Raw genomic sequence first — 71461 nt, 5'->3', positions numbered from 1 at the left:
CATGTTTGACTATTCGTTTTATTCAATTTTTTAAAAAATATATAAAGTTATATATGTGCATAAAAGTATATTCAACAATAAATGAAATGATATAAAAATAATTAATAATTATGTAAATTTTTTGAATAAAACGAATAGTTAAACGTAAATAAAAAAAATCAACGGTGTCAAATATTTAGAAACAGAGAGATCACATGCTCTTTAGTAAACCAAAGAACAATTTTCTCAGTATATCACAAAACAGTGAGGTGTATGTCTTAAAAGGATGCAAAATAATCTAGTCGTGCAAATGAACAAAAATGACATAAATTGAGCTAGTCGATCAGATACAAATCGCACTAACAAGAATGAACAAAACCTATTTTGTTTCTTTTTTTATATATCCCTGTGTTAACAACAAAGTTCTCTGGGCTTACCCTCGTTCCATACCGCAAACTAGTGCAAAGATATGTGGTGTTAAAAGTAATAACATTGGCTGATCTCTAGTTTATTATGAAACTTTGGTCAAAAATATATGGTCCAATGTGAAACTAACTCAAAAATAAAAATAGAACACAATGTAAGCACATGATTCAAAATATAAAATGGGGACATGGACACATTCACAAGGCATGTTTCCTCCCCTATTATATATATAATAGGCACCTCCAAGGCTGTTTAAACCTCCAGAGTCCGGCAAAAAGAAAAATTAAGAATAGTATTAACAATTCAGATAGTATTAACAATTCAGATAACACACCATCGACTTACACAATAGCACATTTGGAAGGTTGACTATATAGTGTGACACTGCAACCACATCCCTTTTTCTTCTCTATAAAAGACAATGAACCAAAAATAGATAAATGATCAGCACAGGCTATATAATCGCCAACGGAACAAAAAGGATAGACAGACATGGTGCGAGAACACATTTCAAGTGTCTCCGATGCAAAGATGCTCGAGTCGAGCTGGTGTAGTCTCCTTCACGCAGGTTTTTGCGAAAAGCATTTGTGCTCTAACCAGATGGGGCATGGCCACTTGCTGATGATGATTTTGCAACATAGATCTGCTTCATCCTACCAGTGCCCAAGTTCTTGTCTGAACCAGAATTTTGAGGCCTTCCCTGGTATCCGGAACGGCGGTGCCATTCATTGTTGGCTCCAGTCTTTTGGGCCACCCGAGGCCGACGATCTTGACTATTAGCTTGATGTTGGTACTGTTGACCCGATGATGATGAAGACTGGTGGGGCTTGGAAGGCATGCTGGCAACCTGACTTCCATTTGAGTTGCTGGTCACCCCTGCAGCAACCCCAGGGTTAACATTTGGTGTGTTCGACCTACCCATAACTTTGGCACTGGTTGGGACTTCATTGCTGATCATGCCTGCCCGAGCAAACGAAGGCTGAACAGTTTGACCATTTGAACTGCTGGAGGCTGGTTGTTCAACAAGACCTATCTCATTTGTGAACTGAGGGGAGCTCTTGCTGTTATCTGCTTGAACAACTGACGCGGAAGGCTCCTGAAACCGGTTACTTGTACTCGCCTTGTTGTCCACTTGGATGTTATGAACAAACTGCGGTGCAGCTGTGCCGTCCATCGGATGCTGCTGTAGCGGCACTGATAATGGGACAGTGTGTAGTGGTGCTACAGGCATATGTGGCCAACAAGGTTGCATCTGTATGTCTGTTGATGACTGGAATGGCAATGTGCTGAGAGTTAGCTCTACCGCAAATGGAAAAGGTCAAGTGGTATTAAAAAAAGGATGCATGAATTTCACCACGTGTACCAAACGATTACAATAGTAAAAGTTCCATTTTTCAAATTATTGACAATGGCTATGTAAATTATCTAACCATCAAACACATAAGACATAAGACACTTTTTTCTTGCAATAAAGAGCAAAGTAGAAGGGAATATAAAGGTGACAGGTGACGATAAATCTCGATGTAATAATTATGCAGCATACGCTTTAAACTCCCAATAATGTGACATGCTTTCAACTCTCAATAATGTATATTCTTATGTAATGGTCACACACAAGCTTAAAGCTCAGTTCTATATGCATGTCATACCTGGAATGGAGCAATATCGAACATGGTCAGTGGAGACGGAATCGGCATGATAGAGGTTGGGCGTAGATGTTGGACTGGAGTAGGAACACTGGGCGAGCTTACTTGACCAGGTACCATATTTTGGTTGCTTGGATCACTCTGGCTAACACCAACAACCGAAGGTCCTTGGTTTTGCTTCCAGTCAGGCTGCTTGTCACCAGGAATATAAGTGGTTCCCATGAAACCAAGTCCCATTTGGCTAAACTGCCCTACTGGAGCAAAGTGGTTATAAACCACCATATGTGGAGGACCTTGTACGCCTGGTATCCCTCCAGGACTAATGAAAGGACCAGTAAACCCAGTTGGAGGACGATAGAATGACTCAACTCCAGAATGGCATTGTGGCCAAGCTCCCAATGGTGCTGAAGGTAAAGCATTACTTCTTTGAGGCTGCTGACCCTGAGAACCAGCACATTCATCACTTGGTCCAAATGCAAATATCTGACCTCCTAACATCGTGTTCATCTCAAAGCAGGAAAAGTGGGATGGCTGTGCACCAGGAAATTGAGAAAGCATTGGCCCTGATGCCTGTGGACTGGGCAAAGGGTGCCACAGGGACATTGATGGAGTATCAACTGACAAGTCTGCTGGAAGAGCAACGCTGAGTGGTTCATCTGTGGATGATTGACCTGCACCTGCCTCAGTTTTATCAAAATAAATCTACAGATACATCTGCATGCAGAGGCTAAATTTTCAATTCAAATAACTAACAGCCGAAAAATCATACCTCCTGATGTTAATCCAGCTAGATCCTTATTCCCAAAGCTTTTGTTGTCTGAAGCAGAAGCTGTCATTGCATCAGCTCCAGATCCAACTATCTCATCAGTGCTAATAGCTGCAACAGCCACAGCAGAGGCAGCCGCTTCAGCCTCAGCTTCAGCTTCAACATCATTGGAATTTGGAGATGATTCCTTTGCAGCACCCATCTCCTTATCAAACAAAATAGCGGTACTATTGCTATCACCAGCCAAGGTGCGATCAATTTTCATATCAGGCCTAGATGAACCTGGAGGGCCAAGCCCACTTGTAATAGTTCGGTTGACTGGAGGCAGTACAGTTGGTGAGGTAACTGCTCCTGAATATTGTTTTTTATTTCATCGTCATCAGTCAAGACTCAAGAAGCAGGAAACATTGTATACAGGTAATACAAAGTGCATACCAAACTGAATCTTCTCCCCGGCCAGAAGGGAATTGATAGGGCTAGCAGATGAAGGGAATGCTTTTTCAGAAGCTACTGTGGGAGATGAAGCATTGATTGGTTCCAAAGAAAAGCCAGAACTAGCTTGTTCAAACTTCCCTGGTTTCATAGCTTCTTCAAGTTGAGTTTGAGTTAATGGCATAACCTGCACACACAAGTGGTAAAAAAATTATATTGCATACACCATAATTATATGTTGCCCACATTTTACTAAGAGCCTGAGCATATAATGCAAGTATGCAAAAGACAAACAAGCAAAAATATTTTTCAGAAGATTCTTTTGCCATCACTTTGCTAGTGTAGTTCTCGTTTTTGCTAGTTCCACTGAATTCGGTTGAGTTAATGTGCATTAACCAGATTTGGGATATCAGATTTTTCTAAGGCAATTATATCCCTGGTTTGCCGTGGCATCACCACCTTGGTTTTCTGTGCTCTCGTCACCTTCTGTTCATCTGTGATGCCTGTTCTTGGTGCAAGATGTCCTAGTCCGGCTTTGGCCATCTTAAGATCAAGAAGAAAAGCCTCATTTTACCTCTGTACACATCCATGGAGAACAACAAAAGAAACAAAACCAATAGCAAGAGATCATGTGGCAGTAAGGGATATGTCAGCACAGGAGGCATCATTGGAGACAGTAGTTGGGGAGGAGGGCAGAGAGTATTCCAGATTTCCGGTACTGACACAACTGCCATAACTAAGCACACATATGGACGGGTAAAACTAATCATCTCTCTACAGTTATATGGAAAAAGAATGAGCATGCCGTCTCTTAATGGCAACAAGAAAATTTTCACAAACCGAGATGCAAAGGCTTTACTCAAATATTCATAGAGAAATCAGTATTATTTTAAAAAAAAACTTTGCACCTTCAAGTCTTTAACACAAGGCGGAAAATTGGTGTTTTTACAATTAGGGACTACTAAGCGCATCATCTTATCAACAGGACATTCGTCAATGGTATTTCTTAGACTTAGACGTTTGTCAATGGCATTTTTTAGATTTTCCAAAGGCATGAAGATAGTCAAAATATGTTTTTATTTTTGAGCAAGCATTTTCCTCTAGCTCTACGGCTGCATCTGAATCATTTGTACACAAAATACCAAAGATGGTCTAGCTTGCATAAATGCAAACAAAGTTAAGCATCACGAGGTTTTAGACGTGAATAAACTGTATTGTTCTCACATAACATACAGCTACCATAGTGTTGTCTGCATCATTCAGCATATGAATTGAAGCCAGCACAAACAACATAAATATAGGTTCCAAAATCAATATATACACTGAAATTCAGAACTAATTATTTCCAGAAAATTACTGTTCTCATTTCAACTAAAAGATATTAATTGAAACAAATGAAGTGACTATCAACAACTGGAAGCAATGTGTGTTCCTACAAAAGGAATGTGACACACCATATCAACATGAGTATGAGTATGAAAAACAAATCTACCTGCTGGTTTAGTTGTGAATTATCCCAGGCGCCCATGTTAAATGGACTGCTAATGGGCATCGTTTTATTGTTGTCTGCAGATAGGCCTGCCACGAGTTTTACAGCAGCACTAGAATTGACCACATCTGAGGATGGATGACTTTGGATAGGCCTGTAAAGGTTTTGTGAATAAAAAAGCTCTAGAATCCTGATAAATAAATAACATAAACATGATTAAGCAACATACTTCTTCGCATAGTAGTTTGTATGAGATTCTGTGTTGACCAAAGGTGGCCCTATGGGTGTCATGGAAGCTTTATCACCCTTCAGTGTAACCGATGTTTCAGCAGGGTCAATGACTCTGCCTTCAACGGCCATAAGAGAATCCAAAGAAACATTCTTTACAGGTTCTGCCAAAGAAACCGTTCCCTTGTTCAAATTTGGGCTACTGGTGCTGTGCAGAGAAACTTGATGCTGTTTGCGGGGAGCCTGGTTCAACCAATACCAAAGCATTAGTTTTAGGAAGACAACAATTATTATAAGGTACAAGTTCAAGCATATCAAAGATGAAAATTGGGCACCTTTGCTATCCTCATCTTGGATCTATTTTCTTTCTCCCTCTGCTCTCTCCTGACACTCATGATCTGCCTCTTAGACCTTACTTCGATGAAACCATCTGCATCAACAGGGACTTCAATGCCCTGCTGCCTAACAACTCGTGCAACTCCTGCCTGTGATGAAGCATTAACATCTTCTTCAGGGATAGCACCTGCTCTAGATTTCTTGTTCCCACCATGAGATCTCTCATAGGATGGAGCCTTGTGTGTACTTCTCTCTGTCTTACTGTAATAATTAGCACATGTCGATGAAGTAACTGCAGTAAGATCACTTGTTTCATTAACCCTAAATGACTTTTCACCTTCCCTTCTGTTTGCATTTCTCAAAGAAATTTCTCTTGATGTTCCATTGGGATATGGCTTCTCGTTCTGCTCACTATGACTAAATGGTTCATCTTGAATCTGGTGCTTATCAACATTTTCCCGAACTCTACACTCGGTTCTTCTTATGTTCCTACGAGTCCTCCTCTGGAATCCTCTTGAATCCTTATTAGAATGGTCAACAACTGAACTCGCTGACCTTGTACTGGGTTCCTTGACAGCATAACCATATTTTCTCCCGCGTCCACCAGGTACAGCACCTGGAGTCTTTGTACCACTTACAACTTTTGCGTCTGAATTAACTTGAGAAGATTCTCTGTTGTTAGAAGTCGGTTTGTAATTCCTCTTCAGAGAGATATCATGATTCCTATGACTTTCGGGTTTTGAAGATCTGTCCAGCAGGCTGTGAAATCCCTCTGCATCAACCATCTGGTTGATCGCAGGTGTATTAAGATTCTGTGAATCTGAATGCTGAAACAAAAAAGGATGTTTGGCTGAAGGGATATTCTGGTGAATGTGTTGATTTATTTCATTTGGGAGACCACTTGAAGCATACTGATTCAACATATAAGGAGCTGGCATAGATGAATGAATTGAGGGCATCGGTTGAGAAACCGGTTGAACATTCTGGGCAATGGGGCGCACATACCTCAACTGGCCAAACTGGAACAATGGAGCTGGTGAAGGGTGCATTTGAGATAATGATGGGTTTATCTGGTTGTGGAGGTTTATAGGCATTTGTATGGAACCAATCTGAATGGCTGGAACAGGAGTTGGTATCAAAGAGGGCCCAGAAAATAAACCAAACTGGAGATTAACAGGGACCTCACTCCGGCCATTTACTACTGAAGCTGGTGGCGCGACAGGATCTGTGGAAGGCGTCTGAGGTAACTTGGAGCCTGGCACAGATGCTACTAAGCTATTGGATGGCTCACCGTTAGTTTCAACTGTCAATGCATTTATTTGATCAAGAGTCAAGTTCTGCAGTGCCTTCTCTGCTTCAGTAACAAAGTCAGAAGGGCAAACAGAACCACTGCCCACCTGCTGCTCCATGACACCAGAATGTGTGTTCTTCATGGATATTAACTCAAGCTCAGGGTTTGGGGGTATTTCAACCTGTACACCCTCATCAAATCCAAGTATAACAGGTTCCAGTTCTACATGTGAACTAGGCACAAATTCATCGTCCAAGTCAAGATTTTCATCATCACCTTCATTGATTTCATCTTCCTGGTAGCTATTGCTTTCTTCATCATACTCGTCTTGCTTTTGACGATCTTCATTATTTCCACTTGGCCATTCATCATCCTCCAAGTGAGAAACTGTGCTTGAGGTATTGATTCTGCTTGTGTTGGCTGCATCTAAGGTTGAAGCTGCATGGTCAATGTCAGACATCACAGTTCGATCACCATCAGCGGAAGTTGGCAATGCAGGTGAATCACCAGAAACATCCATCTCATCATGTGAAACATGTGGAGGTGAACTAGGAGGGCTTGAAACTGACAGAGAAGATTGCGAGCCCAATATAGTATTCTCCCTATCCCCACTTTGTTGTTCATCAAGAGCAACGCCTTCCACTGATGTTCCATGCTGGTGAGATGCTTCTTGGTATACACGTGCATATTCACTCACCGTACTATGTTCTTCCCTACTGGAACTCCCTCTCAACCCACTTTCCATGAAAGAGGAATTGGCATGTTGAGTGGAAGAACCAATCATACTTCTAACCACAGCTGGAGGTGGGGGTACACGTGGTTGCCGCATCGAGTAACGGGGTCTTGTAAAAGGGAACTCACTATCCTCAGAGCTCTGAAACATCTTCTCTCCTTTGAGACCATTGGGACTCTCATGTGAACTACTTGGCAGCCAAGCTGAATCTCCAAATCTGTCACTACTAAAAAAGTCAGTGTCAAAGTCAGTCTGCTTGTCAAACCTATCGTTCTCCCTTGGTGCATCCCACCTTGGAACCCTTCCATGACGGTAGTCTTCTGATGCCCATGGTGAATCATTAGTTCGGCCTCTTGAAGATGGCCTGACTGTCACAGTTGCAAATCCATCATAAGAATCTTTCTTAGAGTAACTTCCCCTCCTTGCAGTGAAATTTTCACGCCGTGGACTGTAGTGAGCACTTTCCTGATCTTGAAATGAAGTTCTTCCACTAAAATGTGCATGCTCTCTGTCAACAAACGAAGAGTGTCCATCTCTCAAAGTGTGCACTCTTGGAACTGCATCATTGTACCGGTTGTTACTAGAGGACTCTGACGATGCAGAGGTATTGATGCGCTCACCCATTCTATCAAAATCATGACTGTCGTCAGTATTAGCAGATTGTAGCACATCTTTGTCCTTCAAAGCTCCAGGCAAAAGTCCATCATTGATACATGAAGCAATATTCCCATCCCTAGTGTTTGATTCTGCTTGTCGTCTAGCAATCCTTGCCTCCAACTCTAGGAGTTTTTTGCGTGCACCCTCTCTGCGCCGCTCCTCCTCCATAGTGGCCTTCTTTTTCTCCTCCTCCCTAGCGATTCTCTGCTCCTCAGCTTTTTTAGCAGCTTCCAATCTTTCTTGCTCCGCAAGCCAAGCAGCATGCCTTGCCTCTTCTTCCATCAAACGTTGCCTCTCCTCCTCCTCTCTTATTAGTCTCTCCCTCTCCTCCTCTTGTTTCCTAACAATTTCTCTAGCCCTTGCCTGTTCTTCTATTACCCGTTGCCTTTCTTGCTCCTGTAACCTCAAAATTCTATCAAGCTCTGCCTCAAATGATTCCCTTACTGGGTCATGGAAATCAACTGGTTTGGTTGCTTCCTTTTTCTTCTTTATTGCACTTAAATTAACAGCTGTAATACTATCAAAACCTCCATCCTCAATTAAAGGCTTCATAGGGGTTCCGGTGAGACGCTTCTCCCTGCCAAACTTTGTAGGTGGCTCATTATTTAAAACCCCTTTATTACCAGAGAAAGATTGCACCTTGGAAACAAAACTATTCTGGAAAGAATTCCCCTTGTACCAATTATTTGAAAGGTCACCATATCGTTCACCAGGAGTCTCCCCCGCACGTCCATTTCCATATGGTTCTGCACCATTCAGTCCATATGCACGCATACCTGAATCCCTACTTGTATTCCATGAATCCTTGGAAGCAGCACCATTCATGCTTTCATGATAAGATGATTGCGTAATGGTTCCTCTCCCTGCGCTGAGCGGCCGACCATCTGTCTGTTCTCTATCTTGTTGGATTGATATAGGAGATCGCCACAATGTATCCTGGCCACCCTCTTTGTTGCTAGCAACCAAATCTTTTCCAAAGGGCTCTTTTTTGTAGGGCTCCCTCATGCCTGCGTAAAGGTCACGGCCTGGAACGGCATGCTCACTCCTACCGAATCCCCTCTCCCTACTGTCACGCTCCGGGAGGGTCAACCCTGTATCACGCTCATCATCAGCCCAATCGGAATCATACCTAAGCCGGACAATAGGAAGTGGCCCCAAATCGTTCCTTTGCGCCTTCTCTGCAGATACATGAGCACCAGCACCCGTGCTGCCGGAAGAGGCCAAGGGCTCAGCAGGACGAGAGGGTGTTACCTGCGGCCGCATCCCCAGGGGCATGGGCCGCGTCTCCGGCGTTGATACACGTGCACCATCACTGTCCTTCTGACGCTGCGCAGGTGGCGGAGGCGGCGGAGCGACCGCTGCTCTCAGGGAAGGGAAGTCCTCCCCACGCAAGACGACGGCTTTCTCCGGGAATCCATACGAAGGGGGCCTGGGGCCGCCGCCAGGGAGCGGCACGGAAGCAGGGGGCTTCTCGGCGGCCGGGGCGGGCTTGGTCCACCCGGCAGTGGGCGCACCAGATCGGACCGGGGCGGAGGCAGCTCCGCCGCCCGCGGCCGCGGCGGCGCCATCGAAGCGCTCGTGCTCCTTGCGGAGCGAGGGGAGGTTCAGCGGCGGCGGGACGGAGAGCTTGGGCGGCTGGGGCTTGGCCACGGAGGAGCCACGGGCGCGGGAGAGCACCACCATGCCGCCCCCGCCGCCGCCACCGGACGACCCGGGGGGCCGTGATGGGCGGGCTCCTCCATGGTGCGAGGGCGCGGGCTGGCCGTACGATCGGTTGAGGTTAACGGAGACGAACTTGCCGGGGTGCGACATCGGCGGCTGCGGCGGCCGCGGGGGGCGCGCATGAAACCCTAGCCGCAGCCAAGGTCAGGGGAGCGTCCGGGCCACGCCCCGCGTGGGGGCCCTGGGGTCGTAGGAGGCCGCAAGGGGTAGCGGCGAAGGATGATGAGGAGAAGGAGACGCGCCGCCGAGGAGGAGGCGGCGACGGCGCGGCGGTGGCGTGGGGGATTTGGGGGAGGGTTGGTGTCGGGCCGCAGGAGGAAAGGGAACGAGGGAAGGGAGCCCTAGAGAGAGAGCAGAGAGGAGGGCTGAGACGAGCACTGCGGCACGAATCTCAAAGTTTCTGTTTTTTTTTTCCTTTTTTTACCTTGTAGTTGTTGTTGCTACTGCTCCTGCGGCAGCCCTCGTGCCGGCTGGCCTCAGTTTAGTTCGCAAAAAGGTTTTAAAGAAACATCATATCAAGTTTGATACTCAATTAAAATTTAAAGTATTAAATGTATTTTAATTATAAATAAATTTTAGATTCCGTCTGAAAATCATAAGACGAATCTTTTGAGTCTAATTAATCTATCATTAGTACATGTTGGTTACTGTAACACTTATGGCTAATTACATCCTAATTAGGCTTAAAAGATTCGTCTCACGATCCAACATAACTGTGTAATTAGTTTTAATGTTCATGTATATTTAATGCTTTATTTAGATATTCAAATATTCGATGGGATGTTTTTGCGAAAAGTTTTTGAGAACTAAAAGGGGCCTCAGAGATTTTGGTCTTTCGTACCTGTTGAAGACGTTACTGAAATAAGTTCATTTTTTAGTTTTTTATCCGATGTTTTGACTCTTTATTTTATTTAAAAAAATTTTCAGTTAATATTTCTATTGTTATTAAATGATAAAACATGAATAGTACTTTATCGTGACTAATTTTTTAAGTTTTTATAATTTTTCAAATAAGACAAATGGTCAAACATTATATACAGAAATCGAAAAATGAAGTTATTATGGGGACGGAGGCAGTAGAACTTATAGATTTTGGTTCGACTTCTAGGTAACTTGTGCTTTCCCGGATCTCATTGGCGCTACATCGAGCGGGGTCTGCTTTTCTTCCCTCGCTAGAACAGGCATAGGAATACTCTAACGTCTTCTAAGCGCAGAGTTACCTACAAACGATGGAAGGCCCGCAACAAGATGTCAAATAAGCATAGAGCTCTTAGCATGACATTTAATGCTAGACGTACGTGGTGCCAGACTCTGCCTTGCCACACAACATAGCAAGCAGTAAATGTCAAAGAACCTTTATCTGTCATTCCGTTAGCAAACATGAAAAAAAATAGAAGTGTCCTGTATTGGGGGTCTACTCGGTCTTTTCATCATCTACACCCAAGTTTAGTATGATTGGTAGACGGTGTAGCCCCAAGCTAACAACAACCTATCACCTAACTTCACCAAGAGGTGGGGGCCACTAGTCAAAGGCATAGAGGTGCGGTGACAACAACCCTAATTGTTTTCGCTCTGGCAGATTGACACACCCTCATGAGATTTCCTATGGTTTTTAATGTCGTTGTTCCATCATAGATCCCATCAACGATAGAGAATTCTACACATTAAATGGCTCTCTTAGATAACATGGGAGGAGTTATGGGACTCCTTTAGCGATGTATTCTCCCAAGCAGTTTTTGTGCCACCGTGCTATCTCATTGAGTCCTATAGAAGAATGACCAAAGGACAAACCTCACCTATAATCTACTAGACACGAGACACATACACACCGGAGTACGGTATTATGCCAACGCGTGGCCCAAACATATATATTTGCTTTGCCTCATTGATACACCATCTTGCACATAGCATATCATTGTCCGACAATACCATTGAAAATTTCCAAGTTTATGTTTTCTGCCATCGATAGTTTTGTTATGTGTTTTAATACTTTGCTCGTATTTTATTAAATAAAAACTCCATTTAGTCCTCCAAAATAATTTATTGGATCACTTAACCACTTAAACAATTTTTTGGCTCATTTTACCCCCACAAACTATTGAAAATAGTTCATTTCATTGTTTCATAACATTTCTCTTTGTTGTTATTATTAATTCAAGTTGTATTTCATCTTTGTAGAGCCACATATGTCACCACTATCAAAGTTTAAAAATATTTTCATTTTTGACTATTTGTTTGACATTTAAAATTTTGATGTTTAAATCGATCTAAGGTGCTTTGAACCTATTAAAACAGTTTGAAAAATTCTAAATGGCAAGACATAAGTTGTAATGCATCCATCGTCCTATCAAAATTTCAGTGCAAACTATGACAAATATGGAGACAAACAAAAAAAATAAAAGTAGCGGTAGGGAGTAAAGTATCGTTTCTAATAGTTCCAGGTGTAAAATGCGCTAAAAATAGTTTATGGGGCTAAGGCTGCGTTCGGCGAGGGTAGAGATAAGTTACCTTAGCTGACAGGAAAATTTTATAATAGATTAGTACATGATTAATTAATTATTAAAAAATATATAATAGATTAATATGATTTTTTAAAACAACTTTCGTATAGAATTTTTTTGCAAAAAATACACCGTTTAGCGGTTCGGGAAACGTGCGCGTGGAAAACGAGAGAGGTAAGTTAACTTGTTGCCCTGGCGAACGTGGCCTAAGTGCTACAATAAAATAGTTTGGGGGGAGTGAAACAGTTTTTCTTAAAAAATTACATCGTTGACTTTGTAGTATACATTTGATCAATTCGTCTTGTTCAAAAGACTTGCAAAATGATCATTTATTTTTATTGCGATTGGATTTATTACTAAATATATCTTACCTATAACTTATTTTTTCAAAAATTTGCACAAAATGTTTTGTATAAGGCAAATGATCAAAATTTATTATTTTTACAAATCAAAATAGGAAACATGTTTGTAGGTTATGGAATAGATTAAAAAAGTCAGGTTATAAGAGTAAGAATTCCGCGGGTCCTTTCCGCTCTAATCAGATAAAGGGGGTAAGGACTATGTTTGGAATGTTACTCTATATATTTGCGTTCAATTTTCAATCTCTCTTATTGAGCAAGACAAATCTGCCTTTCCGAGAACAGCCATGGATCCCCATCGTCACACATTTAGCACGGTTGTTGAGCTCTTCCTCACTGAACATGAACCTGGCTGCCAAGCATGAACCCATCTATTGGCTCACCACTTCAGCTCACCGCCGACCAGCCTTCTACATTGTCCGCCTAATCTTGATGACGTGAATCAACTAGCAATGTGCTCATCAATTGGTTGACCAAAGGGGCAACAGAAAGAGCTCCGAGGGCCAACTATATCTCTTCTCAATGCTTCGATGAGTGTGGAGGCCGAGATGAAATTTGAATCAATGGTGAACCAACCTCAGGTTGGTAGCGACGGTGGTGGTGACGGCGAACCAAGGTTTAGATTTCTCCAAGGATGGCCCAACCATGTTGTCTCATGGGATCTTGTGACGATGATAGGCCGTAGGTTATAGGAGCAGCTCTAAGAGGCATACATGCTGGAGTTACAGGCAGTATGGTGTTAGGTCGCGAGCAACGATGTGATTTTGCAGCAACCAAGGAAGAGGAATTAGGATTATCAACCACAGATTGATCGGGTGGCTAAAGAAAACAATGAACAACAAAACAATGCCAAGTTGTGTGGAAAGGAGGGCAACATCTAGCTGGACCTCACCGAAAACTAAGTCTTCATAGATAAGGCGGGTATAGAGATTTTTTTTAAAAGGAATTTGAAGAAATAGATACCTAAACCAATCCAAAATACGTAACAACCCAAAATGGGAAAACAACGAGCTAGTGCATGATAACAAACTACTCTGTACATTCTCAATTAAGGTTGCATTTGTTTGCACCATTACAGTGCATATTATTCTTTAGTTTTTACGCGCACGTTTTCCAAACTGCTAAATGCTGTGGCTTTTATAAGTTTCTATATAAAAGTTCACTATCTCACCTTTTTAGAGTAGATTTGTAACATTGTAACTATTAGTAACTATCAAAAAATCAAATAATCTTTCATCTGACATCACAAAAAGAACAAAGCCTAAGCGCATAGCCTTATATATATCGTTGACAAATTTCACACCAATTTTATGCAAAGATTGTGCATGCCTAATTTCTCGGGTTCAAGGTGTGCTAGTCAATTTGACCCTGCAATTGACATGGAGAAAAACAAAGTTTAGTTCAGCTAGCCAATCAACCTCTAGGCCGATATTTGATATGGAGATCAACTAATTTGATCTAAAAGCATAGTAATAAATTGATCGGCTTTATCATAGAAACAATAATAAAAAATACAATCAAATTAGCCAAATACAACTAGTTAATAATTAACGTTGACCTATTTTTTTAATTTACTTTATTAGGAGTAATCTAGATAGGTTGATACAATACAATATTATGACTAATAAAGATAAGTCATAAACTTAATAAATCTTGATTAACTAATAAAGTTGCACGGACAGTCATCGGTTGTAACCTATTATAACTATATATAGTGCAGTAATCAACTACTTAACTAAATCTAATCTTGATAGATCGGAATGAGCTAAGACAATAAAAGATCATATTTAACTAAAACACATAGATAAGTTTAGTAGTTATATTACCATCGGTCTTTCGTGAGCCAATAATAAATGTTTACAGTAGTAACCAGATAACTCATCAGCTGAAACTCCGGTGAAATATAGAGTAAAATGAAACCATGTAATAAGCACTATTTGATCAAAACAACCGTATAGATCAGTATAATATTGAGAATAGCAAATAGTAATTATTAAACTGAATTAAAATACTCAAAGTGATTCATTAGTATAATTCAAGGAATAAATATAAATTAAATCAAACTAATGTGATTGATAGCAATGATGCATGCTTTGATTGAAATATTGGACTGAAACAAGAATGTCTTAATCTAACCTATAAAATCATGCATCAATCAACTAGAATGATTAAAGATATAAAGATAACTTGAATTGAAACCAATCTGATAAACAACATTTGTACAAGATTGCCAAAAATATTAGACTAAACCATGAAAGTCTTGATCTCCCCGATACAACTAATATATGTTTAGAACTTACCCGACTAATGTTAGATCGAACTTAACCGATGCAACCCAGTTGAGAGTTCACTCGGACAAAACTACAATTAAGGTAGTGATGTGCTGAAAGCGTATTGAAATTGATCTGTCACCCTTGGGCAAAGCTACAAATCAAACATTGTTTCACTACATGTAGAAAAATGTTTTGGCACTTGGTCAAAGTTATTTCGAACTATCAAAATAGTTAACATGGTTGGGTAATAATGGAAAATTTTCACTCTCACATGTAAAATAACGAGTCTCGTATTGAAACATCAACAATCAATAGATCTATAAGAATCGTAGACAAAAAATATGAAACACACCGAAGTTTTTGGTACATTATTTTGATTGAACACAAGAAGCAAACATAAAAAAAATCAAAAAGCATAACAATCTATATCTAGCATATTTTGCCTCTTTGGTGGCAAGATCTAGCTCTACAACAATGAGCAACAACAATGGCGTGGACCAGGTGTGAATTGGAGATCTCTCTTGCCTTTACAGACAACCGATGGATGCAATCATGGAGGAACTCTAGCACCTATTTCCTCATGATGAAGCGAAGCGAGAATGTAGCAGGGGAATACGTCGGCGAGTCAACATAGAGGGTTGAGGCGGGTAGGGTACATGAAACTGCGGTTACTGTCACGGTAACCGAGTGCTCTGTTGGGGCACGGTAGAGGTATCTTACGGTATGGCCAAATTAAAAAAAATGAGAAAATTTTAAAAGAATGTATATTTGGTAGATAATGGATTGTAGATATTTTTGGTGAAAGAAATAGATGAAATAAACATGTTCATCCACAAGAACAATGAGAAAATTTAATTTTTGCCTTAAAAATCGTTGGTGTTTTTGTTGATGTAGGGCTGAGATTTGTGGATATTTTAAATGTCTTACGAGGTTGTACTAGTGACTTTCATGTGTAACAATAGTTGTTTATCATAAATGAATTATTTACAGGCATATGTTTGTACTTTGTGGGGAAAATTTTGTAGAAAAAAAAATGAAAATTATACTTGTAGTTACTAGGTGAATTGTCATATATATTAATTGTATTCTATATTAGTTGTCGATTATCATTGTCATATACATAATTGTTGTAATATCCTTAATTTAATAGATGACATGCCAAAAATTTGTTTTTTAATAATTTGTCCTAACTATGTTACAATTATACCATACTACTTATTTCCTATTATTTATATAATTTTACACTATTTTTCTAAGTTTTCTATTTCTTAACCTCGAATTGCAATATAAACGGTTTTCTTGACAAACCGTGCAGTTTTTGTGCAAAACAGCATGGTGTTACGTAAACTTAACCACATGGTTTTTGTCTCCAAGCCACGATTGTCACCAAATTTTGAATTCAATTTTTTAATTTGAATTTCTTGTGGTATATGTGGTAATCGAGCGGTTATCACGTCTCCACTGTTGGTCAGTTTCTACCCCTTCGACGCTAAGGTGAACCCTGGCGGCAACCAACAGCTCTAGTGCAAGTGGGAGGATCGCCAAGGCCAGAGAAAATGCGACAATTACAACAAAGAATACTTTGCATTATCGTGGCTGTCGTGAGGTGTGACATAAGGTTCCCGATAGTAAAGCTTAGGGTGGTCTGATTGACAACGGTGGTTGTGGAGGTCAGGGCACCACCCTTGTGCAATCTAGAATGAAGGTAGATGAGAAGGAGAGAGAAAGACAGAAATACGACATGTTGATGAGCATATGATTTTATGCCGTCGCTCAAGTGGATACGTACCCACCTGGGTTTTATTACCTCGCACACATATCTATGATAACTAAAATTTCATGCTTTAATATCCATACTAGCTAGCGGGTGTGAGATTCTCCCCATACCCATACCCACATCGATGACCCATACATGTAACACTAACTTACAACACTTGTAATTTTACATAAGAATTAAGCTATTAAAATCATGTCAGTTAACAATGATTTTAACATTAATCATCCAAATGAACGTGAACAAATCCTAGTATGATTCAAAATCAAGAAACTAGATACTAATCCCATACAACCGAACTAATAGAATAGACGCTCTGCATGCAAATTTTTTTACCCATGATTAGTGGTATGTGCGACTAAAAAAGAAACCCATATCTACGCACCCAACGGCATGAGCATAGCGGCGTTGTGCGAGGGGGTTCCTACGAATCCAACCCAAAAAATATTTTACCTAAGTTCATCTATTTACAATATATATACATCTAGGTTAATTAAGCTTATACACCCGTAGCGATTTAAAATAAGTTCAAAACATTAAAACGCGAGAGACACATCAATTATTTTGTTCTATCTCTAACTCTCTTCGACAAATAAGGATTTCCACTAGTTGATTTCCGGTTCAAAAACTAGACTGGCTGCGTTCGGCAGTCGGTGAGGGTGGGTTAGTTATCCGTCGTGAAAAACGTGGTAATAGATTAGTACATGATTAATTAATTATTAATTATTTAAAAAATATAAAATAGATTAATATGATTTTTTAAAAATAACTTTCCTATAGAAATCTTTTTATTAAATTTTTTATTAAAAGTATACTGTTTAGCAATTAAAAAGCGTGTGCGTGAAAAACGTAAGAGTTTAGATAACTTAACGCTGCCTATATATAATAAAGTAAAAACTATCCCATCGCCATGTGAACAAGCACTAAACATTCTCCAACTGAGGTCGTGTCTCCGAAACTTTTTTTTCAAAAACATCACATCAAATTTTTGGACACGTAAATAAAGCAATAATTATAGAAAACTAATTGCACAGTTATGATAGAAATCGTGAGACAAATTTTTTGAGCCTAACTAGTCAATGATTAGTCATAAGTGCTGAAACAATACATATGTGCTAATGATAGATTAATTAGACTCAAAAAATTCGTCTTATGTTTTTAGCGAGCTATAAAATTTGTCATTTTATTCGTATGAATCAAAAATTTTTGATATCTGATCGCACGTTCTGTACGACACCCTTTAAAATTTTCTTTGCAGTAACTACACGGACTCAAAAGTGTGCTCCGTGCTCTAACAAAAGATTAAAAAAATTCCGGAAGCCGTCTTTTCTTTATCTTTTTCTCTAGATGGTTAGAGCAGGTCGAACAGCAGGCTATAAGCTAGCTATAAGTATATTTTAAAGAGATAAGAGGAAAGAGAGAAAAGAGGTGAACTACTAATTTATAATCAGCTATACACGGGCTTTAAGGCAAAATATATGTATGACATGTGAGACCATATATTGATGTTTTATAACTAACTATTATATGAATTGGCTATTAGATTGATATAGATGAATTGGAGCTAGTAGTTGGCTATACTATTAAACTTGCTCTAAGAGTAGGTACAATAGTAGTCTATAAGCCAACAATAAGCATATTTTAAAGAGATAAGAGGTGAGAGAGAAAAGAAGTGGACTACTAATTTGTTGCCCACACGGACTCCAAGACAAAATATGTGTATGATATGTGAGACCATGTATTGATGTTTTGTAGGTAACTATTATATAAATTGATTAGATTGACTATAAATAGATTAGTGCCAATACTTGCTCTAGCTGCCGCGCGTGTGAGGCCCACGACACGTACGTATGCAGGCGCTAGTGCGTCAGCTAGGATAAAGTCAGCGATGCCTGTCACGCTCACCCACCCATCCTTTCCTTCCTTCCTTCCGGCATTGCACAGTACTGTACACGCCGCCGTCCTCGATCTTTTTGCGGAAACTCGCTCCTCCTCCCTCCCGAGGACAAAACGTCCGTCTCTTCATGTCGTTTTTAAAAAAAAAAAAAACTTTTTTTTGGCACTTTGACGCCTCCACTTGCTTGCAATTGCTTATCTTGTATCGCCGGCCTGGTTTACCAAACCGTTTTAAGAGCAGTTCAAATAAAATAGCCAACTACTGCGTTTATTTTATCTATAGTCAATTTATATAATAACTAGCTATATAACATATACTATTATGTTCTACATGTCATACATGTTATGTCTTGAAATCCGTGCCGTAACTGACTATAAATTTAGAGCAAGTTCAATAGTAAAGCCAACTACTAACTTCAATTCATTTATAGTCAATCTAATAGCCAACTCATACGATAGGTACCTCCAAAACATTATTACATGGTCTCACATGTCATATATATATTTTGTCTTGGAGCTACAAATTAGTAGTCCACCTCTTTTCTCTCTCCCCTATCTCTTTAAAATATGCTTATAGCTGGCTTATAGCCTGCTATTGTACCTGCTCTAATAGCTTACTACTCTTCTCTCTCCTCTCTTACCTTCTTAGAGCTAGGCTAATAATATAACCAACAAGCCGGCTATAAGACTTCTTGTAGTCTTTTTATAGCCCACTCATATAATGGTTAGCTCTTCATTTTTAATACAGGACCCACATGTCTCTTTCATATGGTGTCTTAGTTCTTGTGCCTGAGCTGGTTATAAGCTTATAGCCAGCTTCTCATCTCTCTCCTCCCTTCTCTCTTCCACGTCAGTATTTAGCTGGCTTATAGCCAGCTATTATACTTGCTCTTAGAATATGGTGGTGTTTAGATGACAAAAATTTTTAAGGAAGAGGTCACGTCGAACGTTTGACCGGATGTTGTACGAGTTTATGGACATAAATGAAAAAGCGAATTTCACGGCTCGGCTGGAAACCACAAGACGAATTTTTTGAGCCTAATTAAGTCGTCATTAGCACATGTTAGTTACTGTAGCACTTATGGCTAATCATAGACTAATTAGGCTCAAAAAATTTTTCAAAAGATTTCTTTCACAACTGTGCAATTAGTTTTTTGATTCATCTATGTTCAATGCTCCATTTAAATGTCTAAAAATTTAATGTGATATTTTTGGAAAAATTTTTTGGGAACTAAACAAGGCCTATGTTGCCTATGTTTATAGGTAGCTATTGTACCTTCTCTTACTTGGTTTTTGTGGACACCATTTAAAAGAAGTTGACTTTTGGTTAAGCAGTCAAAAATATTTAAATTTGGTTTGATTTTTTTAGCTTTGGCCGAAAAACCAAACGGTTTTTGCTATTGATCCTGTCCGAGAAGTCCAGGTTTTGCTTCTTTTGCTGGGAGCGGTAACGAGCACTTGAGTAGTTCTTTTTTTGTTGGCTGTCATGCTCAATCCCCCAGGATCGGCTTTCAAGATAGTGTTATATGAGAGCCAAACTATATATCGTTGAAAAATAAACTTTGGTGAAAAAGTCTAAAGACATTTTTAAATTCAAGTTTAAAAATCTAAACTCGGGATTAAATATAGGTGAGGATAATAACAAAATTCAAGGAGTCTCTAATGGACAGAAATTCACAAGCGAACATGCAACCTTAGGTGGTGTTTAGATTGAGAAATTTTTTAGGAAAAGTGTCACGTCAAATGTTTGATCGGATATCGAAGGGGTTTTCGGACACGAATGAAAAAACGAATTTCATGGCTAGCCTAGAAACCACGAGACGAATCTTTTGAGCATAATTAATCCGGCATTAGCACATGTTGGTTACTGTAGTACTTATGGCTAATCATGGACTAATTAGGCTCAAAAGATTTGTCTCAAGATTTCTTACATAACTGTGCAATTAGTTTTTTGTTCATCTATGTTTAATACTTTATTTAGGTGTCTAAAAATTCGATGTGATGTTTTTGGAAAAAAATTTTAGGAACTAAACAAGGCCTCATTCTACTGCCGCGTTCGGCTGACCAGGGTAAGCTTACTCTATCGTTTTCGGCGTGCATGTTTCCCGAACTACTAAACGGTGTATTTTTTTTAAAAGTTTTTATAGAAAAGTTGTTTTAAAAAATCATATTAATTTATTTTATATTTTTTAATAATTAATAATTAATTAATAATATACTAATCTACTACTACGTTTTCCATGCCAGATTATAAATTAACTTAAGCCCACCAGGAGAACGAGGCCCAGGTCAGGAAGCATAGGCGTGTGTTAAGTTCCGGACGGGCTATTCATAGATTATTAGTGTGACCAGAATAAACTAATCGTGTATGATATGCTTCATCTTTGTTTATTAAATTAGATAGTCTTCATCTCAAAAGGAAAAAAAAGTACCTTCAGCTTAAGTCGAGACTATTTTAAATTTTAAGTTTAAGCTTAAAATTGCCTACTGTAAACCAAGTAATAGGATGATCTACGTGTTCCATAAGATATCTCAGAATGGATAAGAGTAAATTATATAATTCATCTTGATATATAAGAAAAAAAAGTCCATTTTACTCCGCAAACTAATTGCTGATCCACTTAACCCCTTAAATTATTTGGCTCATTTTACCTCATAAACTATTGAAATAATTCACCTCACTATTTCATAACATTCCTCTTTGCTGTTATTGTTAATACAACTTTGTATTTAGGCTGGAATTTTAGAAACATATTACAACATCATCAAAGTTTAAAAACATTTTCAATTTTTTCGTGACTATTTGTTTGAACTTTAAACTATTGATGTTTAAATCAAACTAAGGTGCTTCCAACATATGTAAACGAATTTAAAGTTTCTAAAAGATTGATGAGGCGTAAGTTGTGATGAATGTATCATCCTAACAATTTTTCACTACAACCTATAACTAATATAGAGAGAAACAAAAAATAGAAGTAGTGTTAGAGAGTAAAGCGATTTGTTTTTAAATGTTTGGGGGCGTACAATGAGTAAAAAAATATTTAGGGGGCTAAGCGCTCCAATGAAATAGTTTAGGAGTAAAATGAACATTTTTTATATAAGAAAGTGTAACAATAATTTGATACTAGTCTTTCCTATTGATCCATTCCACGCTACTCGCCGTTTTCATTTAAATGATTGATTAGTTCAAAACTAAATTAACCATCATCATTTATTAAAATAGAGGGAGTATTTAGTTTATCATACATGAGCAGCAACTGCTGAAATAAATTGGGAGGATATAGCATCCACAAACAAGCTTAGGACACATGTTCAACGGTAGAGTCTACTGTGGGCTCTATCTTTAAGTCACGTCAGTAATAAGAGTTTTTTTTTATAATAATACGTACAAAGGTATAGTCATGTATGGTTTCTTCATTAATGTAATAAAATATTTTTTTATTAAGCTAGTTTTCTTTTTATATATTCTCATGCAAGAAAGTTTCCTTTAATAAATACTAAGTGTTGACTCTAAATTGTTGCGATGCCTGGCAACAGCTTTTCTCTCTTTCCTCCACGTCACCAAATTTATTTACGTGACGATGGACAGAGTCAGCTAATAGGTACCTTTGTACTTGTTGTCCTTATGAATTAAGGTAGATTTCATATCTACGATAGATTTAGAAATAGAAACAAAATGATTCGTCGGTATATAATAAATGTAATTATGAATGCGTATCATGGACTTGTGAAGCTTGAAATACTCAACCAAAAAGGAAAAATCCCAGATCCAAAGTTGTGTGTGCATCGGTCGAACTCACCGCCGAGGATGCCCCAATAAAAGTACGAGTGAAATTGTGTGCCCTTTCCTTCGTGGTGAAGGCCGTGTTTTTTTCCCCATTTTATTCTTTGTTTTTACCCGTGTAGTCGCGGTTTTGCTAAACTACCGAGGAATATATTTTCTTATAAACATTTTTTATATAAAAGTTATTATCTTATATTTTTATAGTAACCTTGTAATTGTTAATTCATCTTTTATACCATTAACTTGCTACTACCTCCGGTTACTAATATCTTTTGCCTAAGATTATTTATCCTAATGACAAATATTAATGATAAGGTAATCTTTAATCTTTCGTCACGATGGTTAAAAAGAACAAAGCTTAAACCCAGCCACCAATTCAGAATTCTGTGAAAGCAAGGGGCGTCCACGCGAAAAAGAGGCAGACAAAACATAACCTAATCCAATGCTGCTTATCGCTAATCCCGAGCGGTGACGCGGGCACACAAGCAAAACCAAAAGCGAAGACGGACGCACCCACTCCACCTCCTCCCGAAAGACGACGCCGGACGCCCCCCCGCCAGAGAAGCAGCAGCAGCAGAGGAAGAAGAAGCAGAAAAGCGGCAAAAAGGCGGAAGCAGCAAGGGCGGGCGGGCAGAGAGGGAGAGAGAATCGCGGTGGAGGGGAGGCTCCCGGTTTTGCTTCGCCTGCAAGGAAAAAACCCAACCTTTTTCTTCTTCAGCCCTGCCCTGGTGGTAAGAACCCGAGATCAATTCTTGGTCTGTTTCTCCCAGCAGAGATTTAGACGAGCGGTTCTTGATTTGCCCGGGACGGAGCCGGGCTTGCGTTCTTGGGGGATTAATTGGAAGGCTGGCTCCTTCTTGTGTGTTGTTGTTGTTTTTTTTTTTCTCTAGTGGGGTTTTGGGTTGAATTGCTGTCGCTTTCTTGGATCATCGACTCGGTCGTCGTCCACGGTGAAGACTGACTTTGGTATTAATTGTTTTTTATCGGTTTAGGTAGTTTTTCTTGTTTTTGATCCTTTTGAGTTGTTCACAAACCGGATTGTTCGATTTGATAATCATGTGACATGTAGCGATTAGCCACCGGTGAAGTCTGAATACAGATACCAATTGAGAAATCCTCTGCTTTTTATCAATTGTGAATACATACTAAATGTTCGTGTAGTTATCGCTTGGGCAGGCTTGCTGTATTCAGCCGATTCGCCTTCGTATCATGTGTCGATTAGGATTTAGTGGTGAGGTTCTGGTGTACCAGCACAGCTTTTGGCAAAAATTCCAGCACTCCATTGATAGCACTAGCTTTAAACACTTCATGGCATACAATGCTTGATGGTGCCTTCAGTTCTTGGTGGCCAAATTAACAAGTTGCCAGGACAAGAGCTTGACCTAGCTGGCTCAACCTCACTTAATCATGATGAGTTTCTTTTCTTTAAAAAAATGGAAGAAGAATAAAAGGTGGAAATTTTGTTGCTTTTGTTTTTGTTTTGGTAAATATGATTTGGCTATATTATGGATACTAGGGTTGGTGGTAGGGCTGCTGCTGAATAGGTGTAGCCATGAGAAAATGGGTTCATGTCCATCGGTGGCAATGATTAGTGCATTTATGAACAGGTCATTTCCCTTATGCGTCCGTCTCTATTTCATAATTGTGTCATGGAACAGATGCCTCAGTGATTTGTAAATATTGACTAATGCAATCTTTTGGTTTTCTTCATATTATATGGAAATAACAAAGGCTAATCCCTTATCATCGATAGGTGTGAAATATGATTATACTGGCAAAAGGATCTGCTTAATCTTATCTACGATAAGTTTTTAAGTTTTCTGAGAAGATCCATTCCCTGTCTTTTTGCAAACAAAAAAGTTTATTGGAGGAAATATTGTGATCAAATTAAGCTCATGGATAGGTGCAAAAGATATGATTATACCAGCGGATATTCTGCTTGATTTTTTTATATCAATGATTAGTTATTAAATTCTCTGAGCTGATCCCTTCCTTGTCTTTTTGAAAAAAATGTTTATAGGAGGAATATTGTGATCAAATTAAGCTTTGGGAGTGGAGTAGACTAATCCTGCTAAACAAATAGTGCAGGAGTAAATAAACAGTTTATTCTGCTACCATGGAAGTTCTTAATAGCAATGGTCATGGGATTGCAAGAATACAGAATGGTGAAGAGCCATCATCAGTTCCCGTTGAGAATCCAGATTCACCGTTGGAAACACGAAAAGGGTTACCCCACAATTTGACAGAAAACACAGAGGGCTCAAAGGCTCCTCAAGTTCATGCTGTACCCTCAGCTCAGGAATCTGATGATCCTTTGAAAGATAAGACAGACCTTCCTACTTCAACAAGTAAGGCTGAAGTCAACAATATATCTGAAAATGGTTCAACCAATGAGAATGCTATTCCAGATGAATTAAAACCAAAACAAGACAAGAGGGATCATGAAGAGAACATTGCTGCTACCACAAACATAAAGACCGAAACAGAGACAAGACCTGAAAGTCCGTATAGAGCTCTTGTTGACACTGCTGCACCGTTTGAATCAGTTAGAGAGGCTGTCACCAAGTTTGGAGGAATTGTTGATTGGAAAGCGTACAGATCTCAGACACTAGAGGTAATACTGATTTGTTTAAAACTGCACCATTGATTATGGTTAAAGATGCAACTTTGCGTAGTTCATATGCATTTACATGCTTTTTATGAGCAACAATAGAGGGCACAATATACTTCTGCTCACTGCTGTTCAATCAATAAGATGGTCAAATTTTTCTCATATAGACTACCGTTGTTAAGGAATTTGCTTTTTATGCAGAGACACAGGGTCATGCAACTTGAACTTGACAAGGCTCAACAAGAGATTCCACAATTCAAACAAGATTCAGAGGCAGCTGAGATGGCCAAGTTACAAGTGGTTGAGGAGCTAGAGAGAACTAGGAGACTTGTAGAGGAACTGAAACACAAGCTGGAGAGAGCAGAGATTGACATGGATCAGGCAAAGCAGGATTCTGAACTTGCACAGCTGAGAGCACAAGAAATGGAGCAGGGGATTGACGACGAGGCTAGTGTAATAGCCCAAACACAAATGACAGTTGCTAAAGAAAGACATCAAAAGGCTGTTGAGGAACTGAAGTTGGTGAAGGACGAGATGGAATCAACACATGAAAGGCATACCGTTTTAGCTAGTGAAAGGGACATAGCAGCCAAAAGAGCCGAGGAAGCTGTTTCTGCTGCAAAGGAGACTGAGAAGCGAGTTGAAGAACTCACTTTAGAACTTATCGCAATCAAAGAGTCTCTTGAGTCGGCCCATGCCGCGCACCACGAAGCAGAAGAACACAGGCTTGGGGCAGCTTTGGCAAAAGAGCAGGATTGCCTGTCTTGGGAGAAGGAACTGCAACAAGCACAAGAGGAGTTGCAGCAACTCAACATGCAACTTGTATCAAAAACTGATGTGCAGTCCAAACTTGATGAAAATATGCGCATGCTACAAAGCCTCGGTACTGAGCTGGCTGCCTATATGGGAAACAAACTGAATGAAGAAGCTGGAGTGGTTGAGGATGATGGTTCTGATGAGGCTAAAGAAATTAGTCGGTCAATCAAGCGAGCTCTTGCTTCAATAAGAAGGGAGCTTGAGGGGGTTAGAGGAAATATTGAAAAAGCAAAAGACGAAACCAACTTAATAAGAGCTATTGCAGAATCACTTAGGTCAGAGCTGGATAAGGAGAAAGCTTCACTTGTTACATTGCACCAGCAAGAGGGTATGGCATCCATCACAGTTTCTTCTCTTGAAGCTGATCTCAACAGGACAAAAGAAGACATAGAAATGGTGCACAAGAAGGAAGTAGAAACTCGCGAAAAAATGGTGGAGCTTCCAAAGATTCTGCAGCAAGCAGCTCAGGAGGCAGATGATGCCAAGGTTGCAGCTCATTCTGCACAAGAAGAACTGAGGAAGGCAAAAGAAGATGCCGAGCAAACCAAGGCTGCTGCTGCAACTGTGGAGACCAGGTTGCACGCCGTTCTGAAAGAGATAGAGGCCTCTAAAGCATCTGAGAAGCTAGCACTTGTGGCAGCTCAAGCATTGCAAGAGAGCGAGGAGACAAGTAGTGTTGAAGATTCTCCTAGAACCATTACACTTCCCATAAGTGAATACCATTCTCTAAGCAAGAGGGTCTATGAAGCTGAAGAGCTTGCAAACGAGAGGGTTGTCGTGGCATTGACGCAAATAGAGTTGGCAAAAGAGTCTGAAACAAGGACCCTGGAAAGAGTTCATGAAGCAGCCAAAGAGATGCACCAGAAGAAGGATGCTCTTGAAATCGCATTGGAGAGGGCCGAAAGGGCAAAGGAGGGAAAGCTTGGTGCTGAGCAGGAACTGAGGAAATGGAGAGCAGAGCTTGAGCAGCGCCGGAAAGCTGCAAAACATGTAGCTAATCCTTGGAGTGCTTCACCTGTGAGACTACCTGAACAGAAGGTTTCTTACCAGGAAGATGATGAACCAAAATCACCAATGTCAAACAATAGCATGGATGACTTTGTTACAGTAACAGATCAGAAGTCAAGGAAAAAGAAAACACTCTTCCCACAAATGTCCAACCTTTTGTCTAGAAAGGCACAGACGTAGACATGTAAGATTAGTCCTGTACAGGCATATCTTACTATACACTGTATAGTTCAAAACTGTAAATGGTTTGTTCAGTATATAAGTTTATTTTCCATAACCCTGTCATTTGGTGTGGATACCTGAGGGTATACTGTATGCTTTTGTATTATAATTTTGGAGATTCTTTTATACTATAGTTCTTCCGTTCCAAAACCTGGAGGCAATATGTTTGTCTATTTCTGATGTTAATCATGAAGATAAGGATTTTCGGCAACAAAAATTGTCAGCTATGAGAAAAACAGTGAAGTTTGATGAGTTTGAATATGTGATTCAAGTCATTCAATCAGACCAGCAGAATGCCTCTTTATGCATTTGTCCCCTTCGCCATACACTATGTTTGCTCAAGTTTGATTGTGGTTCTTTGTGGATTAGATAAGGTGAATAGACAAGTGTGGGGGTTTCTCTTTTTGATAAAAAGAAGTATAGGTTTCTGCCTGACTGCCTCTGCACCAAGATTTACGGCCGATCTTTTCGCTTTTGCATATCTATAAGCTAAATTTTGAACTTCTAACATTAACCTTAAATTTAAAGTAGGCTTTAGGTTTTTTTTCATTATATTTTATTTTTAGTCTTGGCTTTTAGATTTCTAAGAACACGTATATACAAGTTTTATTCATTAATTATTTTTATTTGTAAATATGTTGTTTTATTCGTAGCTCGGGCGCACAGCATAATACTAATGATACCAAAGTGCAAAAGAACACGCAATAATGTGATGCATGCTAAGCAGATCAAGGTAGAAGCACAGCATCGGCTCAGGGGAGCATTTCTGCAAGTTCATCCATCACTATGGGAGAGAATAAAAGAGAGGAACATTCTTGGTTACATCCTTTGCCTGGAGCAGCAGGGAATGGATTATCCCTATAAAAGGAAAACAAATACCAACAGAGTTAAATTGGCCACAGTTTCAGTACATCAGATTATATTACTCAGAAAAGAGTGAAGTACTCCACTCGTTCCATATTATAATATTTTTTTGGCTTTAGATTTATTTATAGATCAACAAATATGTTTTATATATGTATCTAAATTCATTAGCATCATATGATTCTAGGGAGGCTTAAAACATCTTATAATATGAAACAGAAGCGATACTTGCTTAGAAGCCAAGGTGTCTTATCTGAAACCAGGTAAAAAAGAACTTTTTACTCAATCCTCATGAGCATTGTAAAAAATAAAAACCTATCTGCTGCATCATAAATTCTTTTGTTCAGTACCCCTTTTTTGACAGTCAAGAAAGAATTTGCATATTTGAGCGTATGTGTTTTGGAACTATAGGCACAGAGGCTGGAAAGCAATAATTGCAATGCGTTAACAATTTTGTCAGGCACAATATCACGGCCAAAGGAGACAAATCTATGAAGTAAATACATTGCCATTATGTTACACACAACTTTGTATAACACTCGTATCGAAGAGATGGATCGTGATATATACTTGTCATTTCATTTTCCCCATTCCTAAGGATAATATCAACCGTTGCTGTATGGTGCCTAGTATTCGTTGCATACCCTGCTTCTTTAACATTGCTCATATTTGATCCTATCTAGTGTAGCTGTATCCAAGGTTCCCTTACCGCGCAAGCCACCAAAACCGCGGTACCGCGCTTCCGCGGATCCCGGACGGTAATCGCAAAAACCACAAAAACGTGATGAATTTGAATCCAAAACATTTGAATTTAAACTCGTGCGGTTTGCCGCGGTTACCGCGCGGTAAGCCGCGAAAACCGCGGTAACTACTTGCTGTAACAACACATGAGAACAGCGGTTACCGCGGCTTACCGCGCAGTTTTTATAGCCAAAACCGCGGTTACCGCGAGGAGACCGCGGATGTGATGTCAAATGCAAAAAAACTTTAAAAAATCTAAAAAAATACATGAAAAATAGGAAAATATTTTGTGACTATATTTATGACAATAGGACATGTTATAGGAAAAACAAGAAAATTTCACATGACATTTTCTAAATTTTTGATATTGCAACATACAAACATACACCGGCATATCACACTTCACCAAATAATTCACTCCAATAACAAGTAACGACAACTTCATTTTGATTACTGCGTCACAACTACACCTATTGCTCATTATTACAAATAAAACTATTACGTATGTACTAAGATACACGTATAATTTTTCTCTATATATATTTTTCATATATCCATCGTTGTATATTTGTATTTCAACATTATGTACCCAAGTGTCTAGTGTAAATTAATAATGACTCAACATAATATATTCATATATTCTTGACCATCTTCCTATAAAATATTACTTGCAATAGGCTATTTTTTAATTTTGTTTTCCGAAATACTCGTTTATGATTTTTAATTACGCCGGGAATATATTTTTTCATTAATTTCTTTGACAAAACTACACTATATATCAACATATACAACATATATTTTTTCATTAAATTTCCTCAAATTTTTTAAATTCTCCTCAAATTTAAACTCGGTTACCGCGGCTTACCGAAGCCGTGCCTCGGCGGAGGGCGCGTTTTACCGCGGCGGTAACCGTGGTAGCGCGAACCCTGGCTGTATCTTAAAAAAATGCACATAAACAAAAATAAAAATTATATATAGTTTTTTTCTTGATACAGAGAACTAAAGTGATTCACAAAATAAAGTCGTGTAACTTAACTACAGTAAAATAGCGTGCCAAAGACTCGGAGCAAATGAACCGCCACTCTTATCTTCAGAATTAATGTGTGATCCCAGCTCTACTGACACTAGATGAGAAGCTACCATAAATAAAATCTCATCAGAAAGGGAGTATTTTTTTATAGCTATTTTAGTGAAATCCTACCAGTTTTTGCCGCATCATACAACCATTCCAATTTAATATGGACAAGTCAAGCAATAAACTGAAGTGTCCAGTAAGTTCTGAGTACATATATCTATAAAAAAAGAAATCAGAAATAGAACTCAGCATATGATATCATACAAGATTGTGCTGGTGGCTAACACTCCCATTCTCATTGAAACAAAAAAAAAAAAAAGCACTTTGTACTGAAGACTAATACTGTTCACTTTAGACTACTGAATTATAAAACTAGGACTACACATGGCATAGCAGATAAAAATGAGATGAGGCGTGTGACTTGATCAGCTCGGAAGGTAAGATATAGAGAATACTCTTAAGTTGATAACATATGCAGCTCTTTATGCAAGCATAAGAATCAAATGACTCAACTGCCAGCCTGCCAGGTGACTTTAATTTCACTCCAGGTCAGGAAAATACCATACCATTATCCCTCAGAGGCTCAGATGATTCAGACAAACAAACGGATCAACTATGTGCAATGCAAACACATATGGAGGAGTTTCTCAAGATAGACAGGAATATAGATAACCAGAAGTAAAGGCTTTTTTCTCTCTTGATACATGAACTAAAACAGTATAAAAGGCGCCATTGCAACCTCCAATCTACACTCCATGGTGTTACCAGTTATAACTCTAAAAATACCATCTATGAAACACAGAGCGATTATCAATCTTCCTCCTATGCTGAATTCAAGAAGTGGCTCATGAAGTTTGATATCAACAATGATGGTCGGATAAGTGGAGCCGAGCTCCGTGAGGCCATCAAAGGCTTTGGGTGCAGTGCTTGGTGGAAGAGTATTGTGGCTCTTCATCAAGCTGACAAGGATAGAAATGGCTACATAGATGAATTAGAGATCGAGAATCTTGTTACCTTTGCCCAGAAAGTGCTGGGCATCAAAGTCACCACCTGGTAATTTCATAGCCTCATTATTGTACTACTGAAATACAGAGTCACTGCCTTTATATTGTACCTTCAACTTGGCAGGCATTGACATCTGGATAATGTGCAAAAGTAGGAAAATGTGTGCTTACAGTTACCAGTGTTTCTGTGCTAGTATTTCACTTTGACAATTACAATGAAGAGAAGGTGAAACTAAATCCCTTCATCCCTATTGTTCAATGTAATTTGTATCGTCTATCCACATGACAGTTGCTTCTTTATTTTCTGTTTGAGAATGCCCATACCCCAGAGAAGTTCGATTATATTTTGTTCACCACATTTAGGCTATATGCAGGGATATTGGAAAATCTTCCTCTTCTTTTTCCAGGAATTTTTAAGAATATGCAGGAGAACTGAATGCTGTTCATTAATGAGGCAGGCAAATGTACAACATGACCGGTACAAACTTTAGAATTATATTATAATTCAACGATAATAATTGAACTACAAAAGGGAAGGCAAAACTTCCATAAAAAGGAATAAATATGTGTTAGAAACCTTGAATACAGTGATAAAACTATAGCATTGTGGTATTAATACAGTAGGTGTGTTAGTTGCAGGCCTCATGGCTATACACAGGGCAAAGAACTGGATGTACAATTCCATTTAGAAGAGGGAAAGAAAAAAAAATTGTCGGATTGAAAGAACCAACAAGGGAGGAAACACAACATGGCTCATGAGAGAGGCAAAACACGAATAGTCGTATGGTCACTTACCACACGGTATGACCTGTAAAAAATTATGATTGAACTATAAGGAATTTGTGAGTGGTATTGCCAAATGAAGCAAGACCAAGCTTATGTGGGCTGGCATCCAATCCATGTATGAGGCAGAACACCTTAAGGCCACTGATTCATTTGAATGTAGGGATTTGTTGCTGTTTCTTCAAATAAACTGACCGTGTCTCCTAAAAAAATATTTCTGGTGCTTCAAATAATTGGCACCACATATCTTATCATCCTTACCAACGACCATTTTGATCTTTCAATATGAGAAGTTAGTGGTGAAAATTCTTGAATCTGTCTACCAATCATTGGTGATGGCAATAGATCATCATGGAGAGTCTGGTTCATTTGGTAGAGGTGTTGTTAGTGTCTTAGTGATATTAGCATGTATTCACTGAAGTATCAAAGACCATTGGAGGTTACTTGAGCACAGGTTGGACCGCCGATTGAGAATCTGTAAATCAAAAATGAAAAAGGATTCAATAATTATTGTCCTAGTGTAAAGAGTTAAAATATCTAGATGAAGACATTCATACTTGTCAAATGTTGCTTCCCTTCCATAGCCTCCTTTTTCAATTGGCAAGATGAACAAAGAAAAGGGCCACCCCAAGGATCAACTCTGGAATGCCTTGGAACGTTACCATGAACAGAGATGCCCTCACCAGGTTTCATCTCCAATTGGCAGACTGCACAATCGTGCAGCTTGAACATATTTCCTGCCGGATAATTTATCTTTAACCTGTGAACAAGTTAAAAGAATTTAGTCTGCATTTGATGAAATTATATGCATATTTACATTCATTGGAAAGTCTTTGGGTCAAAATTTCGGACAAAAATATAGCCAAATTTGGGCAAGACTGGTGAACTGTTTTAAGGAAGAGAGGAGACCTCTTCACTATTGAAAGTAAATTGACAAATCAGCATAATGGCAGGTGAAAGTGTTGTCTAAGAAACATGCATGAATCATAACATAGTAGTATATGTATCCAATGAAATGCAAACCTTTGAGCAAGCATTGCAGAGCCCTCCTCATATATTTCCTCCACGACATCAGGTTCTAGACAACCCCTGTCCATCTGATCTTCAGCCAATTCATCAGATGGCCTCCTATGGAACAAAGCTTTGATGACTCCTTTCCCATGCTTCTTTAATGGAGGGCTCAACTTTTCTGGAGGTAATATGTCAATAACGATGCAAGTAGTATCATCTCGTAGTCCTTTTGAACTCACAGATTCCTATATAAGAAAATCATGACCCATAAGCATAGCTTAAACATGCATTATCAGGAATCCAGCATATCACATCTGAAGTGTAAATAGATTTCAATACTTTAACAATTCGACTAGCAGCAGCTTCAGCTGGTAGTCCCCTGGTATAGTTCAGAGCTTCCTGAAAGCGCAGTGCATCCCAGACACCATCGCTAGCAATGACAAGCCTTCCTCCAGCATTAGACAACTGCAGTAAGTTCTGATGGATAAGTCCCATATCTATTATGACGAAGAGGTACACTGATTTACAAAATTAGACTGAGATAATGAAGCTCTTAATTACTGGTATCAGCTATTACCTAACTATAACATGGTATAATCTCTCCCACAACTGCACTGGCATAGGAGGAGTATAGAATGGCATACCTTTACTTGCTTCACATGTGGGACAGGAACTATAAACTCTCCAACGTCGATGTCGCCAATTGACCTTGATAGACACAATCCACCTGGCCAGCATCTGAGTGGACCAATCTGAAAAGTTTGCAGAGGAAAACAATGTGAATTCAAAACTATCCTTGAAGTTATCATGTTTTTACTTGCATAAATATAGCAAAACATACTGAAGGGAAAAAAAGAGGAAAAACACTGAATGGCCTAGCAGATGATTGTTCATTAAGGCCGCACTCTTTCCCTACATTAACTAAATTAGATTCTCTCGTTTTCCACGTACACGCTTCCTAAACTGCTAAAGTATATCTTTTTGCAAAAAGTTTTTACAGGAAAGTTGTTCTTAAAATCATATTAATCCATTTTCATTTTTTATAGCTAATAATTAATTAATCATACAGTAATCTACTGCTACATTTTCCGCGCGGTTACCGAACGCAGCCTAAGTATCTCATAAACACCACAAAAAACACTAACATACCCCAGCCCCTCCGGCAATATTTATTCTCCCAACGTCACCTCCACTTGCTGTTATACGCTCTACCCTGCAATCACATAATTAGGTTAATAACAAATCTGAGGATATTATAGGCATAAAACTAGGCATGGTCGTATGACTTACTCCTCCTCGTTGGAATCCAGACGATGATCAGCTGACAAAAAATATACTGTACCTTCAGCAGATTCTAGGATACACCGGGAATCACCAACTGATGCTACTGTAACAACCCATCCATCTATTATAACAAAAGTCACAGTAGTCCCTGAGCGTGCAGCTGAAAACAAGGTAAACAATCAATTTACACTGCAGTGCACGTGTATAACAATACTGATGATATGTACATAAATCAGAAAGATATTTGTCCAAAAAGGGGAGCATATGAACAAACAAAGAAAACTACAAGCCTCTAATTACATGCACAAGTACCTCTTGTTTGGAACTCTTTATCTGTCTTAACAAAACCTGCAACTAGTGCCCTTGGCAATGCGGTTGTCCACTCCTCGCTTGTTAGATTTGGAGGAATAGCAGCCAGCACATTGTTTAAGAGATTTTCCCTGGTGTATATGGCAGCCGCAGATCCATTGTGACCATCGAAAATCTGAAGAGAAGAAGACAATAGATGATTTAAGTAAGATCAGAAGCTACATTAGTTGACATAATGCAAGTCTTAAAATGGAAACAAAACAGTGACCCTCATAGTTCAGTACTGCATCACATAGTATTAGTGAGACTCATAGTTCTGCGCTATCACATGTAAATTTACCATTTGCATTGCAATAATGTTAAGTTGATAGACAAAATTCAGTAGGAATAGACAAGCCTGAAAGATCTATGCACAGTAAAACTCCCTTTGAATATTCCTGAACCACTGGTCTTCTGACCACCGAAATAATGGACACAAAAACAATTAAGCAAGTAAAATATTAGCTGACATATGTCCCCCATGTGACTTGATGCAAACACACCGCAAAATCAGGCTGACATATCAATCATGCTACTCTATGCAAGAGACAAACAACAAACTGACGCACCATGTTAGGCACAGAGATTAACGATGGAAAAAAAAAACAAAGATTTTGTTTCTCGCCAAAAAAAAAAAAACTTCACAGAAGAAAATGGCGACAACTATCCTAGTTAGGCATTATGAATGCTGACTCCCAACAGAATTTTTCAGTTTATCCATCTAAAATCAATGACATTATCGCAACAAATACACATTTTAGCAACGAACTGGAAGGGAGCAATATGCCAACCAGGTCAATGCTATTGGAGACAGGAGCGAAACACGAGCACACAGCCATTGAGGCATTACCGCAAACACCGAGATGGTGTCGTCGTCGCCGCTGGCGCCGGCGGCGGCGCCTGTACCCTCAGCGTCACCCTCGGCTGGAGCTGGACGGCGGTGGCACCTGGGCACGACGAACGTGAAGTCCTCCCCTTTCTTGCTCTTGTTCGCCTCGCCGAACAGGATGTCCGGCTTCTCCACCTTCTGGTTGCACAGCTCCCGCTTCAGGAGCACGGCCAGGGGCACCCCGGACCCATCCACCTCTCCCTGCACCTCCATGGATCAAGCTCTCTCTCTCTCTCTCTCTCTCCCAATCGCAGAGAAACCACGCGGACACGGATCCGACACAGGGGGCAAGAAATGCAACAAAAATTTAAAAACAGGACGCTACGAAATCCGAAAGAAGTCCCCTTCCCCCAGAATCCCCACCCAAATCCGCGCCACAAGAACGGCGAACCTCCGCTTAACGCAGCATGGATCCCAGAAATCCAAGAAACGGCACGGGCATCCACCGGACGCCGGGATCCGGGGACCGGGGATCGATCTTTGCTCCAATCCAAGAAATCGCAGAGCCCGGCGCAAGAAAAAGGCCGCGACTTTATCTCCCTCGGGCGGGGCGGGGCGGGGCGGCACGGAGTGGTGGGCGGCAGCGAATGCGATCGACGGGGAGGGAGGAGGAGATTTGAGGATTGGAAATCGGGAAGGGATTAGCTGGAGAGGGAGGGAGGGAGGAATTAGTTAAAGCCGTTATTGGAAGCTTAACGTGCGCGCCAGGAAGGAAGAAGAAGCAGCAGGCAGGATTGAGCTGTCAGATAGTATAACACTGGCTTATTACCCGCCAGGGTTATTCTATTTCATTTTATCTATTTGTTTATCTATTTTCTAATAACAGGTCGGCTACCGGGCAGGATCCCGTCCGAACATGACAAACTATGAAGCTATTAGATATCGACGGGTATCATCTGATATCGTCGGCACCACATGATAAGGCGACACGGAAGTTGCCGTGGAGGAGAATAGCGCGGCGTGGAGGAAAGCGCCGTTGAAGAAGATGATGGTTCATTAATCGATTCTATAAATACTGTTCCATAGAGTTTCTGTTGTAATAAACACCATTGTTTACTTCTAAACATATATTTTGATCACATCTTATTTCTAAGAAAATTATAGTTATTATTTTTATTGGGGTGTAATTTAGTTTACCATTAAGACTCTAAGAACGAATTAAACTTTTATATATCTGTAGGAAAGATTTTTAAAAAATAAATGGTTGAATATACGTATAAAAATTAGTCGTTTATAGAAAAAAACCGGAGGAGTATGTTATTGCCTAGTTTTTTTCTGAATTTATTAAGATACAGATTTGAGGTTTGTGACGCTGTATACCTTGTCAAAAAGAGAAGGCACCAATGTACAGCTGTGTGTGTTTCACAGAATATTGTGCGTATGTTGGATCATGGGTGGGTTTTGATTTTTTGGGGAGGTTTTGTATTTTTTGCATTTAAAATGATGGTGTTTGTGCCATCCAGTTATCTTTGTTTTGGATTGATACCGGAGGTTTTTTTTTTGCATTTAATAAAATGATGGTGTTGTTGTCATCCAGTCATCTTTGTTTTGGATTGAAAACGTCTAATTTAGACATTTTTATACCGCTGTTTGAAAAGACTGAGTTGATGCTAACCTCATCCCGCCCATTGTAAAAAATCACAAATCAAAGACCGCTATTGTTCTTCTATCATTGAGTTCATCTCATTTTACCGTTTAGATTTTACTGTGATTGTTACTCTGTTCCTAAAATCTCTCACACCATACATAGTACAGTACTTAAACTTAAGACAACACTTAAATTAAAGAGAAAACTACTATTCTGGGACAAGCTTTTAATTAAGCTTAGCTTGATGGAGACTGATCATGCATGGTGGGGCTATAGGATCGTAAAGGGATTTTTCCATCTCAAAAGCTAGCCATTAAGTTGAGGGACTCCCCTATTTATATCCTAGTTCCATTGTTCCTCCACAACCAATGTGGGACTATTTAACAATCTCCCCCATCACACATTGGTGTCTCTCAGCCCTTCACCGCCCCTTCACCGTATCCGGGCTATCACCAGCCCACGGTCCATCAGGTATACAGACCCCGCATCTCCGCAGGCACCCTACGGTCCATCAGGCTTTCACACACTGTGTCCATCGAGCTAAAGATGTTAAACTAGCCAGACTTTGATACCAATTGTAGGATCGTAAAGGACATTTCCCACTTCAAAAGCTAGCCATTAAGGTGAGGGGCTCCCCCACTTATATCCTAGGTCCATTGTCTCTCAACAACCAATGTGAGACTATTCAACATGAGCCACCTAGGAATGTCCCACGACGATCTTCAATCAATTCATGTCCTAGCTAGCTAATGTTGGGTTTCCTTTTTCTTTTCAAAATCCAAAGTGTTGGTATTGAAATTTAAATTGCCATATGGGTACAGCTTTGAGATTATCTTCCTAGGGCTACACAATTACTTCTACATCTCTGGATGTAAACTATTAGATGGTGGTGCCTTCACGTTAATTTCGTTGCTCATTTTGACGCAAGTAACTATATATCCATTTTCGTTGAACAGAATGATTGCAAGAAGATTAATTGTCGAATTATCACACCATCTAATTAAGCTGCGTGTGGCACGCAAAGGCGAAATCGCACATCATTTTGTGTTGTAAAATACGCATATAAGAAGTGCTGCATAACAGGAAGCACTCATCTTTTCCATGTTATATATATAGGCAACTTTGAGAGAATACAAACAATGGAAACGACCAATAAATTAAGTAATGACTTGTGTACCTTGGTTGGAATCAATTTCACATTGTAGTTTTGATTTGTCCACTATCTAGGATCTCTTGCAGATTTTGGCGGCTATTTTGCAGATTTTGGCAAAATGTTGTGGTGTCTTGTACTCCTGTGTGCCGCAGCTTGCAAGCAAGCACCTATTGTCAAATATTTTTGAGTAAATTGCACTTTGGGTTAGATCTAATTACCAAAATTATACGACGGACTAGGCATTGCCGTACGTATGTTTTTCACTACGAACAAGATTTATCTACCGAACTTTACAATCCGGTAATGGTGGTGGTGGTCAGGTGCAATGCAAAGGTGTATGTATCTGCGGAAACTCTGTGCGGCGCCGGTACCTGAACTTTGAATTTGAAAGTTCTAATGTCCTAAAATATAAGAGGCTCTATTAATCCCAATACCTTATATATTTTGACAACGAGTAGTATTAGTAACATTTAAGAATCTGCTCATTAATAGAAAGCTTTTGAGAATTTTTGGAAATGGAAGCTGTCAACATCTTTGCTTAAAAGTTCTCTCGGTATGTTCATTGATTTTCAATCAGTTGTTTTTAATCATTTCAACGCTATCTGGATGCGCACCAAGTTGTGGGGTAAAGCTTACACATAGTAATACAATTCTGCTCTTATTTTCTGCATGTATATTTTTCGAACTGCTAAATGGTATGCTTCTTTTTAAACAAATCTATATGAAAGATACTTTAGAAGGCATTTAAAAGTCATATTGATCCATTTTCTAAATTTTTAGTTATCACATAATTAATCATGCAAATTAAACAAGAAACCATCCTACGAGCTATTACCACGCGGAAACCGTAATGTTCCAAAATTTGAATTTCAAGCTCCACAAGCTTCGAAGCTTTCTTGTTAAAACCACACAGTTTCAGTTTCAGTAGAAAACTATGAGCTAAATGGAAAAAAAAAGAAAAAGGAAAAAATATACTATGATATATTTGGTACATGACATATTAGTTGCTAAAAGTGGGATATTCTAACAATCATAGATGATAATTCCCAATGAGTAACCAGTATATAATACAATTAATATTTAAAACTCATGCAAATACACCATAATACATTATTAAATAATAGAAACATTATAGTTTCTGCTATACAAATATTATAATGTCCATGATACCATCATAAACCATACATCTAAATATTATCCATGAGACATGACACAAATAAAGATATAATATCAGTTCCGCTATACGTACGGCCAATTAAATAAAGATATAATATCAGTCCCGCTATACGTACGACCCAATTGTATTATCTACGTACGACTGAAACACTATAACCATTGATTAGCCAAAAAGGGTTAAAGTTGAGTTGCACTGCAGCTATTGATATAATATATATGAAGGTTACATAGCTACGGAGTCTACATACTCTACTGCTAATAATATTGTACTCTGTAGACATGAACATCAAGGCCTGAGCCTGAAACAATTATGCCTCGTAATCCTCTCAATTTTTCCTATCCATGGAGCAGTTGATTGCTACCGGGCATACAACTGAGCATGCCACTTTAGCTCTTATCACTCGTACACTCATATACTCATGGAACATTTATTTATTTTTGCCATATTTTATCGGTTTTACATTAGATTTTGATCCTAGAAACATTATTTTCATAAAATTTATCACCAAACTACTCTACAACTCCATATTTATTACCAAGAATTTTGTGATTTTTTGACAATTTTTTTGCAAAATTTTGAATTTGGTTGAAATTCATTTGAATCAAACCGCCGTGATGCAGTAGAGGTTACTGGTGATTTGACCAGTTACCGCATTAACCATGGCGGTTACCGGTAGTAAAGTGAACCCTGGTAACGAGTCTTCGTTTTACATGCGTGGAGGGTTAGGACATGTATAACAACGAGACATTAAAGATTGTATATATACATCCTCATATTAATCATCCTACGTGTTATCATTAACTTTGAAAAAATTAGCGGTCGTCGTTTCATTCATCTAGTTTTCGTGCACATACTCCTAGGTTGTATGTAACCTGTCTTAAAAAAAATTCCGTGCATTAGCCTGCATGCGACAAATACAAAACAAAAGAAATAATATATTAATTATGATTCAAACAACTGAATAAACAACTGAATAAACAACCTATTATACAATTTAACTGTTTAACTGTCTGCGTGGACGCAAACTATTTTACATGCCATTAGTTACCCACGCGCACATTCAATGATTCAAACACATCAATAACCCATTAAAACTATTAATTATACCAGCACCCTTCTTGAGGAAAAAAACTGAATATGCTCGGCCCAAAACATAACGGCCCATCATAGATCACAGGCCCAATATGGAGGCCCATTTACATTCTGCAGGAAAGAAATCTTTACGCCTCCGAGAAGCAGAACCAGTATCCGATAATGCGTATACGCCAGACGAAAGCGGAAATATAAAATTCGCTTTTACAGCTAACACTACACGGTTTGCAGAGGACGCCCGTTGCGCGAGTGGATAACCCGTTAAACCCCCCCTGATGCCGCTCGCCGCCGCCGCCGGCGTCGCCTCGGCGGTCGCGCCACCGCGGCGGCCGCAGCTTCCGCCTCCCCGGACAGCGCGGCCGCTGCGCTGCTTTACCCAGCCAATGCTAGTAAGGGGCCGGGTAGTAGCCCTAACGGTGGCCCGCTGCGCTCCCTCCCCTTCGCCTCCCCCGGTGGCGGAGGCGGAGGCGCAGCCGGCGAAGCCGCCGCCGCGGCGGTACCCGAGGCAGTACCCCGGCGAGGCGGTGGGCGTCGCCGAGGAGATGCGGTTCGTGGCCATGCGCCTACGGAACCCCAAGCGGACCACCCTCGAGGACGAACCGGGGACGGGGGCCGAGGAGGTGGAGGAGGAGGAGGTGGGCGATGGTGTGGGTGAGAGTGCGTCGGCGTCGGAGGAGGAGGAGGACGAGGACTACGATGGCGACGCCGTGATTGAGGAGGAGGAGGAGGAGGAGGAGGGAGCGGGGTTGGAGGGCGAGTGGATGCCGAGCATGGAGGGGTTCGTCAAGTACCTGGTGGACAGCAAGCTCGTGTTCGACACCGTCGAGCGGATCGTGGCCGAGTCCACCGACGTCGCCTGTGAGTGCGATTCCTCCTATCCAATCCCCTCCCATTACAGTACAGTTTCTTTATTAGCTTAGTCTTCAGTTCCCTATGCAATTAGAATTTCCTAATTTTTCAGGAATCATAGATTTAGAGCATCACTTGTTGGTAGCAGGATGGTAAAATATGTCGGTGAGGACATGTCTGCGGTTACAAAGCTAGATGATAGGAATCCCATTTTGAGTGCTCGCTTGGGTATGCAGTGAAGGTTGCAAAATTCTTTTGGGCGATATTTAAGGTTACAATTAAGGTTGTGATTCTTTGGTGGAACTTGACACATGTTGTGAAGTTGTGATGCGAGATGAAAATTATATAAGATTCAATGTTGGAAGACATTTAGTGCCAAATGGTGTAAGCTGCACTTTAGCGCAAGGGCATGTTCTGCGCATGCAGCAATCATCCTACGGGTGATGGTTGAATCCCCTTTAGTGGTGCACCGTGAAAGAAATGATTCTTTTCGGATGTTCTGGAGTGTAGATGGCAGACCATATCAGTAATGAAGTGTGTTGAAGGCATCATGCATCATAGTGTACTTGAGGATCTGCATGATGATCTCTGCAATGAATTGACAGTAATATCTTTTTCTGATAACTTGATTAGCATGAGACACCAACCATGTTACCTAGAATGCGATCCAAATTGAATTGTTCAGCACACGGTAGTACATGCTACATACTTTCACATGTCTCTTAAGGATCATTCAATACCTCTGTAAGGAACTTTGTTCAATCTCTGCAACAGAAACTGCAGTTACTTACATATCATCTACATAATTTTCATACAGATGTTCACTTCAGGAAAAGTGGTCTGGAACGTTCAGCTAGAATTGCAAAAGATTTGGAGTGGTTCAGAGAACAAGGAATTGCAATTCCAGAGCCAAGTACTCCTGGATCAACATATGCGACTTATCTGACTGAACTTGCTGAGAGCAATCCCCCAGCTTTCCTTTCCCACTATTACAATATTTATTTTGCACATACAACTGGAGGGGTGGCGGTAGGTAACAAGGTAATGCTCTTTCCATATTTAATTAAGTCCCCATTAACTTGTGTAATAAACTGTTGGTGGAACTATCACTCTCATATCATTCCATACCTGATTAAATCTCCACCTATTGTCCATTAAATTATCAACTAAAATATAAACCACTTAGACTAAAAGGAAGATACTGAATTTTGACATTGCTTTGTCATCAGATGGGGTGGTTCATTGCGAATTCATTGTTTTATGTCTCAGCATATTTTCTATTGAATTGATTTGCAGTGTGGAACTTTTTGAATGGAGATGACAACAGGGCAAAAGCTAAACATTTAGATTGACACATTGCCTTTATGGCTATGAAATTTGATGTTTCTCAGTTATTTGGGGACACCAGATTATTAAACATTTGGTTTCAACCATCCCTTGATGCTAATGGCTTGTAGCAGAAATTGCTACCTAACCCACCAAAATATGGCATCGCCGGAGTTTGGTCATGGATTTACCAACCAACTTTTTGGCCAGATATTGACAGCCATTAGCTTCAACCAAACGGACCCAGATTAGCAATGGATCTTCTTAAACAAGAATAGAGAAATATTGCATTGTTCTCTCTACCTATTATTTTGTGATGTTGAGAACGCTTGTATGCACCATTAACCTTTTGAAGGCAATGTATGATGTTCTGTTTAAGCTTTCATATTCCCTAAATCATATTCACACCTGCTCCATCATGATACTGATCCTAGATATTTCGAGTACTGAAGCAAGTTTACTTTGTACTATTACAGTTCTGTAAGTGTTTTTTTTTGAACACATAATATATTTAACTGTTCTCTGAAGAAGTATTAGTTTGAAATGCAATAGATCTGCAAGAAAATTTTTGAAGGAAGGGAACTAGAGTTCTACAAATGGGATACTGATGTAGAACTTTTACTAAAAGATGCCAGAGAGAGGCTTAATGAACTTAGCAAGGTACCCACTTCATGATGACTTCCCTGTTTTCTTATATGCTTGAAACTGGTATTTTGCCATGGAAGCTATATGCTTAATCTGATTAGTCTATCTGTTAAACTGTCCAGCACTGGTCTCGGAAGGACAGGAACTTGTGCTTGAAGGAAGCTGCAAAATGTTTCCAGTATTTGGGACGGATTGTTCGCTTAATCATCTTATAGTTCATCATAGATGAACTTATACTCAACCTACAATCTTCATACAATCTACTACTATTCCGGAAGACAGGAAAGCTAGAGATCATTAAACTCGAGGCTTAGTGCAGTCATTTTTGTTGAAGACAATGCGTATATTATGTAAGATCATAAGCATGATTAATATTTTCTGATGAACAATTGGCTTGCGATTTGGTTTATAAATTGAATTTGGTTTGGAAACAATTAAGGTGCTGGTGCGAGTGTGTGTAATTAATGTGAGTCAGGTTGCGATATCTGTGCTCGGAAACGGTTGGTTTGTCTCTAGTTGTGCAGGTGACTTGAGGTCAATATCGGTCAATGGCGGTGGGATCGTGATTAGGCTCAGGGAGGAGCTGAGGTCCGGACGATCGAGGATGTCAGGTGACGATATTGAATACGAGTTGGCACATGGTGAAGCAACACCGTGTGGGATGGAATCGTAACGGGCTTCACATGTTGTGTGTGTAAGCGCCGGAAAAATCGGGAAGTAAATCGGATCAAAACTGGATGAGAAAAGGAAAGGAATTTGCTACAGGTTCGGACACTGTAGCAGCGTCGGATACTGTAGCGCACGATACTGTAGCAACCGTATTACTGTAGCGCGCGGCACTGTAGCAACGGATCGGATTACTGTAGCGCGGCGGGCACTGTAGCAGTCGGATTACTGCAGCACGGCTGATTTTGGCATGTTGGATTTAATTAGGAAAACTAAGAGATGAGCCATATTAGTATAAGGAGTCCTACTCCTATTTGGTGATAGACTTTTCGATATAAATAGAGACCGAGGGGTATGCCTCCGGTGTGCTTTTGTGAGACTTAGTTGTTGATTCTAGATCGACGATTTTGATAGGAGTGCTGTTGGTGCACTTAAAGTCAAGATCATTCAATCTACGTTTTCGACTTTTATCTACTGATGATTTTTTGGATTCCGACGATCCGATCGACGTCATAGGAGTGGCGCGATTCGATGATCTGCTCGGCGGCACATGAGCGGCGCGATCAAGGTAGCGGCGACACAGGAGCGACGTGATCAAGGTAGCAAGTCTTCGTCAATTTCTTCGACAGAGGTAATCCTTTATTCCGCGAAAAATTTTTAGGTTTTGTTTTTCTCTACCATTCACCCCCTCTCTAGTAGGTTTATTTGATCTTGTTCGATCCTACGTATTAACTATGCTGACATCTGATTCAGCAGTATCCTTGGTGTGAGACTGGGCCGAGCAGTGAGCACTATCCTGGACATCGAAGTACCAGGCCACACAATAGCCTCTTTTCTGGCGTGCATGGTGGAGCTGCTTGTTGGAGTGAGCTCTTGCTTTCAGCAACTTTGGACTGTGCCAAGGTGAAGAAAAAGTTGAAGATTCTTGGTGCTGTCAGGATGGTCTGAGCAAGCTATGGGATGATGGGATCACGCGTTCTGCGCAATGATGCCAGCCTGACATTCATTGAGCAACAGAACACCATTGCTAGCCAGCCAGGAACCATATGCCGGCCAAAATTTAGCCAGCCAGGAACCATATGGCTGCCAAAATTTCGTCTCCTCCTTGTACCTTGTCATTTCTCAGAATGCTGTAACGACACTACATTAGGACTAAAGACATTTTGGTCATGGTTCACACGAGTTTTCACCTAAGTTGATACTTTCCACCCTATATTTTCCCCATTATCCTTGCAATGAACTTGCTTCGCTTGTACCAAATCCTGCCATCATCCCTGCTTGATCTGTGCAGGACTGGCACCACCATCTTTTGTTTTTTTTCTTATGCTTATAAGCTAAAAATTTAAATTTTAAACATTTAAATTGATTTTAAGGTTTTTTCATCATAGTTTATTTTTCAACATTGACTTTTAAATCGCTACGAACACATATATAAAAATTTTATTTATAAATTAGTTTTTGTTTGTAAATATATCGTTTGTCTTTTTCTTCTTCGAAAACCGAAAAAATGAACCTGCAAGTTGATGCACAAGTACTGAAGTACCGCATACATTGCGTTTATTTACGACCCATAACAATCAATATACCCCCATCTATCACGGGTAAATGTGGTTGTTGGAACTCAAGTCACGAGTGAGCCAGATATACCCCCATCTAGTGTTATTTGGATATGTATGTATCTGCTGTGCATGCCCCAAAATTCACAAGGAATGCTGTGCTCTCTTGCTGATTCATCAGCGTGTTGCTTTGCTGCAGGCTCCCACAGTCACAGTGGACAGATGGTCGGTCTCGCCGGCTCTGATTGGTCCCCGCCATGTGGGATTTGCTCCGCTCCAAATAGCGGAATAATTAACTTTTTGCCACTTTTTAAAATAGGGCTAATATATTTATTATTGGACCCACATGTCATAGACACATGAGGGTCTACATGTTATAGACACATGATGGTCCACATGTCATAGACAGCGGATAGCAAATATGTTAGGTGCCATTTTTAAGAGTAACAAGAAGTTAAATGCCTCCCAATAGCAATGGCAATGGAGCATCACCATCTATACATGCAGAATTACTGGAATAAAATGGCTCCGCTACTTTGAATTTGAATTGCTGGCCTTGAAACGTTCTCTAGTTTGATACAATACTTGAAAGCTTCTTTTTAACACCGGTAAAGAAAATTTACGGGGCATGCATCCATATGAAATATCTAGGGTGATTGTTTAGCTTTTCCAGAGGGAAAAAAAGCAAATGACATATTTAGAAATAAAAAGCAATTTATAAATAAAAGTTATATATATATATATATGTTACTAGCAATCTTAAAAAGATTTCTAAAAAATAAACTAGGATGAAAAAAAATACCCCAAAATTAACATCAAATTTAAGTTTGAAAATTTAAATTTTGCCTTATAAGCATAAGTAAAAGCGAAAATATGGGGCTGATCACTTTGAAAACAATCTTTTGCATCCAACGAATTGGGTTTATTGAGAAAGTACAGCAGATAGGGATTTTATTTTGTTGACCGAGCTGAAAACAAAATCTTCATCCAACGCAATGGGTGCACACACGCTGGCACCATCCACCAGTGTACCAAGTGCCACGCATCATGTTGTCGCTCACTCTGCAACATGTCATCAAGAACAGCCTCACACACACAAAATAAAGTAATATCGTGGACGTACACATGCTCGCACATCATATTCCGACGTGCTTTCTATCTTGTAGTAATGCATAGCATAATTTAATCTTTTTTATCACATCCTAAGTTCGGTGATTAACGGTTCAAAAAAAAACTTCGTCGATTATTTTATGACTCATCAGACCCGTAAATCACCTATCGTTTACCTATAAGATTTATTATCTTAATGACAGAGGCCGCTCATTTGGAGCAAAAGCGGTGTTAGTTATCCAGCGAAAAAATATAGGAATAAATCAATATATGATTAATTAATTATTAATTATAAAATTATAAAATAGAATAGGATGATTCTTAAAGCAACTTTTCTATAGAAATTTTTATAAACAATACACCAGGGAATCTGTTGTTAGGAAGAGAGGGGGGCGAACATGGCCATTCTCTCTCTTCATATTTCAATCGATGACATCGTAGATATTTTTGGCATGTGTTTGACCATTTGTATTATTAAAAAGACTTATATAACTATTATTTATTTTATTTGTTACTATATGTATTTTAATTATAACTTACAGTTCCACATATTTTCACAATTTTTTTAAAAAGAATTGACTAAATAGGTACCAAAAAATAAATTACTTCAACTATTAAAAATACAAACAGAGTATGTTATAAACCCGATGGAATACCCTAAATTAGATCTATGCCATTATAAATTTGCGACTTTAGAAAATACCATTACAATTCATTAAATTGGAGATATGCCATTATCATTCTTTCTCTATCTTAGACATGCCATTTTCGACGCTATGAAGACCACTGGACCCACCGACAGTCCACTATATTTTCGTATCGCCCAAAATAACCATGTTTCATCTCTCTTCTCTCACCTTGATGACACGTGGGCCCTTATCTTCCACCTCCAAACACCAGTAGGCGTGCCGTTGCAGGTGGCGGCAGTGGCGAGGACGCAAAAGTGACGGAGGAGGAGGATCAGCGGTGGGCCGTAGATCTGGTGAGCGTGCCACCCCTTCCGCCTTCCGTTGCCACAGCACCACGTGCACCACCGTCGGCGCTGCTATGCGGCTACGCCCTCGTCAAGCGTGAGTGAGCACCACTCCTCCTCTCGTGCTCTGGCTGGGTGTGTGGGCGTGCGCTGAGTGGTGGACTGGTGGCTGCCCTCCTCAAGTAGACAGAGGTAGAAGAAGAGAGGAAGGTGCATCAAAGCGTGGGGAGGGGATGGTGGAGTGGTGTGGCTGACCAACGGCGCCGGGGAAGGCTGGGGAGAAGAAGAAGAATCGGGAGAGAAGAATGAAGAAAAGAAAGACAGGGCCTACATGTCAGTGATGTTGAGATAAGGACATTTTGAATGATACGAAAATACGGTGGACTCATGTGGGTCTAGTGGTCTTCAAAGCATAGAAAATGACATGTTTAAAATAGAACAAGAATTTTAATTGCATATCTCCAATTTAGTTAATTATAATGGTATTTTTTTAAACTCATAAATTTATAATGGTATGGATTTAATTAACCCTGACATTTAAGGTATACAAAGGTCATAAGGCAAGACCCATGTCTACGTTCCTTCTTATTCATGTGAAAAACCCACATCTATGATCACTTGTTAACCTTAAAAAAACTACTCCACCCATCCTAAAAGTAACCACTTCTTCCATTTACAATTTATCATAAAATATAACAATTTCTACACATATGCTTCTCTTTTTAACTAATCATAACCTTCCAAAACTATGTTTTCTCTTTTACTTTCTCTTCTCAACCAATCACAATATTTTCCCTGAAACTCAGTTTTCTTAATACTTGTCCAGCTTTAAATTCATTTATTATGCGACTGAGGGATCGGTCATTTGCCTCTCGAGCTCCAAGTACCAACATGCAAAGTGACAGCATATAAAACATTTTTGAGGAAATTTCAGAAAACTACAGGCGGTATTATGTCTGTTCTGTGAGATTTACTCAAATATATTTTCCTTCCCATATACTGATAAGCTCAGGCCCTGTTCAACTTAATTATTAGATGGGCAGGATGGATAGCAGATTATATATTCTGATTTCATGACCAATATTTAAGAGCACATATAAATTAATCAAATATCTAAAAATTGAAAATGCACCCACCCAAAAAATGACTAGTTTGGCTGATTTTAGATAAGTTAATACTCAAGTAAAATGATCTACTACCCCTATCTGGTTACCATTTTGGTGATGGACACATGTGTTAACATTACTACTCAAAAGATACAATAATTATACATGTTCGTATCTACCCTTGTTTCTTTTCTTATACGTCCCAAAGTAGTCACTTGGAACAAAATTTATAGTCAAAACAGTCACTTATTTTGGTACAAAAGAAGTCTTAAAAGTATTCTAATAAATTTCTATATAGAAAGCTTTAAAGGTCACTCCGCTTGACGACCAATCCAGATCCTCTACAGTAGCACGTGCTACTGTAGAGGACTACAATAACCGAACTTTGGATCATTTTTTTTGGTTGGATTAAAACAGACGGACTAGATCAACTACATAGTAACATACCATATTTGCTAAAGTATTTTGACCCTGTTCTTGCTATTTTTTTACTATGCTCCTTGCATGAATAGTGACGACAATCCAGACCCCTTAAGGCTTAAGAAGCATAGTGTTGTGATAATGTAGTAACTCGTACCTGAGAAAAATAACGCCAAACTGCTATATACCATGTGCTAGGGAGCTTAAAAAACCCAACTGTGTGAACTTGCAATATTCTATGGTTTAAATATAGGCAATTGTATGGCTTAAAATGGTTTCATTATATGTATTTCTAGCACTATTTATAACAATATTACCTAAATTTCAGTCAAATTTATTTCATCCCGCCTACCACTACCCTCCCTCCAGGAGTCCATGGGCGGAAACAAAGATTTACCAAACATGTAGCTCAATAATAAAATATAAATCTTTAAAATAAGTTTTAACTAAAACATATTAATTTCCTAATGATTTTTTTTCAGTTAGGCATGAGACTCAAGCCCCAAGCTACCACGTGGCTCCGTCCCTGCCTACTTCCATCCATCCCTCATCTGACGAGAGGGTGACCCAAGTATTTTTCTCTCAACCTTAATCTATGTTAAATAATATAGAAATGATTAATGGAACTAATGTATGTTAAATAATATAGAAATGATTAATGAAATAGGTCCCAATAATTTAGGAAAATATTATTTTTCCATTTTTTCTCCAGAGTCCGTTAACATTTAATTAATCATACAGTAAATGAGCCCTTACTTTTTTTTTTTGCCACCGATGAGTTCATCCTACCAACTGAATTAAATGGTGCATTAGTTAACTTTATAGTGAAAAATAAGAGAACAAGATAATGTGTTAATATATGATACCCTTTCTGTCCCAAAATAATTAACCATTTTAATAAAAAAATATTATCCTAAAATAAGTGACTATATTGGGCTTTGAAATGGATGAAAACAGAGTAAATGCACACATGTATAATTATTAACGCATCCTTTTATCATCAAAAGGGAAAATAAATAGAGCATAAATACTATTTTACGTTAATACTACTTAATTTATCAGAACTTTTCTAAAGTACCACTTATTTTAAGGCGATGGGAGCATGACGAGAGAAACAGTAATGGTGAAGTGATCTTAGCCGTTCTTGGCTTGCTGCATCTAGCTCTAAGAATTAATAAATGGTTCTCGGTAGTAAAATAATCTAAAAAGGCTCCTGCTTTGTGCACACGCTTTCGTTATCCTAGCCTCTAGTAGCCTTTTAGTTAATTTGGTTGTAATATGAAGGTTAATAACCGAAGCGTATCATCACACTTCTGCTACACGAGAAAGCACGCAATTGATGGGAATCTACTTGAGAATTACGCAAAGACGAGGAGAAAGGCAGCTCATCCAATCGATGCTAAATGATACTATCTCAGCTGAAATTCTCTGAATTATCATCTTTCAGCTATATATGTGTGATCTAATTGTATAATACTCCCTCCGTTTCATAATATAAGACCTTGCTAGCTATGTCTAGATTTATATTAATAAATCTAAATTTATATATATTATATACATTTATTAATGAATGAATTTAGATAAAATTAAAAAGCCTTACGATATGAAACAAAGGCGGTATTTCACGCAGCTTTCTCTGGCACTTTCTGCTACTCCATGGCATTATTACCAGCTTTATGTTGCCGACAACCAGCTTAAATTAATTGTATCCACCCAGCTGACCCAGTGCATGCAGGCACAATAATATTAGTACACATTAATTTGGAATTTCTCTGGTTTAATTAATTAATTATTAGTAAGGTGGATGCATATGCGTGCGTACATGATAGTGGTGAGTTTCTTTTTCCCTGCATATGCTCATTAAATTGAGGGTTGTAATTTTAACGAACTACACACTACGAAGAACACGTATGTAGCTAGGCCATTTAAGTGAACTAACAACCCTATACAAATTCGTGAATTAATCGTATGCACTATAGCTAGCTAGCCACTTCCTCCCTTTCGTAATTTGAACGAACGTCAAAATTATGGAACCATAGAGTACTCTTTTTTTTTCTCATTTATTTGTTACTGATTTTATCATACGTACATGGGTATCAATACAATCAACATTTGTCCATCACTTTTATCTTTTCGCTTCTACTCGTACTTTACCTTAAATTTGAAGTTCATTTGGGTTTTTTTATCGTATTTTATTTTTCAACACTTACTTTTTAATCACTCGGAATATATATATATATATATATAAGTTTTATTCATAAATTATTATTATTTTAAATATATCGTTCAGTTTTTTTAAGCCAAACGATTAATGACCCCCAGGTGAAATATATGGCCTTATAAAATGACCATAGTTGAGTGGGGAATAAGTTTCTGAGTGCATATGCCAACTTAAGAACTAAATATCATCTTAAGACATTAATTTAAAAAAAATAAAATAATGGTTAAATTGACGAGTAAATAAAAACAGAGCGACTAGCATATTTCAAACGATGATACCATCAGCAACTAGCAATTAACCATCATGGATGGGGAGGATCGATCGAGCCCTTTTTCCTTATCATGTCTACGTACACGCACTTTTTGGAAGAAGCTTCTGAAAGGTTATCGATGGATTAAGTGTATGGAGTTAGGTGAGACACTACACCCGTATGGCTCTCCTGTTTGCACAACACACTTTAGGCACCGGCCGACGAATTCACGTCCTTTATCGTAATAGCACTGTCATTATCATCAGATCAATAAACGTGATATATACTTGTAGAGTCTACCTACGGTGAGTTGTGACTCACAGACTGCTCCATAAGTCATGATTTAAAAATATATCAAATCACCTTTAAATTTTGATTTATATGGCTCAATAGATTTTTTATATCAAAATCTTATAGCACGTCAAAATTTTCTATTTTAGATTTTTCAAGTATTTGTTTAAGATTTTTTCTGGGTTTGTCGTTGCCGTTGCCCCAGACTAGCTAGCAGCTGGTAATAATTAAGCAGAACTAAATAGGTAGTGTCAATGTTAGTGCTAGTGTGTTGTTATCCACTAGATGGACCGCAGCACCACCACTACTAAAATTAGGCTCACTTCCGGTGAGCACCCAAAGAATTTATATGGATGATGCGCACATACACGCATGTGATCGCGGCCTACCGTACGCGAGACACGAGTTGAGCCAACTGCGCCACGTTCCACGGGAAAGCTAGGGTCCTTCACCCCATGCACTGCAATGCATTCGTTGTTATATTCAATTCCTTCTCTCTCGCTGCTTGTCTCACACGCTAGTGCTCTCACAATAGGCCCTGTTTAGTCCCAAAAATTTTTCTCCAAAATTTATCCGGACTCTTTAGACATTTAAATAAAATATTATTAAATATACATAAACATCAAAACAAATTACAAACAAATCTTTTGAGCCTAATTAGTATATGATTAATCATAAGTGCTACAGTAACTAATGTGTGCTAATGATCGATTAATTAGACTCAAAAGATTAGTCTCATGGTTTTCAATCGAAATCTAAAATTTATTTTATAATTAGACTACGTTCAATGCTTCAAATATGTGACCGTACGCGTAGATATGATCTCTCTTCTAAAATTTTTTTGGCACTGAACGCAACCTAATATTCAAGAAGAAGGGCAAAAAAATACTGTCCATTCTCGGATAGATGAGATCGATGTTCTCAGATTAATCACTAATACATACATAGAAAAAAATATAGCCTTTTTTTCTTCCAAGTTCACCATAGGTATAGTCTCAGTTTGTTTTTCCACATGTAAATATATACTTTTTCACTATATTAAAAAAATTGGTTCATCCGTGCTGGTGGTTTGTTCAAAATAAAGTTTACAATATAGAAACTTCTCCACCTATTGTTTTATTATTTCAACCATCACAACTATATCTCGTTTAGTTTCTCCACATACTTCGTCATCTCAACCAATCATTACCATCATTTATATAATTTCACTTGATAAAAAATTTAATTGTGTTTTTGGGAGGGGGGGGGGTAGTATGTAAGGAATCAAATGAATTTTGGATAAATTAAACCAGATAGAAAAAGAAATCTTCCCTCATTGAAGGATACCACTCAAGACACTTATCTAATTCCTAGAAGTTGTTATATTTCGAGATAAATTTTAAGCACAAGTGCTTACATTAGGTAGAGGGGCATAAGATTATATTTGCCGTGAAAAAAAATAAAGATTCTATACTGACTTCTAATCATTTTTATAATTATGTGATCGGTATCACTTTTATCATCCTTCCATCAAAATCTAACCACTCTATTCACTAATGTTGTTCTCTATTTAAGCACGCACATAATTATATTTTTCAAAAAGGTTGACCAATTAAATATTTTCACCTAGGAGTAAAATAACTTTTTTAAAAAAGCCAATAAAACTAAAGTAAAACCATACCCATTAACAAAATTATAGTAAAAATATATTAGAGCTCTTTGAGTGTGTAGTGTCAATAAGTTTGCCATGTAATTGAAAAAAAATTAGATCAAAGTTAGCTACTATACTACACATTTTTTTTTTAAAAAAAGAGAAAAACACGAACAGCTTAAGCAGCGATCGGGGAAATAATTTAGCGTTGTTTTTGACTTTAGATTGATATGCCGTACGTACGTACAGTACGTACTATCGCTCGAACTGAATCGAGTTCCACGAATATCCAGATCGATATATTGGCCTTAATTAATTATCATCAGTTCATTAATTAAATTTGACCGGATCGATCGTTCATTAATTAAATTTGACCGGATCGATCGTGATCTCTGTTTGTTACTAATGCAGCAACGACCACCGAAATAAATAAAACTAAACGGGATCGTTCGGTTGATCGATAAGCCACTAAATTAAAGCTATCTAGACGCCCCTGGGAATCCCTGAGTTTTGACTCGAGCATCAGCTCCGTGCATGCATAATGTGAGCCCCTCGTCTTTCTTCTTTTAAGCCGGAGCGAAATGGTTTATTAAAGATGTAAAAATAATTATATATATATATTTTATAAGTAATCGAAAAAAAGTAAACTATAAGAAAAATCTAAAATTAACTTTAAATTTTAATTTTAGCTTATAAATATAAACATATATAAGCGAAAATACTGAGACACGATCATTTATTCATTCATTTCACGCATCCGAAGTGTACATATATGCTGCAACCAGGCTGTTTGGTACGACTCCACGTCCATGATTAAACTTAACCTTGTGTGATCACGAAACACACTAGCTACAAGACCGGCAAAACAAACATGCATTATTATATATATATATACACGGTGGACATCCATTTGGAACGCCATCATCAGAGTCCATGCGCTTATAATATTTGGATTAGATAAATAATTAGATGAGGATTAAATGCGTAACAACTCACCACCACGTGACCCCTGCTTGCAACATTCTACAACTATACTCCTTATTCGAATAACCGTTAATTTATGAGTAATTTTTTAAAGATACAACTCAGAATACACACGAACGCACACCACACTCACACTGTAACACACCTGCACACACGCACGCATGTGCGTCCCTAACACATGCTAGGATTTAGATCGGAGACACTAGGCTTCGCAAGGATTGAGGCCAAGTGCGATGTTTGTTTGGTTTTATGGCATATAACTTTACACATCTTTTTTTTTATATAAAATAAATAACGTTTACATGTGAATTAATTTAACGACCGGTGCGTGCAATCGAGCTGTTAATTTACAGCTGATGATATATCTGTAGCGGCTGGCTCACCCGTTATATACGTGATTTTGAGCCGTTAGTGTGGTGAAGAGATCTGTTGCATGCACGATTTGTTTTACCCCGTGGAAAAATAAGACATATGTGAACAAACAAGTTAAGAAAACACACACATAAATAGAGAGGGAACACAAGTGACGGGCAGTGAAGAAAAATCAAACAACAAATAATTAAACAGATAGTCTCATTTAATTATAAGTAGCATAGCAATTTTAACCTACCTGGTTTTTTCTTTAATATTTTCCTTATTACTTACCACCTCCATCTCATAATAATACAATCATGTAGTTTTAATTTCAACTACATTGTTGTATTTATTGTATGACCCAGATAAAACGTCTAAGAGCAAGTACAATAGCAGGCTATAAATTAATTATAAGCCTATGTGAAAAGGAGAGAAAGTAAATAAATGATAGATGTTAACTCTCATGGAAGAGCTCGCTCTATACATGCTACAAGATATGTGCATTAACTATAAAAATAAGAGAAAAATATAAGAGACAACTTTGTAGCTAACCTATTATAAGTATTAACTCTAATATAAACTTATAACTGGATCTGTTATTAAACTTGCTCTAAACAGTTCGGCTCGTACAATCCAGTAACCAACTGGTAGTAGAGACTTCAGTAGTTTTAATGGTGGTAGCGAGGGCTCTATCCCCACGCTAGATTCTACGCGTGACTGGATGGAAGAGAGTATATATTTCTCCCAAGTGGAGGTACGCTCGCTGACTAAAACAGTGTTAATTAGCGAGTACTCCTTAGAAACCGTAACGTATACGTGTACGCGCGCTGGATCGTACGTACCGCCCGTACAACGCATACTCTTGCTAATGCTACCAGCTGTGGCACGTGCGAGCGAGCGAGCGTTTTGACCGAGACCAACTAATAAACTGCTCGATCTTCGATTCGATTCGATAGATCTCTTCTTCTGCCGGCCGGCCGGTGGTTTCGCGTTTCGACGACCCGACCCTCACAGCGTGCCGTACGTTCTACGTTACGTTTATCGGTAGGACAAAACAACGATCGCCCTTCTCTTCCATCGCATCACCCGCCGCTCACCGTCAACAAAACAAGAAAAAAACCCGCAAATTTAGACTTGAAAACTCTCCGTATGCCCCCTCCCCTCCCCGCCTGCTACTTTGTATCTTCCGTATCTGCCTCTAAAAATAAGCGTTCTACGTTGTTTAGAAGAAACTAAGCTTCAAAAGAAAAATATTATAATACTCCTTAATAAATAAGAAATTAATTAGACGAGAGTGTATGTTAGGGATAAAACTGAAAAAAATGAATAGGAATTGATTGATGTGAATGTTTATTTTGTTATAATATTCAAATACTACGAATTTTCATATTTTTTACGAATTTTCACATTTTAGAATGGAGGAAGTATGTTTTTAATCTATACCGCTTAATTTGTTCTGGTTCAATAATTTACCACTTGTTCTATAATATACAATCAAGTTTATCAACTATTCTATAGTATCATATTGGACCATGTATTTTCTGAATAATTCTTACATACACAGAAGGGTTCACAAGATTAGCCCCCCAACACACTTTCAGGAAATTATAATATTTTTTGTAGTCCTTTCATGACATAGAAGAGCTTTTTTTATATGTTTCAAAATTCTTTTTTTACAAGTGATTTGTTGGGGTATGAAAGAGGAATTGCTTTCAAGACGTAATAGCATAAATTTTTTATATAGAATATGAAAGATGATTTACATTAAAAATAGCAACACAAATCACATGCTATATAGCATGTAACAAATAAATTCCTCATAAAAATGTATAGTAGCTAAATTATATTTTAGAAGCTTTTATATTGTGTAATGATGTAACATTCCAGCCCAAGACTTAATAGGATTTGATAGAATACTCGTATCAACAAGTTGCAACTTCTTTTTCGAAATCTTATCTCGAGAGAACTCCAAGGTTAAGCGTGCTTAGCCTGGAGCAATCATGAGTGAGGACAAAATGCGTAGAAAAGATGGTTAAGCGTGCTTGGCCTGTAGCAATCTTAGGATAGGTGACCGACCGGGAAGTCATTCTCGGGTGTGCATGAGTGAGGACAAAGTGCGCCGGGAAGTCATTCTCAGGTGCGCATGAGTGAGCACAAAGTGCGCAGAAAAGACATTTGTGTTGGTTGTGTGATTCTCGGGTGCGCATGAGTGAGGACAAAGTGCGCCAGGAAGTCATTCTCGGGTGCGCATGAGTAAGGACAAAGTGCGCAGAAAAGACATGTGTGTCGGTTGTGTGATTCTCGGGTGCGCATGAGTGAGGACAAAATGCGTAGAAAAGACATGTGTGTTGGTTGTGTGAGGGAAGGGGGTTCCTAGGGTCGGGACGTGACAAATGAAGCTACAAAAAATATTATTTTTTAAAACTTCTAAGGGAGATGAAGGGGAGGGATGCACTGACTTATCCTTGCTGCTTTTCACTTGGCAACCCACTAAAACAGAAGCAATAAAATAATTAAGGTGTTATCAGTTCCCAACGACAATTTTGTAAGGACCAAACTAAAGAGACATTTAGATGGTTGCTAAATGTAATAGGAGTATTAACAAGTAGTTTTTTTTAAGCTTATTAACAAGTAGTTGGATTTCTCAACAAAAGGGTTTATGCTACCAGATGTGCCAGCAATAAATAAAAGAGGCAACTGCAATGTGCCACTGGTTTTAGAAAGTTTTTTTTTTTATAAAATGTCACTAGATAATTGCCAAAAATACCAGTAAATGTGCCACTGATTTTGAAAGTTTTTATAAAATGTCACTAGAAAATTACAAATATACCAGCAAAATTGTTATTCTAGTAACATCCTTCTAATTTAGAAAAAAAAATTAATGGTAAATTTGCAAAGACACATAGCTAAATAAAAGGACCTACTTAGAAATTGCACATGGCACGAGGACCCCAATGCACATAACGGGAAAAAAAAGAGACCGTTTTAAAACGAAGTCAGCACAGCAGCAGGAGCACGAGTCGGTTCTACTCCTCTCCCTGAAAAAGTCTCTTCCGTACCGAAACGGCCAAGCCGAAAGTGTAGTACCAGTGACACACTTCCACACCCGAGCCAAGTCCGAGCCCGAGCCGAAGTCGAAGCCGAAGCCGAGCCGAGGAGCTAAAGCTTTCTCTAGTTCTCTCTCCTCTCCAAAAACTTCCACAGCGACAAGGGCACAGTAGCGCACACAGCTCATCGCCCCATTTCGCCCCGCGCCGCCCTGCCTTGCCTTGCCTCCTCCGCCGCACCGGCGCCTCCGCCGCTGGAACCGAGTAGCGCGGTCCTCCCTTCCTCCCCTCCTCCCTCCGCGCGGCGCCGGCGGGGTTAATGCACCCGTGAGGGCCGCGGCGGAGAGACCGGGTCTTGGGTTGGGGAGGGCGGTGCGCCGGTGCCGTGTTTAAGGCGAGAAGGGGAGGAGGTTGGGGAGAGAGATGGGGGGTTCCAAGGGGGAGGACAAGCCCGCCGCCGGCGAGGATTGGTGCTACCAGTTCGGGAACAAGGTGTTTTTTTTTTCTTCTTTGCTCCTCCTCTTGATTTTGGGTGGGGTTTTCTAATTTCTTCCAGGGTTTTCCACCTTCTTCACTTCAAGGCTGGATTTTGAGGATTGTATCTTTCTCTGCATTCGCCGCCGCCTTGGTTAGAGTTCATCGTTTTCTTCTCGTTCAGGAAAAAATGAGCATTTTAAAAATCGCAGTTTTCGGTGACAGCCGCGTGAGGAGAGTAAAGGGTGGCAATAAACTCCTCCGGTTGTTTTAATGCGGAACGTTCTTGATTTGTCGGCCGTCTGATCTACGAACTTTAATGTCTTATTTACATCTTCTTCCATTTCTGTCTCGCATCCGAGTACAGCACCGGTTTGTACCTAAACTGTTCTTCACGCCGCATGATTTCTTACATAGTAATGTTTTCTTCTTTTTGCACTGAAGTTTGCTAGATTGTGTTTCTATTGGTGGACACGTTTGGCATCTGTTATTTCCCTTTTCTTTCATTTCTAGAAATATTTCTGGTTTTCCGACATTCGTGCCCCTTCTGATATGCAATTATTTTTTTTTCTCTTTTTTCCCATTGGTCAAGTATTTCCTATTACGCTTGTCAATTAATTCGTCCATTTCTTTCGTTCCAGTGCAAAAAGATGAGTGGGGATAAATCTGGGGTACAGTATTGAGTAATACTGTTAGGAAAAGGAACACGTAAGATTGGTAGTTTGGTACTGCACAGTACACAGAAAAAGGGGGGGTTTTTTGATTCTTTGGCTTGTGATCCATTATTGATGTTGGACATGTACATGGGCCATTTTCCTTCCCTCTTTTTGGGGTAGCACCTGGGTAGTTCAGTTCATGAAGGACCAGCTAGCTTTTAAAATCTAATCCTTCATGTTTGTTTATCTGTCAAGTCCAAAATTGACGCTTCTGAGGTTATATGCTTGAATTATAATTATATGACTACTCATAATAACATCTATATGGTTTATGAGTTGTTGCTCTGAAGTAGGATGCTAAAGAAAGCGAATGTTAGTTTTGATGTGCCTATAGATCTGAGTAGCTCTGTTTAGTTTCTACTGGTTAATTTGTACTGATTGGAACTTATTCGCAGGACACATTGATTGTGAAGCCTTCAAAGAAATCACCTCTCGCATTGAGAATGGTTGTTTTTGCTATGACTATGATCTGCGGGATATTTATCTGCACAATGTGTATGAAACAACTAGGAAGTGATAGCTGGTCTAGAATAGTGAAGATCGAAGTTGCGGAACAGTCATGCAATAAGTCTGCAATCGCTCCTTCTGAGGTTCATTTTGTACATTACCCACAACCAATAACTTATAGCAGGTGATAGTTGTGCTGAAGCAGTTTACATTATACTATATACTTTGATTGTGTAATCTCTGATATGAATTTTATCTTTTTAGGAGTGAATGCATGTGTACCCCTGTCCGGTACTTCGCAATTATCTCGTCACAACGTTCTGGAAGTGGCTGGTTTGAAACTCTTCTTAATAGCCACATGAATGTTAGTTCGAACGGTGAAATTTTCTCTTCAAAAGAAAGGAGAAGTAACATGACATCTATAATAAAGACATTGGATAAGGTGTACAATTTGGATTGGAATAGTAGCGCTTCCAAGAATGAATGCACTGCTGCTGTTGGCTTAAAGTGGATGCTTAATCAGGTGAGAAAAGTGTGTGCAATCTAGATTAATACTTTTGTGTTTTCTTAATTCGCCGTCCTTGCCGTTCAAAGTTTTTTATCTTTCCTTGAGAGTTGAAAAGCAAAAGCGTACCTCAAGATCTAAATATTGGACCACATTTTTGCTCCATTTATGAAACTATGGAATAGCTTGCTGTAGCTCTGTTCTATACAGCTGGATTTCGACAGCCATGTGTATTGGGCAAGAATTTAGCCCCATACATGTGGATCAGCTCTGCATTTTCTTCGAGTACTGTTGGCTGTTACTGACATGCATGCACGTTCTATTCTAGATGCTTGTGATCTAGGTATGCTTTATGGAGTATCATGTAGCGAGTACGGGTTTGCTTGCAATTAGAAACTAGCAGTTTGTCCCCTTTGAATAAACTCTTGTGTTTAATCATGAATATGATCGATTTCTTGATTTATGCATCCTGTTGTTCTCAAGGAGATTGAGTGTAGGTGTTAGGCTTAGTCCCCCCTAGTAATAATTCTCATTGCCCACCGGCTAGATTATTACCACCTTTTCTGTTATGGTTTACCTGTTAATTCATTGGAACACTTCTCTTGTTTGTGTGCTGAACTCTGGAATGGATCACACATGAATATGATTGTGAGAATGTATTCTCTCTGTTTATATCCTAAAGACAGCTTTATTATTGAAACTGAATTAGTCGAGAGTCACCTTGCTGGTTTAAACAAACTGCAGTGTGATAGTTTTGAATCATAACTTTTTTAAGTAGATCTGCACACACAGATTGTTAGAATCTCTGTATCATCCTTAATTGTGCCTTTTCTTCCAGGTTTAATGAATCAGTCTAAATGCTTTATGCATAGACAAGTCAAACTAATTAATTGTGCAGATAGTTAAAATGTTGGCATATCAGAACTAGCATTTTTCTGATATTACGTATTCAGGGTCTTGTAGCAAATCATGCGGATGTAGCTGACTACTTCAATCGAAGAGGAGTCTCTGCAATATTTCTCTTCAGACGGAACCTCCTCCGTCAGTTGGTATCTCAACTTGCGAATAATCATGACAGATACCTTAAGCAATTGAATGGAACACACAAAGCCCATGTTCACACCGCGTTTGAGGTAGTACTTGCCCAATCTTGGCTTGCAAATTTCTTTATTAACCCTGGTCAGAGTTTGATCTCTATTTTCCACCTTCTTGTGCAGGCCAATATACTTGCAAGATATAAGCCGAGACTCAACACAACATCATTAATACGGAGTCTGAAACAAGCAGATGATTACACTCGTGATGCTATTGAAAATCTAAAGAGTATCAACCACATTACTATCTACTATGAGGATCTCATCCAGAACAGAACAGTGAGATCTGCAGTTAATCTTGGTGATGTATAGCTGTTGCATTTCATCACCTTGCTTACATGTATTGCCCTGCCTTGTGCCTGCAGAAAGTTTATGATGTCCTGGATTTCCTCAAAGTACCAAAGAAGAAACTAGTCAGTCGACATGTGAAGATACACACCAAACCACTCTCGGAGCAAATTGAAAATTGGGATGAAGTCTACAATGCTCTAAATGGCACTCAGTATGAGAGTTTCTTGAATGCTGACTACAGAATATGACACAACGTGCCTTCACATTTCTTGTATAGAAATTTCCTTCCCCTAGTTACTTTTCTTTCTAAAATAGCTGGCCTTGATGTGCCTGGCGAAAATTTTGACGGCGCATTTCCACGGTTGCCCATGAGTGTTCTTTGATAGGTCCCCTAATTTTACACTAGGTTTTCTTTTTGATGTTTTCTGTAACTGATATGGTCAGGATTCTAATCTTGTGTATTTCGGTGCTTATTCTTCTCTCTTGTCAACTGCTGAGTTTCTAACCGCTCTATTACATGTTTCCAGCTCGAAAATAAGAACTAGTACCCATGTGTTTTAACCCCTGACTTGTTTTCCCTGGCCAGGTTAATGTTACTGAGTGATGTGATACTAAGAGGCTATTATTCTCTTGCCGATTCAAAACTGTACGTCACAGTGTGATATTAGACTGAACATTGCACTTTTGCAGTAATTTGCACTGTTTCTGTTTTGATTTTGTTATCAGCATCTTCTGGAGAGTGAAGGGGTTGTGTTTAAGATGTTTCATTATTGCAGTGGTACATTTGGAACATAAATTCAGTTTGGCATGAAGCGAATAATTATTGCAAAACTCTTTAAACATGCTCTGATTAGTTAAGCTATAGGAGTTATTTTTATAGGTAAAGCTCATCTGTATTATCTACGATTAAAAGTCAATAGTGAAAAATAGCCCACGATGAAATAAAAACTTACGAGCAACTACAATATTAGATTTTAAAATTTACTACAATATTAGATTTTAAAATTTAAAATTTAGCTGCCGTTGACAACAATCTTGGTATTCTAAGTTCCATCCAAACCTACTCTCTTCTCTCCGCTCTAAAAGGACTTTATTTTTCATCCATACTGAGCTCTAAAAGGACTTTATTTTTCATCCATACTGACACGTACCAATACAAAAGCAAATAGATTATCCTTTCACTTTATTAAATCTCAATATAAACATCTCACTTTATCAAATCTTAATATAATCATCCTCTATAATATCTACTGTATCCAAATGTAATCATTCTTCACATTATTTACTTTTAATGTATTTATTATCTACTTTCGCAGACTTTGATGTAATGATTACTTAAAGTTTAAACATATTTTGGAACAAGATATAACAAAGATAATCTTATTTTAGAGGGAAGGTGTAGCGGGACATATGTGGAGCAGAGTAGGGTACCGTCTCAAAAGCCGTACCAGTAACTATCACTTGGACAGAGACTTTGACCCTGCATCTAGCGTAGATGTCAGACAGTCAGTGGTACGTACTGAAAAACTGCCAGGAAACTTCCTTCCCTTTCCTGCCTGAAGTTTTTGACGATTACAAATGCAATCTCTTTGCCCTGTTTTTTCGCTTAAGATTATTATAATCTAAATTATTAAGTTAGATTACTATAAGTTAGATTATTATAATATGTAGTAGAATAAGTTGTAAGTTGCTTCTTTTCTAGATTATTGGGTTTATAAGTCTAAAGAGAGTGGGGTGGCATGTTGGGTAATTTTTCACTCAATAATCTAAAAAAACTCACCTAAATGAGTTTATCAGATTATAATAAGCTGGGCTCCAGATTATAATAAGCTACTTTAATAAATTGTCTGTTTCTTTCAACTTACTCTTAATAATCTAGATTATAATAATTCCAAGCTGAAAGGAACCAGACCTCCGTCATCTTCTGGCGAGTACCACTTGACGTTACGGCTTCGAACATTCCAAAACAATCAAAATTGTACGTGCTGATCCATTCTAGAACAAGTTTACTTTTCTAATTAAAATTTAAACTAAAAGATATATTTATTTTAGAACTCACGGATTATCGAAACCGATTGGTGTTGACTGACTTTTCATAACTTGACCCGACGTCGGTTCCTCTTTTGAGTATCTGTATTATTTTCAGAGAACCACAGGGAAAATTTTCAGCACAGCTATCACTCTCCACGGTCACTGAGGCAGATACAATAGAGTTATGAATATTTTTTACATTGTGATCTTTTTAAAAAGTTATACAGTAAACACATCATTAGAAAAATATAGTCAAGAAATGGAACCTTTTCTAACGACAAGGTTCAACATCTCGGAACCTTGGTGCTGACCCACTTAGCCCTTGTGGCAGGGAGCGCTCATGTAAGAGGGGGTCCATGCCAAAGAGACATGTCCAACGATCTATTTATAAATAACTTATGCATATATCTTATAAGGGTCAAAAAGTAAATAAAATATTTTACAAATAGATCTTTTGTGTCAAAGATATTTGCACCAAAGACTTATTTCTAAAATAAGTTATTTATAAATAGATCTTCGGCACCAAAGAGATTGGCTCTTCATGTTAGAAGCCATGGGGCAAGGGCATCACTGCTAGCATTGATGGCGCCGAGATATTAACATCAACGCCAAAGCTACTAGCGTTGAGGAAAAATGATCTATTCTTCTAGGATAAGATTTTTCATGGTCTATTTATAAAACAAGTTTTTTAAAAGGGCTAAAGTGTAAAAATCTAGCTTTTAGTTTATAAATAAATGAGTGATTTTAAGCTGAATTCAGAATACATAGGTGCAAATATATTCTTACTTCGTCCCTCCTCTATTAAATATATTTTTGGAATTTAAATTTGTCCAGCAAAGAATACATTTATACAGTGCTAGTTGTTTCTTCGATCATCTCATGCTTAGATTTCTCTCCATTTTATGTTCACATCTCTCTCATACTCTCCATACCTCCTTATCTACGTAAGTGAAAGTTCCTACCCCAAAATACAACCATAATGTGCCACATCATCTTATAAATTTTAGCCATCGGATACACTAGAAGACAAAAGAAAGTGAACTGATCTTAACCACTGGTTAATATGGTTGATTGAAAAAAAGCAATGCATGAGGTTTATAGAGATGAAAGTATTAGAAGAAGGACGAAAGAAAAACCAGGGGAGGTAAAAAAAAAGAAGCTTATAGAAACGAATAGATAGTTCGCGTGTGTGCATATAATTTTATGATTTGCCCCTGTAGTAAAACTATTTTGCAAATAAATCCCTATCCTTGAGCAAAGATTTATGAAGAGTTACAAAACATTCAAAATATATATTTACACCAGTGGTGTGCTTATGTAAGAATGAGTTACTCCATATTTATCATATTATTATAAAAATGGGATCTTCTCTAGACGGTGGGAGACCTTGGTGGTTATGGCATTGGAGAATGGAAATGAAATGGTTCATGTAATCTTGGAAATGAAATATTTTCTGCACTGGATGACTGGACAGTGCAGTATAGTAGCATAAATAGACGCAGGCCCAAGGCCGAAACGGTTTTGGGCTGGAATTCCACTTATGGGCCAATTTAATGTGCAATCACAGCCCAGTACACGGTCGGTTACATATGACGTCCAAATTCGTTGTGCTGTATATATGCCTGTAAATGATTTCTTCATCCTTCGTACCGTGTCATGTTATGCTTGTAATCTGGTTTTTGGAGAAGGGAAACTATGCGACTGTAAAATGTCCAAATTAATCTATACTAGACCCCATCGATCCGTACTAAGGATACATTTTGTGTGTAGTTTTGTATCGTATATATTTCTGTTCTAAAATATAAGAGATTTTATCGATACAAATTATAGTCATATTCTCTTATATTTTCGATCATAGGTCGTAATAGTTATATATTGACGAACTAGACCTTTTAATCAACACCAAAACTTTCAGTGTTGCCGGTTACTACTAATCAATGTAGTACAAAATACTAGTCATATATATGGATTGGTTGCTAGGCAGAATGATGAACTAGCTAAAAGTACTGTAAAACCTGTTTTAGTGACAGTATGAGACCATATTCCTTCATTGTTTCTGCCAAAGAGCGCAGAAGTCCTGTTTGATAGCTGAACTACATTTCTGAACTCCTAATTAAGATTTAAGATCACACTACACGTGTATCTGATTTCTTTGCTTTCAAAACCCAGATCATAGTAATAAGCAATTCTCCATTTCCTGCTGCTTCATGGCGGCCGTCAGATTTTTTTTTTGAAGTGATATATGGTTCTATATGTCTCTACTATATATTTGCTCGAGTTGAGTAATACTCCCTATACATTCTTAAATTTGAGTTTGCTTGCTAGCTGAATTGTTGAAGTAGGTATTAACGTCAGTCAGAAAAAAAATAGATTGAATCATTAATGAAAGAACCGAAACAAGCAAGAAATTAAACTAACCAAACGAACATACTGAAGTACCATTAAAATGAGACAGTTAGGTAGTAGCTAGCTTCATCAGCGAACTTTATGCAAAGTTGCAAACTGATTGACGAAAGAAACGCATTCATTCTAATTCATTTTTCTTTTGTGTTTTTTTTTCTTGTGAGGAATTAAAAGACACGTTTCATAGACTAAATTAAAGTTAGATAAACTGAAACCAACTAGCTAGCTAGCTGGTGAAAGCAAAACCAAGCAGCAGCCTCCTCCCAACCCCATTTCTGTTGACGAAGGCGTGACCGGCGCCGGGGCTGTGTCCGGGCGTCGTCGGCCGAGCGTCCTCGACGGCCCCGACGACGCCCCCGCCGCCGCCGCTCTCGCCGTCCGGCGAGACCACGCCTCGTGTCATCGTCGCCCCCTTGCCGCCGCTGGCAGCAGCTTCGTCGTCGGAATGATGTGGCGCCGCCGTCGACGACAGCAGGTGTCTCTGCCTCGCCGCCGCCGCCATGAGAGCTGCAGGTCGGGCGCCCTGTGAGCACACGATATGGTCGGAGGAGAGGATGGCGAGGAGCCCAAGGACGAAGAGGAGGGGTGCGTTGCTTGTCATCAGCCTAGATGAGGAGGACATTTTCTGCAGCTAGCTAGCTCTCAAGCAAGCGATGAGCAATCAAGCTAGCTAGTTTATGAAGTGTGTTACTAGCTAGCTAGTGGGGATTGCTATGAGGTAATCACCAACTAATCCTTTACTATTTATAGCATACCATGCATACAACTGGACCAGGATATATTTAATGGAGTTAAGATAAGCTTAGATTGAAAGCATGTACAGAGAAGGCATCTTTGCAGATGAAAGGTGTTATTAGGACCCTCGTAATGCTAGAAACATCTATGTTTCTATACTCGACATCGTGTCAAGAAACTATCCTTTACAATATAACTTTTATATCTTGTTATCACACGATCCACTCATCTCTCTCACAATCACTCTTATTTTACGTGAAGACACTAGTTCTTAACCTATAACTAGTTTCTTCATTTTTGCCTCTCTCTTCGATAAATAATCTGTCACATCACTAAATTATACTTATGTGGCATAGCAATAATACAGATAAAAACTACCCCTTCAATCTGCACTTTGAGTGCCCTTACTAAGCTAGTAGCTACTCGGCAAATGACCATATAGTACGTAAGTAGTATATGCTCTTAATAACTAAAAACCGAACACTAATGAAGCTCTCTCTTTTTTGCATGCATGGTAGGTATGGAACTCCAAAAAGGGTTCATCTGCATGCACTAACTGTAGCATGCATGTAGTGTTACTTTGTAAACTCTAGTTAGCAGTAGCACTACATACTATATTTTTTTCTGATACCAACTACATACTAGCTTATATATGGATCTTGCATGATGTATTAACTTCTCCGATTGTTGAAAGTATATACATAACTGACTGAATAGTGGTCTTATATATATACAAGTATAATCAACACAACCATTTCCTTCTGTGACCATGTAGGAGAAATGCATTCATGTATGGTCGTGCACATGTATCATGTATGCCTATACAGAGCTAATTAACTAACTACTAGGACTGTGTTTTTTTGTTGACGAAAGACGAAAGATAAAAGATTATCTATTTTTTGATAGCTATTAAATATTATTAAATGATGAAATTAACTTATTAAAAAATTAAAAATCTACTCTACAGAGATAAGATTGTTAAGATGATGAACTTTTATGTAAAATGTTTTTTAAAAATACACTGTTTAACAGTTCTAAGAAAGCACATACGCAAAAATCGAGAAATAATCTAGCTATAATTATATCCATATCATTTAAAGATAACACTACTACAGTTAACTACTAACACTACATTTGTTATAAGGCTGTCTCTTCAAATAACTTTCGTCTTTTCTCTATTTATCTCAACTTTGCATTAAGGCTGCATTCAGCGGCAAAGGTTCCCAACATCGATCTAATCTCTTGTTTTACACACATGTTCTCTAAAAATGCTAAACTTGTGTTTCTTTTTGCAAAATGTTTTTTAGGAAGGTGGTTTCTAAAAATCATATTAACCCATTTCCAAGTTTTTATGCCAACATTTTATTAATTATGTGCTAATGAGTCGCTCCATTTTACTTAGGTGGAAGATTAGTTCTCAGCACCCAGGGGCAGAACCAGGTGTGGGGCAGCTTGGGCTTAAGGCCTACGCTAGCTGAAAAATGTATTAGAAAAGTACTATGTATTTATGTATTAGTTAAATTTATCCAGATTTATACTCTATCATTGAGCCCTAGGCTTAAAAAATCTCTGTTTCTGCCCCTGCCAACACCTTCAGTTGAACGAGTCCTAACTCTCTCTAGATCACATATAAAGGTGACTCTCTCGTATAAGATCTAAGAAATACTCCTGACTATTTGTCTTTCTTCTCCATATATGTGCAAATACATATTATACACAGCCAACTTATAACTGGTTATTATACGCGCTTGCAGGAATGTACTATATATATAAGAGATGTTAGTCCCAAAATGGGTTAAGTTAATACAAACGATATATTGACTCACTATACAATGGTCATAGATGATAGCTACCTCCTATGTAACAACTCTCAATTATCCATAGCACATCGGGGTTGTCCTCCCTAGTAGCACCACCACCATATGTCATGCCCTCGTCATATTGGAGTATTGGCCCTCTGCACCCCATCATCATGAAGTTTGCGATATCGTTGGCAGTAATGGGGGTGGAGAAAGGGGAGCGGTGGTAGTGGCAAGCCAATTGTGTCAACGCCACATTCTTGAGAGGAGGAGGAGGATGGCGTCATCGCTGTGTCTAGATCCACCACACACTTCGTTCTCGTGGAGGAGGCCACATCTTTGTCAAAGGTGGTAGGGTGGAGGAAGGGGCATGGTGGAGGGGAACTATGAAGAGGAATACACGGCTACCTATTGTGCTAGCAAGAGCAGGAAGCAGCCATTGTCATCCAAATGATCACCATGCTAGGGAGAGGTGGCCAACCGCCACTCGTCAACTAGGCTTGGGGGTGGTGACGGGAGAGGAATCTGGGGAGTAGAGGGAAAGATGGAGCAATGGGAAAGACATGGAGTAGATAAGGAGATGGAGCGAATAAGTATATTTAAAAGTATTTTCTTTCGGCTAAGATGGGTTATATGTAACTGGTCATAAATTGAGAGCCATTATAGATGAGGTGGCTATCAGCTGTAACGGCCCCCAATTGAGTTGCTACAGATATGCCAGACACAACCTCATATGTAACGACTCTTAATTTAGAGCTGTTACAGTTACATGTGACGACCACCTCATCTATAATGACTCTTAATTAGGAGCAGTTAGATATGACAGCTTAGTCCTACTTAGTCGAGACGACTTTAGTTATCTAAAACAGCCACGAATATCACCTGTGTTACAAATGTTGTTATCTGTAGCGACTTGCTTGGGCCCGTGATAGGTAGTCCGTTAATTACAAATGTTGTCATCTAGAACTATAACTGTACATGCGCTAGCGCTGACCTAACACCGGGATGGGACCAGATCCAGCATGACCAGAGTTTTGATGTTTTTAATTAGTTAGTAAAGTGACAAGTACACTGGACAATTTTATTAAGCTGCAAAGCATTCCACTAATTAAACAGTTAAGCACGAATGCCTAGGTGCACCATGCATGTATGGTTGTCGATAGCCATGGACACACCATATATGCATGTTCGCATGCTTGTCTAGACCCACCGCATGATGAGTAGTGCTGATCACCACCTAATTATTAGATAATATTAGTCGACAAAGCTGCCTGGCACCCATGATTTTTATATATGTATAGTGTACTAATTATCTTATACGTACACATAGTATTTGTTTTACCTTAAAAACTTAATTAGTACTAGTATATATGAATGGGTTATGCGGGCATGCATACTAGTGGAAAATAAGGTCGGTACTTAATCATATCGTATGTGTACAGACTTAATTTCACAAATAATTAAAAGATTGGCCAACTAGCTAGTGGAAATATATAGTAGTATATACTTGAACGTCTTGTTAATGGAAAGTGGATATATTATTTTCTGACCTGCAGCTAATGGACTTACCATCATGTTGTTATTGGTCCCATATATACATATACCTACCCATTTGTTGCATAATCAACTAAACTATTCAAGTGATTAATATCTTGAATATATATAACATCAGAGTCGTTGGGTACATATATATGCCTAGGCATGGGCATGGAGGGTGTGTTGCTAGCTACATGCATGACTAGTGGGTATGGCTTTCAATGATGTTGAGAAAAAAAAAGATTATTAACACTATTATGAAAAAAATGCTAACTTTTCTAGGTGAGCAAAAATTGTTTTTGGCCAGGGGGTGCGCCCCTCTAACAAAAGATATAAAATCGATTTTCACATACTGGTGTTTTTGGAATCCACTTGTGAAGATGATTTTCTTTTTTTTTTCCCAAAAAAATTACGCTCGTAGCCCTCGATGTAGCTGGAAGTCGGTAGCTGCTTCGAGCTCTAGACTCGAGTCATCCAACTCTAGCAATGGAAGGGTAGTATGGTTTGAGCCGAGGACACTCCCGAGCTTGGCACGATGGTGGGAGAGAGCGAAGGAGAGATGATAGGGTTTGAGTAGGAGAAATGGAGAATTAAACTTAGAAACTTACACCACCATCTTTTCGCTTTGCTTATGTTTACAAAAGCTAAAATTTAAAATTTCAACCTTAGATTTGGAGTTAATTTTAGGGTTTTTTCACCGAATTTTTCATCTTTGGCTTTTAGATTGCTAAGAATATAAATATAATAATTTTATTCATAAATTAATTTTTATTTACAACTATGTCGTTTGGATTTTTCTATGAAAACACCAAATAATCACCCCCGTAGCTAATTTTTGGCTATCGACGGAGACCGCAATCAATACTTGAGTGAGCCCTACTGAAAATTGGTTTTTACATACGAGTTTGGATCATATAGGAGAGCTCATGACCAGGGACGGACCCAAGCCTAGGGCTGCTATACATGGCTGGAGCCCGCCTAGATCCATCGTCCCTTTAAACTTATGTAAAATTATCATATAGATTTTAAAATAGTTAATACTACATTAATTAGCTTAGTCCTACTCTTTTAAATTTTTTGTTTTTTTTCCGCCCTTGCTTATGACATTTTATGATTTGCATGTAAAAACAAACTCATACAGCCATACTTATGAAAATAGTTTTTTAGTGACGTTAACTTTGGCTCTCACACACACACATATATATATATATATGCACTCATGCATGTTCTGTATCCATATGGACAAAACTAATGGTGCGAATTGGTGTATTGCTCATCATATTCGAGCGGTCAGTTTAAAATGAATCTAGATACATGCAATGTACGTATATACTCTAAGTTTTGACCCGATTCATCTGCCAAACAACATCAACCATATATCAAAATGACCTACTTCAGTTAAAAGCTGGTGTCAGCCTCGCAGTTAATATATTCCTACTAGACAGTTGTAAAGAGTTTAATTTTTGTTCTGTTAGCATGTACACTGCATATATAATTAATTAGCAAAAGGGTATCAGCAGCTAGCAGCTGGCAAGAGAGCCAAGTACTAGCTAGTTAACAGAGATTAATTAAATAATCATGAATCACACATAATACGTTTGATATGTCGGCTGAATATTCCATCCGGACCACGCATATAACCTAGCTACTTTCCATCTATCTTTTTTATCCTCTGGCTCAAACGAACGGTTAATTGTCGTGTACGTACGTTTTTAACTAGCAAATGCTAAAATTTCTTTGATTAGCCAAATAAAGCTAGCCATGCCATTTTTACACGTATAGCAATTCCAATATACGGTTTCCATATATATTTAGTTACCGAAGTTCTATTGAAAAATCAATTTGGTGTCAAGAACCATGCGTGCGCTTAAGACGACATTGGTACACAGTGGAGGATTTGGCGTGTGGGCAGGGGGGGTCTTGCACCCCCACTACCGGCGCCGGGACCATGGAGACCCCCTTAATACCCCCCTACAAGTTTCTTCTATGGATACATTAGTTGTGGTGGCTAGAGATGATTTTACTGGCTAGAAGGAGGAGCTGG

General features: G+C 38.8%; 5 protein-coding genes across 9 annotated transcripts; 3 read left to right on the top strand and 2 right to left on the bottom strand.

Annotated features, from left to right (window-relative positions):
- Window positions 1–580: 580 nt before the first annotated feature.
- LOC102713252 lies at window positions 581–10029 on the bottom strand. 2 transcript variants are annotated; one of them, XM_006650103.3, is made up of 7 exons: window positions 5302–10029; window positions 4968–5209; window positions 4742–4892; window positions 3253–3436; window positions 2821–3168; window positions 2055–2728; window positions 581–1675 (listed from the first exon to the last, which is right to left on the bottom strand). In XM_006650103.3, the coding sequence occupies exons 1-7, from the start codon at window positions 9793–9795 to the stop codon at window positions 998–1000; spliced, it is 6771 nt and encodes a 2256-aa protein (XP_006650166.3). In that variant the 5' UTR covers window positions 9796–10029; the 3' UTR covers window positions 581–997. The 2 variants fall into 2 exon arrangements, with proteins under 2 accessions (XP_006650166.3, XP_040377961.1); XM_040522027.1 differs by having other exon boundaries at window positions 2055–2722.
- A 12736-nt stretch (window positions 10030–22765) lies between these two features.
- LOC102712974 (protein WEAK CHLOROPLAST MOVEMENT UNDER BLUE LIGHT 1-like) lies at window positions 22766–27004 on the top strand. 2 transcript variants are annotated; one of them, XM_015835644.2, is made up of 3 exons: window positions 22766–23023; window positions 24376–24906; window positions 25105–27004. In XM_015835644.2, the coding sequence occupies exons 2-3, from the start codon at window positions 24409–24411 to the stop codon at window positions 26905–26907; spliced, it is 2301 nt and encodes a 766-aa protein (XP_015691130.1). In that variant the 5' UTR covers window positions 22766–23023; window positions 24376–24408; the 3' UTR covers window positions 26908–27004. The 2 variants fall into 2 exon arrangements, with proteins under 2 accessions (XP_015691130.1, XP_006650165.1); XM_006650102.3 differs by having other exon boundaries at window positions 24313–24906.
- Window positions 27005–31065: 4061 nt separating this feature from the next.
- Window positions 31066–35614, bottom strand: LOC102705994 (probable protein phosphatase 2C 12). The gene is made up of 9 exons (XM_006651407.3): window positions 34910–35614; window positions 34024–34195; window positions 33718–33871; window positions 33577–33640; window positions 33072–33179; window positions 32767–32892; window positions 32440–32672; window positions 31974–32176; window positions 31066–31891 (listed from the first exon to the last, which is right to left on the bottom strand). The coding sequence occupies exons 1-9, from the start codon at window positions 35159–35161 to the stop codon at window positions 31857–31859; spliced, it is 1347 nt and encodes a 448-aa protein (XP_006651470.1). The 5' UTR covers window positions 35162–35614; the 3' UTR covers window positions 31066–31856.
- A 4579-nt stretch (window positions 35615–40193) lies between these two features.
- On the top strand, window positions 40194–43204 carry LOC102705708 (probable inactive heme oxygenase 2, chloroplastic). Of its 2 annotated transcripts, XM_006651406.3 has the most exons (4): window positions 40210–40816; window positions 41625–41848; window positions 42686–42793; window positions 42901–43204. In XM_006651406.3, exons 1-4 carry the CDS (start codon window positions 40234–40236, stop codon window positions 42991–42993), a joined length of 1008 nt encoding a protein of 335 aa, XP_006651469.3. In that variant the 5' UTR covers window positions 40210–40233; the 3' UTR covers window positions 42994–43204. The 2 variants fall into 2 exon arrangements, with proteins under 2 accessions (XP_040377591.1, XP_006651469.3); XM_040521657.1 differs by lacking the exon at window positions 42901–43204 and having other exon boundaries at window positions 40194–40816; window positions 42671–42757.
- A 14353-nt stretch (window positions 43205–57557) lies between these two features.
- Window positions 57558–61394, top strand: LOC102712706 (nodulation protein H-like). Of its 2 annotated transcripts, none has more exons than XM_006650101.3 (6): window positions 57558–57878; window positions 58972–59207; window positions 59288–59546; window positions 60482–60661; window positions 60746–60901; window positions 60988–61394. In XM_006650101.3, exons 1-6 carry the CDS (start codon window positions 57810–57812, stop codon window positions 61159–61161), a joined length of 1074 nt encoding a protein of 357 aa, XP_006650164.1. In that variant the 5' UTR covers window positions 57558–57809; the 3' UTR covers window positions 61162–61394. The 2 variants fall into 2 exon arrangements, with proteins under 2 accessions (XP_006650164.1, XP_015690255.1); XM_015834769.2 differs by lacking the exon at window positions 57558–57878 and adding an exon at window positions 58552–58568.
- The last annotated feature ends 10067 nt before the right edge of the window (window positions 61395–71461 follow it).

The sequence above is a fragment of the Oryza brachyantha genome, chromosome 3, assembly GCF_000231095.2.
Source record: "Oryza brachyantha chromosome 3, ObraRS2, whole genome shotgun sequence".
NCBI classification, from domain to species: domain Eukaryota; kingdom Viridiplantae; phylum Streptophyta; class Magnoliopsida; order Poales; family Poaceae; genus Oryza; species Oryza brachyantha.
This window is presented reverse-complemented; position numbering and strand designations above follow the sequence as displayed.

Excerpts from the sequence above, each read along its gene's own strand:
- LOC102713252 (XM_006650103.3), bottom strand. The coding sequence starts at position 9,795 with ATGTCGCACCCCGGCAAGTTCGTCTCCGTTAACCTCAACCGATCGTAC. Across the intron at positions 5,210-5,301 it reads CCAAGATGAGGATAGCAAAG|GCTCCCCGCAAACAGCATCA; the intron begins GTGCCCAATTTT and ends TGGTTGAACCAG. Across the intron at positions 2,729-2,820 it reads AGCTGGATTAACATCAGGAG|GTGCAGGTCAATCATCCACA; the intron begins GTATGATTTTTC and ends AAACTGAGGCAG.
- LOC102712974 (XM_015835644.2), top strand. The coding sequence starts at position 24,409 with ATGGAAGTTCTTAATAGCAATGGTCATGGGATTGCAAGAATACAGAAT. Across the intron at positions 24,907-25,104 it reads ACAGATCTCAGACACTAGAG|AGACACAGGGTCATGCAACT; the intron begins GTAATACTGATT and ends CTTTTTATGCAG.
- LOC102705994 (XM_006651407.3), bottom strand. The coding sequence starts at position 35,161 with ATGGAGGTGCAGGGAGAGGTGGATGGGTCCGGGGTGCCCCTGGCCGTG. Across the intron at positions 34,196-34,909 it reads ACACCATCTCGGTGTTTGCG|ATTTTCGATGGTCACAATGG; the intron begins GTAATGCCTCAA and ends TCTTCTCTTCAG. Across the intron at positions 33,641-33,717 it reads CTGGATTCCAACGAGGAGGA|GGTAGAGCGTATAACAGCAA; the intron begins GTAAGTCATACG and ends ATGTGATTGCAG.
- LOC102705708 (XM_006651406.3), top strand. The coding sequence starts at position 40,234 with ATGCCGCTCGCCGCCGCCGCCGGCGTCGCCTCGGCGGTCGCGCCACCG. Across the intron at positions 40,817-41,624 it reads CGAGTCCACCGACGTCGCCT|ATGTTCACTTCAGGAAAAGT; the intron begins GTGAGTGCGATT and ends ATTTTCATACAG. Across the intron at positions 41,849-42,685 it reads GGGTGGCGGTAGGTAACAAG|ATCTGCAAGAAAATTTTTGA; the intron begins GTAATGCTCTTT and ends GAAATGCAATAG.
- LOC102712706 (XM_006650101.3), top strand. The coding sequence starts at position 57,810 with ATGGGGGGTTCCAAGGGGGAGGACAAGCCCGCCGCCGGCGAGGATTGG. Across the intron at positions 59,547-60,481 it reads TAAAGTGGATGCTTAATCAG|GGTCTTGTAGCAAATCATGC; the intron begins GTGAGAAAAGTG and ends TTACGTATTCAG. Across the intron at positions 60,662-60,745 it reads ATGTTCACACCGCGTTTGAG|GCCAATATACTTGCAAGATA; the intron begins GTAGTACTTGCC and ends CTTCTTGTGCAG.